The sequence below is a fragment of the Macrobrachium rosenbergii genome, chromosome 16 (assembly GCF_040412425.1).
Source record: "Macrobrachium rosenbergii isolate ZJJX-2024 chromosome 16, ASM4041242v1, whole genome shotgun sequence".
NCBI lineage: Eukaryota > Metazoa > Arthropoda > Malacostraca > Decapoda > Palaemonidae > Macrobrachium > Macrobrachium rosenbergii.
This window is the reverse complement of record NC_089756.1, coordinates 5,043,331-5,115,419: the sequence shown is the minus strand read 5'-3', so window position 1 is coordinate 5,115,419 and position 72,089 is coordinate 5,043,331. Positions and strand designations below refer to the sequence as shown.

At 42.1% G+C, this 72,089-nt stretch overlaps 1 protein-coding gene across 6 annotated transcripts; it reads right to left on the bottom strand.

Annotated features, from left to right (window-relative positions):
- Window positions 1-13,755: 13,755 nt before the first annotated feature.
- LOC136847064 (ankyrin-3-like) lies at window positions 13,756-66,626 on the bottom strand. Of its 6 annotated transcripts, XR_010855606.1 has the most exons (10): window positions 66,467-66,626; window positions 59,433-59,489; window positions 55,947-56,019; window positions 32,478-34,205; window positions 30,936-31,147; window positions 29,981-30,254; window positions 28,576-28,783; window positions 18,083-18,199; window positions 15,455-15,546; window positions 13,756-14,403 (listed from the first exon to the last, which is right to left on the bottom strand). XR_010855606.1 is itself a non-coding variant. In XM_067118330.1 (9 exons), the coding sequence occupies exons 2-9, from the start codon at window positions 59,485-59,487 to the stop codon at window positions 15,514-15,516; spliced, it is 2,700 nt and encodes an 899-aa protein (XP_066974431.1). In that variant the 5' UTR covers window positions 59,488-59,489; window positions 66,467-66,626; the 3' UTR covers window positions 13,756-15,513. The 6 variants fall into 6 exon arrangements, 5 of the variants coding, with proteins under 5 accessions (XP_066974431.1, XP_066974426.1, XP_066974427.1 ...); XM_067118330.1 differs by having other exon boundaries at window positions 13,756-15,546; XM_067118325.1 differs by lacking the exons at window positions 13,756-14,403; window positions 15,455-15,546 and adding an exon at window positions 16,372-17,323.
- Window positions 66,627-72,089: the final 5,463 nt, after the last annotated feature.

The window sequence follows — 72,089 nt, the reverse complement described above, 5'->3', positions numbered from 1 at the left end:
AAAATGTAAAATTCACTGTATGCCAATGAAGGAATGCACCAGGAACAGTTGAAAATTAAAATCTTGATTACAGTGCTTATGAAATAAAGCAGGCAGGCGAACGAGGTAAGTATTTTAAGTGAGGCATATATTTTACGACGCTGGGAAAAATGATACGAAAGGCAGAAATTGGCAAAATCTGGATACTATTACTGCAATTTTTTTGAAAATGGATACTTTTTCTATTTCTTTCATTTTCCATATTGCATTTAACCTTCAAATACTTGATTATCATATTCTCCAGGATGTGAACCACTATTCATATACAGTATTCACATTAGTTTGAAATAATGCTTTTCCCTGACATGAATGTAAAATGGGAACAGAGGATATCATCAACCTTATTATCTCACGTAAACTGGGGATGTTTGTTTGTTTTAAATTCCCAACTAATTTTATGAAAGTGAACGGTACTTTGGAAGTAAAGTGGAAACCATTTTGAATGATGAAATAAGATGAAGAGATTGCAATCACAGTTAGCTGATTTCAGAGTTAGGTGTTTGAATTTTTATATAGAACTTGCTGGACAAATCTGGAAAAGGCTGAAAGGAATGAATGATATTTCCTCTTTACTGAACGCCTGTTACCGAGTACAGTAGTAGCAAGAGCTGGTACTGTCGCAAGTTTAGTTCGTCTTAACTGAATTTCCCCAGCTTCTTGAAGATTCTGGTTATGATAAATATAATGATGAGCAGAGAACACTCATTTTTCAGGATAAAATAAGTAGACCAAACAACTGCACTGAATTTTGATGTTCAGTAAAGAAAATGGAAGGTAGTGATCGGACACCTTTTATGTTCCCTCAACTCTCCCAATTTCTGTTGGATTTGATAGTCCTTCCGCATTCCTCTCTCTCTCTCTCTCTCTCTCTCTCTCTCTCTCTCTCTCTCTCTCTCTCTCTCTCTCTGCTGCTGCTGCAATGGAGAGAATTTTCTTCTATATCAAATTAACAAACTGATATTAGGAACAAGCTAAATATACAGTCACTAAATGGCCTTTTATTAGCCAAAGGAAAGGGGGGGGAAGATATTCAATGCTATGCAAAGTATACCTTAGTTTAACCAGACCACTGAACTGATTAACAGCTCCCCTAGGGCTGGCCCGAAGAGTTAGATTTATTTTACGTGGCTAAGAACCATTTGGTTACCTAGCAACGGGACCTACAGCTTATTGTGGAATCCGAACCACATTATAACGAGAAATGAATTTCTATCACCAGAGAATGGAAGCCTAGTGACTCCATGGATCACTCAGCTCAAGCTGCTTTCAAGTAGATTAATATTACAGTCAATATGTAAAAATATTTTATAACTATTTTTCGTTGTTATTATCGTAACTACAGAAACTTTGGACATCGAGTAACAATTTGAATAAATGTGTAATGTAAATGTCTCTTCATTTTGTCATGTAAAGTTACATATTTTATTACGTCCGTCCCTTTTACGATTATGTATTAGAAATATTAATATACTTTCATTTGAACTATCACTTTGTTTTTGATCAGTAAAATTTATAATTAAGACACCACTACACCTGTATATTTCAATATCACTTTCTTGATACCCTAAAGGTAATCTCCATTGTTTAGTGGACTATTTAAATTCAGTGTTAACGTTGCTCGTGTTTATTATTACACTTTTTTATGGTGAATTATTAAAAATCTTTTCACCTCTTATAGCAGATTCACTTAAGATAGATTCTTTGGCCTATGAGGCGTTTGTTTGGCAGCCTCTGATTGGCTGGTACCGGGAGGTAGGCGACTCGCTCACTGTCTCATTTTTACGTATGTAGCTCAGAAAACTAGCAATATGTTTATATATTTCTTCATTTATATCACGTTTTGAACAAGATAGGAAAGTTTTGGTCATACCTTAGGATTTGGTATTAATTGTACAACTAAATATGATTTCCTGAAATCAATAAGGTAAAACACAAAGGAATTACAACGAGTAAAAGTGAAGAGAGAAGCATTTAATTCTTTATACATGCTTTTACTTATCATCGGATTTTGCATCATTCATACGATCAAGATAAAATAAAACTTGTGTTTTCATACAATAAATTCACCCTGAATACGCTGGAGCTTTCAGATTTTAGATGCGTGTGATATGTGAGGAAAAAATGAAGAATATGTCTTATTATGTTGCATCCGTTCTTGACTCAGTTTGCCAAGAGACGGTGATGATGATCTGCAAGACACCGTGTTGTCCTCTCAGCCGTTGACAGCTGCCAATTAGTGATATGAGACGTTTGCAGTTTCGACAATATTTGCAGTATTATTATGTCATTTCATTTTCTGTAAATAAATGCACAGAATTCCCATTATGACTGTCGAACATTTTCACTCCAATATCATATACAGTATGTCCGTATGTCTGGACATATCTGATAAGAAAAAAATAATAATCAGATGGATGCAATTGGATGTGCTGGCTTCAATTTAGACATCGCCAACAGATTTTATGGTAAGAAATTATTATGATTAGCAAGAATTCGCTAGCAAGTTGCCTACCCCCCCTTTTTTTTGTTGTATTGTTGTGTTTCATTTACTGCCAGCCGCCCGATCGATAGACCATCTGTCTATCGACTTAGCACGGTCAGAATACAAGGGTTTAAAAAGATTAAAAGCCACTCCTTTTCAAACAATCTTGCTTCAGGGCAAAGATGATCTCTTTGGTGAACTTCTTACAGGCATATTCCCCTGCGGACGTCAGCTGGAAGGTGATTTAAACACACCCATGTTGGAGGTGCCCCCAGCCCCATAGAAGGAGATAAAAGGAGAGGACACAAGGTCTCGCTCTCACACATGCGGGGTGGAAGTCCGGAAGAGCAGAAGGACCCAGCTACATGCCCTTGGCAGTGCCCTTAGCTAACCACGTGGCCCTTTTCCAAGTATACGTTCTCCTCGTGCCCTTCGACGGCAAGCCACGTGCTCGCTTTACCTTGACCTGCCGGATGCCCCTCAAGAATCGCCCGGCCCTTCGTGAAATTCCCACGCGTCGCCCTTCTTCGAGAAGACCCCATCGCCGTGCCCTTGCATCCTAACACGTGGAACAACTCGCCCTCGGAAATCGCAAGTCATCCACGGACCAAATTTCTACGTTGGAAACACACCAGTCTTACGGTAATGTGCTTTGGAAAACCACCATTCAGTCACGCTTTGTCCCTGTACATTTATTTGAAGTGAGCGCTATTACTCAAAGAACCCCTTGTCTACTGTCCGTGCGCCTTTTGCATCGGCAATATTAAGTCTTCATTACTCCCTCGAAGTCATTTGGCACCCTCATTGCAGCCTCGAATTCATTATTCTTTGTCTATTTCCACTACTGGCGTATAATGTGCATATCTCTCATTTCAGAGGGACCCTATGTCGTGGAAGCTTCTCGGACTGTGTCTGGAATCCCCCATTTTCATTCAATCCCGTAGGAATCCCCTTCAGGATCAGAAATCTACTTGAGTTCCTCTTTCCCGTACTGATGTCATTTATGTAAATACACTCCTTTAAATTTGCCCACGTGTTTTACGTAATATTTCCCTCAGTAACAAGAGCCCTATGCTCATATGAAAATCTCTGTTTCCTCCTTTTTTTTACGTTTTCCTGTACCCACGAAGTCAGAATCACAAGGCTAAATTACCTTAAATCGTTGCTACCTGTCTCACAGAGAATATCTCAAACTAAAACCACGGAAAAACGTAAAAATGGCGACCTGGCCATAGATCTCGTTTTGCAGTTGCAGTTCCCTAGTGTTGCTTTATTGCATTTGCAACTTGCCAGATCAGCTATTAGCAAAGCTAAGCTGGGTAGTGAGACAATTACGAACCTTTTGTGTAAAACCAGCACACAGATCCAGAAATTCCACGTAAGTAATGTGTTTATCTTAGCAAAACCTTTTTACAATCGTGACTGTTCCTAGGAATTAGAAATAGGGACGCATGTATTCACTGAGAGAAAAGAACCGCCGTATTAGATTCGTTAATGCATGCCTTTCAGGATAGGTAGTTAGGAAATAACCAGTGCTAACCATCCTTTGCTTCGAGGAATAGTGCGAAATTCCTCTGTGTTAAAATCCTTGCCATATTCTTTGCTTCGAGGAATAGTGCGAAAGAAATTCCTCTGTGATAAAGTTTACTTCGCATTTCGAATTAGCGAACTGTTATTTAGGCGCGAATAAAATTCCCACGTGGGACACGACGAAGTCAGCTTGCATTGCTGAAAATTCTCTCAGTGTAGTTAGAATTCGAGTTAGGTGTTAGGAAAGCAAAATTTAAACTCCGCTTATAGGGAAAATTACTAGGTCGTTTTACTGTTATCCTCCCAGACGACTGGGAAATTCCCCGGAATCCCAGACGGTGTATAAATACACGGGTTCATTCACACAGAATCTAAAAATACCCCCGGTGTTGGCCAGACGACCTGCACCCCCCCGCCCATGCCTGCGTGTGTAGCATTTTTTTTTCCCCTCCATTCATTTCTCAGCAAACATTTTTCTTTGGGTTCTCCCGTTAGTAATTTCTAAGTCCTAAGGGACGAATCATAATTCCAAGTCCTAAGTGACTCCTAAAATTCTACGTTGCACGTGGCGAGAATTCCTCCAAATTCCACAAATTCCAAGTCCTAAGTGACTCCTAAAATTCTACGTCGCACGTGGCGAGAATTTCTCCAAATTCCAGTCCTCAGGGACTCTAAAATTTCGTTGCACGTGGCGAGAATTTCTCCAAATTCCAGTCCTCAGAGACTCCTAAAATTCTACGTCGCACGTGGCGAGAATTTCTCCAAATTCCATTCCTCAGAGACTCCTACTAAAATTCTACGTCGCACGTGGCGAGAATTTCTCCAAATTCCAGTCCTCCGGGACTCATACTAAAATTCTACGTCGCACGTGGCGAGAATTTCTCCAAATTCCAGTCCTCCGAGACTCATACTAAAATTCTACGTCGCACGTGGCGAGAATTCATCAACCAAAATTCCCAGTCCTCAGGGACTCCTAAAATTCTACGTCGCACTTGGCGAAATTCATCAACCAAAATTCCCAGTCCTCAGGGACTCCTAAAATTCTACGTCGACGTGGCGAGAATTTCTCCAAATTCCAGTCCTCAGAGACTCCCTAAAATTCTCGTCGCCGCACGTGGCGAGAATTTCTCCAAATTCCAGTCCTCAGAGACTCATACAAAAATTCTACGTCGCACGTGGCGAGAATTTCTCATTCCTGCGGGAACCCAAAATTAAGTCCTTTTGAGACATTATACAGTGTAGTTCACACACATCTAAGCCCTTACGGGACTGATCATTCTAGTTCGTTAGAACAACTCCTTAACTTCACGCTACAGCCGGCCAAGTCCAAGCGTGACAAAATCCAACTACGTCTTCCGAGACACATATTAAAATTCGTTCGCCAAGAACCACCACGTCTTTCCCAGACATATCAAATTTTAACAAAAGTCTCCTCAGACTTACTAATCACCTGTCTTATTCAGACAGATCCATTCTCCTGCAGTCTGAACAATTGAGTGTTTCAGATTCCTGCAATTGAGTCTTTTCAGACAACCTGAGTCTTTTCAGACATATCATATACCCATTATTTCAAGATGGCTAATACCAGAGCCCTACAAAACGAGGATTTCAAATTCTACATGTCCGCTGGGAAGGACATGGGACTATCGGGGCAAGATTTGAGAGCATGAGTTCAAGAACGAGTGGACGATGCCAAGGCAGAAAGAGCGAGAGAACGTGAGGAGAGAGAGAGAGCAAGAATTGCCCAAGAGCAGGAGAAGGAAAAAGAACGTGAAGAGAGAGAGAGAGAACGTGCAGAAAGAGAGAGAGAGAGGGAACGAATTGCCCAAGAACAACGAGAGGAGAGAGAACGTGAGGAGAGAGAGAGAGCAAGAATTGTCCAAGAGCAGGAGAGAGAGAGAGAGAGAACGCGCCCATGAGCTCCAGGTGCTAGAACGACAGCACGCCAACCCCCCCCCGCCCCCTGCCGCGGGAATGAGTGCCCTCAGCCAAGCTCACTCGTTCATGCCAAAATGGACAGAGTCCAAACCCGAAGTATGGCTTGAAAGTGCCGAACGAGTCCTGGAGTACTGTGATCTCTCCCCCGCGGAACTCTCCCTTGTTCTCACTAAATTCCTGGGCAGAAAGGCCCTCGTTGCCTACCACGCCCTTCCAGCAGACGATCGGGGAAACTGGGAAGCCGTACGTCAAGCAGTTACGAAGGCGTACGAGATTATCCCTGAGCAGTGGAGGAGACGTTGGAGAGAGCAGCCCAGAGAAGTAGGCCAGACTTGGTCCGATTGGGCGTACCATTCGGAGCGGGCATTAACAAAATGGCTCGATTCCGAAGGAGCCACTAGCACCGCCGAGGTTCTCGAGCGGTTTAAATTCGAGCATTTCCTGCGCTACGATCCTCCTGCCCTTGCCACTCACATAGTGGAAAAAGCCCCAGTAACACTCACCGAGTGTTGCCGAATAGCAGACATATGGGAAACTCACCACCCTCAAGAAGGATCCATGGGGCGGAAGATAAATCCCCCGTCCCTCCTCGGAGGTTCAAATTCCCACAAAAATGGGAACTCGGGCAAGCCCCTAACTTGCTATTATTGCAAGAAAATGGGGCATTCCTCCAAACAGTGCCGGAACAAGAAACCGGCTCCTCTCTCTCCCGGAAAACCGACAAATAACTCACCTGCGCCCTCCACAGGGGCAGCGCGGAAAGATTTCAGCCAGACATTTTGCACGGCGTGCAAGGTTTATGGCCATTCTCCCGCATGGGCAAAATGCCCATGCAATAATAAAGTAAATACTCCCACCGTCGCCTTGGCCGTCACAGATCCCACGTCATTAGGCCCTCCCGCCGAAGGGCATGTATATGTGACTCCTCCACGAGGTAGCCACCCCGCGCGCCGAGTCACTGCCTTTGAGGACTCGGGCGCACAAATCTCCCTCATCCGGAGGGAAAGAGTTCCCTACGGAGCTATCGTCAATAGATGAAATCTCGTCACGATCGAGGGAATAAATCAATTTAAAATGATACTCCCTACGGTCCAATTGAGAGTCACAAGACCTCACCAATGCAAAATTTGCAATCTTGCAGTAGCAAGCCATCTCCCCGGAGGCTATGACGTCATCCTGGGACAGGACTTTCAGTCCCCACCGAAATCATGACAATCTAGGGGTCCACATTCCCCGAATCATTCCGCAGGCGCGAGTAATCCTCCCCCGCTTCTCCCTCAGTCAAGACTGGCGTCCCCTGGGTACCAGGAGGACGTGCAGTCCCCACCAGTGCCACCTGAGTACGATGTACCGTGGCCCCCCCGATCGGTTCCCGATCCAATTCCAGTGCCCGGCCCTGCCTCAGTGCCAGTGCCAGGGCCCCAATCAGATCTCCCTTCCGGAGATGCCAAATTCCTGCCGGTGCCACTTGCATGCCCCGAGCAAGGCCAAGCTTTGTCCGTCCTGACCGACGAGCCCAAGAAACCTCTGATAGTGCCTGTGCCCGACTCTGCCCTAGTGCCAGCGCCAGAGCGCTACTCCGATCTCCATTCACGGGATCCAACTCAGGTCCCCCTCTCTTCCCCCGGCCTGGCACCGCTACCAGCGTCGGTAAGAGAGACGGTTCCTCTCGACCACCGCGGAAGCTCACCTGCAGGTGCGGCCTCGCAACCCGTGCCTGAGCTGGTCATCGTTACCTGCGAGCCGCTCACGCCGCCCCCAACCGCCTCCTCTCTGCCTCAGCCCGTCGCCGACGTAATTGCAAGTCAGGATTCTGCCATATCTCCCTTGGCCGATGAACTACAGGAGCTGCGACGGATTATGGTAGAACAAGCACGGAACACTCATGCGTCAGCTGTCGCAGCAGCAGGCCCAGGTGGTACTCCGTGCCGCCCTCCGGTCGCGGGCCCTCCGCGTCCCTGGCTGAGGACGACTGTCCCATTAAGAAAGGCTCGAGGCGAAATTTCCACGGGCGTGGGAAATTTCCAGGTAATTTACAAAGAGCTCTAGAGCTCCCCTGGCACCTGTGCCACCATTTCATTTTTCGAAGGTCTTGGCACCTCTAATCCAGAAGGGGATGTCAGACCCTCCTCTATCTTCTTCCGTTCCTCAAGAATTGCTGTCTCTTATCATCCTCTATTAATCTTCCCTTAAATTATCACCACAAGAGGCAATTAAGTACGGGATACCATTCCCCACACAATGTATAAATCATTGAGAATAACTGAGTGAGAAGTGGCACGCCCTTGCGCCCATACCTTGGCACCGGGCGTGCGTGTCAGCTCCTCCTGAAAGGAGTTGCGCCGTTCGGGTGCACTTCTCTCGCCCTGGGACTGAAGTGATAGTCCGGGCCGTAATTTATAGGCGAAGGACAATAAATTCCCGCCTAACACCATAAAACCCTCACTCCTTTTACCTTAGCTCTTCTGACAATATCATTTACTTTCTTTTAGTCATTTATTTATCTTTATTTTAATGAATCACGAGTCATAGACTCTTGTCCTTGTGATTTAAATGCCCCTTTCATAAGCTCTGAGAGACGTGTCCCGCCTTTCATATGCGGTCACGTTTTCGTTCGTAACATCTTGGTAATTTTCCTTTTGTTATTATTATCCCTTTTTCCCCTTCCTTCCTTCCAAGAACTCTGTTTGTCTTAGACCCCACATCTTTTGTCTACTCGCCCCGTCATAACATTGAGTACTCAGTGTGGGCCGTGGACACATAAAATTAGCGTAGTTTGAGGTTAGCGAATTACAGCTCACGAATACTCTCGCCCGCATACGACTGTCAAATTCCCGGTGTGTGGGTCGCCCATCAGCTCGCGTTGAATGATAGCTAAGCAAAGCACGTTAACACGAAGTTAAATTACCAATGCGAATATGTATAGTCATTACAGTATTGCGTAAAAGGGGATGTCATTTACAAAAATAAATGCTGTTTTTCATTTACACAGCCCCTTCAAGGCAGATTGTACTAACCGCATGCATTTTATCTAAAATTAAGTAACCGTGTATTTTAATTCTTGAACAATAACCTTTCTTTTCATTTGTTGGCCATAGCCTCATATACGTGGTCTTATAATCTTAATTAATTCACAATTGTTCGAGTCACTTTATAAAGTTACCAGTGGGTAACCAAATCTAAAGTAATTACTCTTTTGCAAGTATTTAAATCACTTTGCATCCTGTTAAAGAAAACTGTCCCAATGTGTTATTAAAAGTAATGTCACAGCTTCATAAAACCCTTAGTAGTAAAGCTCATTGCAAGGCAGAATGTAGAGTAACGTAAAGCATTTGCCGCTCATTCTTGCATATCGATGTACACACCCGAAGGAGGTATGTACATCATCTTGTATGGGGAGGTATTATGATTAGCAAGAATTTGCTAGCAAGTTGCCTCCCCCCCCTTTTTTTTTGTTGTATTGTTGTGTTTCATTTACTGCCAGCCGCCCGATCGATAGACCATCTGTCTATCGACTTAGCACGGTCAGAATACAAGGGTTTAAAAGATTAAAAGCCACTCCTTTTCAAACAATCTTGCTTCAGGGCAAAGGTGATCTCTTTGGTGAACTTCTTACAGGCATATTCCCCTGCGGACGTCAGCTGGAAGGTGATTTCAACACCCCCATGTTGGAGGTGCCCCCAGCCCCATAGAAGGAGATAAAAGGAGAGGACACAAGGTCTCGCTCTCACACACGCGGGGTGGAAGTCCGGAAGAGCAGAAGGACCCAGCTACATGCCCTTGGCAGTGCCCTTAGCTAACCACGTGGCCCTTTTCCAAGTATACGTTCTCCTCGTGCCCTTCGACGGCAAGCCACGTGCTCGCTTTACCTTGACCTGCCGGATGCCCCTCAAGAATTGCCCTTGTGAAATTCCCACGGAGTCGCCCTTCTTCGAGAAGACCCCATCGTCGTGCCCTTGCATCCTAACACGTGGAACAACTCGCCCTCGGAAATCGCAAGTCATCCACGGACCAAATTTCTATGTTGGAAACACACCAGTCTTACGGTAATGTGCTTTGGAAAACCACCATTCAGTCACGCTTTGTCCCTGTACATTTATTTGAAGTGAGCGCCATTACTCAAAGAACCCCTTGTCTGCTGTCCGTGCGCCTTTTGCATCGGCAATATTAAGTCTTCATTACTCCCTCGAAGTCATTTGGCACCCTCATTGCAGCCTCGAATTCATCATTCTTTGTCTATTTCCACTACTGGCGTATAATGTGCATATCTCTCATTTCAGAGGGACCCTATGTCGTGGAAGCTTCTCGGACTGTGTCTGGAATCCCCATTTTCATTCAATCCCGTAGGAATCCCCTTCAGGATCAGAAATCTACTTGAGTTCCTCTTTCCCGTACTGATGTCATTTATGTAAATACACTCCTTTAAATTTGCCCACGTGTTTTACATAATATTTCCCTCAGTAACAAGAGCCCTATGCTCATATGAAAATCTCTGTTTCCTCTTTTTTACGTTTTCCTGTACCCACGAAGTCAGAATCACAAGGCTAAATTACCTTAAATCATTGCTACCTGTCTCACAGAGAATATCTCAAACTAAAACCACGGAAAAACGTAAAAAAATAAAAAAAAAATGTACTTACGTTCATTGAATGAACATATGAAAAATAAGCTTTTGATGTTATTGACCAGAGAAACGAGTGGCCACAATAATGAACTCATCATCATGTAGGCCTGTTATTTATCATGTAGTCTACAGTATGTATGCAAATTTCTAGACTAAATTGAACCCAACATATCCAGATGCATCCATCCGATTATTTTTTTTTTTTTGTATCAGATATGTCCAGACATACGCACGTATGTGGCGGACGTCGGCGTATACGCAGAGACCGCGGGTACAAAAATTTGCAAGTGACCTGAGGTCAAACTATTTCTCTACACAAAACAGGACAGGTGCATACAGAAAACATGACGATTAACAATAGCTGGTTGGACATAAAAATACTCTGACACATATACGTGGTACAAGGGCAAATGAACAGGTAATAAATATACAATTCACAATAATGATAATAAGATTGTTTTCGTCCGACCTTAGGTCGCATGTGAAGGCATCGCAGAAAACGGGATGTTCATCATAGAGAACCCATTGAGCGGGGACTTTACAGGTTCACTTTAGAGAAAATCCTCTCTTCATCAGCGCTGGAAGTCGGTAGTGCCAAGATGTTGAAAACAAAATCTAGAAGAACCTTAAAAATCTTCTCACCATCAGGATCTCTTAGATGAGGCAAGTGACGGAAAAATTCTTGTGGATTATTTGTTTGTTTTATATCACTGGGCAAAGAGATGTTGGGAATGTTGCACCATTCATCATCTAACTTCTGCAGCTCACCTGAATATATCCGAGGTACTTCTGAAGCTAATGGTGATAAAGATGGAGTCTTCATCAAAACATCCTTACGAGTGCTGTTGGATACTGACAATGCACTGCAAAGTTTAAGTAACTCCGAGTCAAAGGGGAACCTAATTCTTCGCTGGACGGCTGCTGTTATCATGAACTGTCTGCAGCGTATACGGACATCCTCTATTAACTTTCTGTTGTTTCTGATGTGTGGTCTTTGTAATTCAACGCAACACTTGCACCAAGGTATACTTGATTTAGTGGGAGGAAATGCTCCTCATCTGATGGGTTTATTTGACTGATATTTTGAATACTGTTAAGTCTGTCAAGGTTGTAGGCTAATAGTATTTTAAGATATCAAGATAGAGGACTGTCATAAAGTAAGTGAATGGTAGGGTCCTTTCTCTGGAATGTTAGATTAAAAGTCGTTATTTTAGGCAAGAAATTATTGGACAGCAGGATCTTGAAGGCTGTCGTAGATCAGCTTAGATAGCCTATCTTTCAGTTGCTTTTACCTAAAGTAAAGTTCCACTGCTCTAACACTCGAGCAACAGCTTCATGTAGAGAAAGCCACCTTGTCTGTGAAACATGCAGTAATTTAAGTGATTTCAAATTATAGAATGCTTGAAATTCTTGAAATTTGTGAATCCTTTTTGAGCTGTGAGAGAAATAAGTATAGGTGTTTCTAACCAAGTCTTCACAAACACGAGGAAGAGTTTTTGCTGCTTGTGATGCACATAAATGAGCCGAATGGCAAATGCATCTCAATACAGTGATACCAGGTGCAGCATTTCTAAGTCTACTTGCGACTGAAGTATTAACCCCCATTATATTGCTCGCACCATCTGATGCAAATCCTACTAAATTTTCAAGGGGGATTTGGTGTTCATTAAAAAAGGTAACTAAAAGATTATATAGATGTTGCCCCGTTGCTCCCTCATCTTCACCGTTGCCTGGGTTATATATGCATAGTAGCTCAAGTAATAGTGTCTCTTTGGATCCTTTGGTCTGGTCAAAATATTTAACTATTACTGCACAAGTCTTTTCTGTGCTGATATCCATAGTCCCATCTATGATGATGGAAAATTTATTGGACTTCAAAGCTGTTACAATCACTTCCCGTGATATCTTTCTAATTTCCTTAATTACGCGTGTGGCCTTCGATCTCTTTAAAGACATTTTCTGGGCTGTTGCAGAGTCTGGGATTATATCTTTGATTACCTCATTCAAATGATCACAAGAATTGAAAGCAATATTGTGTTCTGGTAAGAACATAGCCTCTTTGATTTCAGCCCTGGTAACTTGTTCATTAATGTCTTCTTGTCTGTTCTCAGGTTCATTTTCTTGCTCGGCTTCTTGTGTTGTGTTCCTTAAATGGCCCTTCGTTAACTTCTGACGTTTAATTGCAGTGACGTTAGCGTCGAACTCATTCTTGCAAATCTGACAATATGCCCCTTCTCTGTTGCCTTCTGCCATCCTCAGCCATCCCTGGAACTCTTCTTCACGTAGCCATGCATCTCTAAATTTTTTCATTGGTGGCACGTCTCTATAAATCTGTACAGTATTCACGGGACAACTTTGCACAGAGAGAGAGAGAGAGAGAGTTACACTTTCAAAGGATGCCAAAAGAATTACACTGAGCTTTAGGAGTTAATACGTGTGAGGATATATAGAAGGATATATACTCAAATCCTATGCTCGTTGCAACAGGGGTGCTGGACGAGAAACTGTAAGAGCCTTCAAAGACGAGGTGCAAGTTTTAAAGACCATAAAGACTATGCGCCCTCAACAATGATGAACTTAAAAAAAATTGATGGATTCAAAAGATATGCAAATGACCAGAATCATTGCGAACATGCATCTGTTCAATTACAATTTATACGTTGACAACTTGACATAGTATCTACATTCAACACAAATAATTTTATTCATATGTAGGTCAAAGTGTACTTTAACTTACGTTTTGACAGCGGGGAGCATAAAAGTAGTGTGATCCTTCGCTACCCTTTCTAGATAAGTCATAAGTATATCTTAGTTTAACCAGACCACTGAGCTGATTAACAGCTCTCCTAGGGCTGGCCCGAAGGATTTGATTTATTTTACGTGGCTGAGAACCAATTGGTTACCTAGCAACGGGACCTACAGCTTATTGTGGAATCCGAACCACATTATGACGAGAAATGAATTTCTTTCACCAGAGATAAATTCCTCTAATTCTTCACTGGCCGGTCGGATAGTCGAACGCTGGGCCAACAGCGTGCTAGCCGAGAGCTCTACTCATCCTGCCAATGAAGAGCTAGATAAGTCATAAAATATGATTAAATTTTGGGGGTAAGTGCAGGAATGCATGTAGTAAAACAAGGTATTGTAATTAGTTTCACGTATATTTTTAGCAGGTAAGCTTACAACAATACTGTAATTTGATAATGTAAGAAAACTTCAGTAAGTGAAAGTGGCGAATTTTTTCTGCATAGACGAAGACGACGCATCTTCGTCTGCACTGAAGTGCGGTACCAACCTACGTAGAGTTTTTATTCTGCATGAACCCCGAAAATTCTGCATTTCGGCAAGTCTTCTTATGCATCGCACTGTTCGCACATGGCAGGAAAGAATAATAGCGATGTGCCACATATAACTGCGATGTTGCCACGATGCATAATGAAGCTAGTGACCTTACAATACGTAAAATGGTTAAAGCATTGGTGCAGGATAAATGATAAAGTAAACATACACATTGATGCAAGATAAATGGTAAAGTACACATAATTCTCCTGTAAGGCAATAAACATGGGTGCACGTAAGCTGTACATAGTATATGCACTATGCAACAGTAATGATCTTTGATATCTATATAATAAATACACACACATCTACAGTACGGATCAAGGCATAATATGATCCATTACCTGGGTGTGACTGTTTTGGGCACCAACAATCGTCCAACGACAGGAACCTGATGCTGAATAATCTTCCAAGGAAGCAAAGAGACTGCTTCTCACTTGAGGACCCCTATCTGAAAATACAAAAATGTATATCAACAGAGAGAAAGAGAGAGCGCGCAACCTTTGTTAAGAGCTCAACATCTATTTTCTCAAGTAATTAGCTAGAAAAATGAAAGCCAAAATAGGGAGTAAAAGGCAAGGGTGCTACTATAGTATTATATCTACCATCCATTTTCTACATTTGACCTCTCAGGGGCTAGTACTAAACACGGCGAAACAGTGTAGGTGAGTCACTGTTTCTCCATGTTTAGTACTAGCAGGGATCAAATAGTTTTGTATATAGTTTGAGGCAGTAATTGCCATAGGCCTTAATTAGGTTGTTTGGTAGATAGAATCCTAATTTCTGGTAGGTCGCGAATAGCTCGGTAGATATCATACTATAGCAGCATCAGGGCAAGATTTAAAACAAAAGCATAGCTATCAAGTACAGTAGTTTGGCCAGACCACAAAGCTTAGAACATTTAACTACATACTGTATTTATGAATTGGGTCTTCCCAGAAGAAAGTAGGCTTTTGCGGTTGAAACACCCATCTCATAACCAAAAAGTCCTCCCTGTCTATCAGTGATGTTAAATGTATCTCCCGGCAAGTGAAAAGGAATGTATATACCAACATGAAAAACAATACTTAAAGAAATGAATCAAGTTTTGTAAGAAAACATCATCCAGTTTCCTGAGGAAACTCGGCCATATACAGTCATATACAATGGTATTCACAATTAAGGAAGGTCAGTGAATAAAAAAAAAAAATACAAAGCACAGTCTGCGGAGCACAATGAAATATCAGATTCACAAATTGGAAACTCTGCTAGCATACACAACATCCACGGGCTAGTATATCAAAACGCGAATGATATGGCTATATAGAACTTCATCGCTAAATCTTCAGAATAAAGCTATCGAATAATCAGGGGAAACGTTACTTTTCTTAACTGAAGGAAATAAATTAAGGCATTAAACATAAAATATATATACAACAGTCACCAGAAAAAAAGGATAGTTTACTACAGGTAATTAGATATAAAGAAGTGTTGTTTTCAGAAAAATATAAGTAATTACTTACAATTAGCAACTTTAAGTGACTGGTTGGCAATCCAGAAGAGACCGGCTGGCAGCAGAAAATTACCTGGTAAGGCGCAAAAATCGCACAACCACCTACGAAAGGTGGAAATGAAATAAAATGCTGTCATGAACACAGTTATAAGAATGAGTGTAACATGAGTCGGAAAAAATTAATTATGAGTATTGGTAATCTTGTAGTTAAGTATGCAAATGAAGAATTCCGCTCATTTGTGAAGAATTCTGCAGATACACTACTGACCTTCAGTGTGATAAGACTATAAACTGCACCTTCTGGGTAGATTAAAAGACTGCAAAGAATGTGCAAAAACCCCTGGTAAGTGATTAAAACACAGGGGCAAAAGTTGGGCCAGCCCTCCCATACTTGTGGGAGGGTTGTTCTCACGTGCCAAAATGTGTCAGTCGCTGACCAAAGGGAAGCTGCTGCAACGAACCTTGAGTATCATCTCCAGTAAGTAGTCTAACCAGACCAGAGTTAATTAATTAAGCTCTCACGGGGCTGGCCTGAAGGATTTGACTTTATTAATAACAAAGTTTATATTTATATTTTAAATCAGTTCCTTAAAAATTTTATAATTGGATTAACTGAAAATGATGGGGATTCTGACAAAATTTCTCGATTTCCAAAACCTGACATTCATTGTTTAATATATTTCTGACAGTTGCACAAAAAATATTGCTGTTCATGTTGCTCTACATTCTGTATACATAGGAACTGGGTCCTATGAGCTATTCATCAAATATCCATGGTTCAGACAAGTGACCCATTCCATGAGTCAAAATTACTTGAGTGTTGAATCTACTGTGTCGCTTTAAGAAACTGGAGACTTTGGTGGGATGTCTTAATCTCAACTGGGTTCAAATAACATGAGAGTCAGAAAGGAAAAAAATACACTACCATTGCCTTCTGGGTGTTCATAGTTTAATTTTTTCTTTGTGTGCGTAGTACAACTACTGCAGATTTTTCTTTTTCATAAAAGCATCCATAAATGTTGCAATCTTTGAAAAGTTTTGGAGGGGATAATGTTATATCCACTACAAAATCTTGAATAAAATATCAAGCGCAGTATCAAACATCATTCAAAATATTTAAGATATCCTTTTACTTTATCATCATTTTGGTTAAAATACTTACTTGACTTTTCAGATCACTCATTTCTTCAAGATACTTGTTATTAATTGCAACCAGACTTGAAACTTGTTCACTGAGATTTTTTACATCTTTCTGGAGTAAATCAATTTGTGAGACAGGTTTTGAGTCTTCTTTATTATCAAACATGAGTAACTTTCTCATGAAAACTACATAAGGACTTTTCTTCGCCTCAATTTCCGTTACTTTAACCTTTGTCTTAACTCTTCGGAAATATGGAAAGCATATGTCATACTTGAAAAAAAGCTGAACTCGACTTGCAGCTCTGTGAAAGCAAGCTTTTTCTCTGAATATATCAAACTGATTTGAGGGCTGGGTGATGATGAAATTAGCAATGAAACCTCCAAGAAAAGTAACAAATACTAGGAACAAACATTTGAGAAGTATTGGGTACTGGAGAGGATGTTTTTCAGTAAATATGAAAGTGTTGTCATAGGCTAAATCTTGAAGCATCCACAATGTGGTTTTTATCATGGCTTCAGTGATACTCGAGAATGCTGGTTGGTTACTTAGAAGAAGATGAAAAATGAAAGCAAACACAAACATAATGATAAATATGTATATCAACACCATGAAGAAACTCTTGATGAACCTTCTTGTCACCGGCATGAAAATAGAGAACTTGGGTATTTGGTTCAGTGTATTGAGAGAGTGCAGCCAAGTCAGCAGAAGTCCTATGATGCCAAACTGCCACCTCCATACCTGGAAGAAATATGTCTCTCAAGTGAAGAACCAGGCTTCGTTTAGTGAATGAAAGTTGACTAAAAAGAATGATCATACCTGTTAGGTAGTTCTGCAAGAAAAGTTTCAGGAATGCTTACCAATGCTTCATGTACAGTTTCAAAAACAATTTTTGATGTTTCACAAGTAAAAACCTATGCATAGATGAGAGATGATTAATTCTTCAAAACTTCAAAAAAGCTTTATGTCTTCTCCCAGGTGAGTAGCCCCTGGTCCATTGGTATTTGATGTATAACACACATGAATGCAGAGCACCACTTACAACATCAAATATCCAGAGGATTACTGAGTACAACTAAAGTAATTTCAGAATTAGATAAAAATTAAAGTAAATGCAGTTTCTATACAATTCAACCTTAAAAACACCTTTACGGACACAAGCAACTATTTCTGAAAGATAACCGTTGAGACAAATTATCAGCACAAAAATAGGTTAAAGTTAATATACGTACAGCAAGTTTCCAAGATTTATTTTGCTATCACTTATGCCAGAACATATTAGTTGGAGCTCATATAAGAAGCAGACCACAATTGCAACTAAAGCAACAATGGCCATATTTTCCCAACAGTTTAATCAAGAGAGCCTAACTCTAACAACTAATTTCAGCAAAAATGATCAAGTACCAACTTCGCACAATCTATTTCTTGTTTCTAGGTTTCTACTCAAATACGCTAACAAGTCTTCATTCATATTTGATACATAATTGATAAAGTACTTACTTGCAAAACCATATGTTTGTTTCCACAAGCCTCAAACTCTATCAGAATAAACATGGCGAAAATCATCCTTACGATGCGTATTTTGTGTTCAATGTAAGCGAAGTATGAAGTTTTCAGCTGTGAATAAAAATACAAGGAAACAAAATTTAATATTTGTGACCTTGACTACTTCTAATAAAAAAATACTGTAACACCACTTTTATTCTTTGTGAATTATAAAACGCTGCCTCACTATAACTGTTACTAGGGTACTTCAAGGGGAAGCCCACAGAGAATATTTAAAAAAAAATAAAGGCTTCATTGTTCTACCAGTCAGTATCGGTTCCCATTCCCGAGAAATAAAATACTTGGTTGAATACTGTTATTGTTAATCATCAACATAAAGTGGTTTAACAAGACCAACAAGTCACACTTCCAGAATCTCATCAGGATTGCCATAAGGATTTGCTCTTTAGTGAGAGGTGGAAACTGAAACAGGTTAAAGTTAAAGAATTTGGACAACTTGATGGGAAAAGATCAATGGGAAGGATCATTCATAAATAAAATATAGATAGAAAGTAATGCAGCTGGGAGGTGAAAAGTTACTGCAAAGATCCTTACATACCACCTGCAGTGGTTCATGTGAGAGATGAAGATGACTGTTCCACAGGGGCGTCATTTCAGATTTTTGTTGTGGGGGGGGAGATGGTTGGGCGAGCGAAGCGAGCCTGACCAGCTGGTTTTTTTTTTTTTTTTGAGCTATTTTATGTGCTTTTTGAAGCCACAAGAGCAAGGTATTTCAGTAAAATAGGAAGACAAACATTGTGTGTGATAGAGAAATATAGATAGATAGATAGATAGATAGATAGATAGACAGACAGACAGACAGACAGACAGATAGATAGATAGATAGATACATAGACAGATAGACAGATAGATAGACAAACTTAATGTGGTGCCACATTTGAATTTCGGTAGGAATAATGGAAAATAGGAATAATGGAAAACCCGCTGCTGTTACTTCTTGGGGCTTGGGGGTGTGAGGGGGGCAAGTTGAGGCGGGGGGGGGGGCAACTTGAGTCTTTGGGGGGGCAGTTGCCCCGCTCATCCCTCCCCAAAATGACGCCTCTGCTGTTCCATAGCCTTCACAGCTAGTAGAACATGAACCCTGGCAATGATCAGGCCCAATGCATAAACATCGAAGACTTACGGATAACACTTTGTAAATAAAGGAAAGGCCGGAGAGCTCAAGAGTGGAAATAACACAAATGCACCACGCCTGTCTACAGTACATCTTGTATCTTATCCCATTACCTCTGTTTTTTGTTTTATTTGAATTTCTGTATTTACTCAAGTAATTTTGCCAATGCCATTAGCATTTTTTAGTGAAATGTTAACAGTTTTTCTATCTCACTCTCTTTCTATCTTGAAAAAATCATTAAAGCCTTTTCTGCCAAAGCTTTAGACCTGTTGGATGAATATCACAGAAGTGTTTGCATTCTTTTACCTTAAATATTAGGCTACTGCATAACAGCTATACAGTACAGTGTATGTAGAGAATTTCTGGACAATAACACAGTTTACTGGCTCTTGGCCGCTGATTGCATTGCACACGTATTCATTAGAGACATCCTATAACTTGACACCAGACCTAAAAATATTGGCAAGTTCATCATGATTGCGTGCCAAGAAATGACGACGTGGAAGTAACGTGATGGTTCTGAGTTGGAAAATGCTAGTATTATTTCATTTGTTGCATGTCCTTTATTCTTGAAAAGTGCACTGTGCGTTGCACCTTTAGTTGTCTAGAGTTTTGTAAATATGAAATTTCTGAAAAGAACGCTCTTGGCCATGCCACATCGTCCCCCTTTTTACTCTTCCTCTAGCGCACCCTTTCCCAACCCTGGGGTCGCCAAGCATTTTTTCTGGGGTCGCCAAGCACTCACAAGTCTCACAGCATCAAAAAATATGAATTCCCCATTATGAGATGTTTTCAGCATATTCTATATTTCTATGTTTCCATAATTATAGCGTATATTACCGCTGATTATGCATCAAAAATTGTTCTTGGGTGTTATAATTCTAATGCAAATGTCCTAACCACCAATACTGTCTCAAGACATTTATAATCAACTTTGCTGGCATCATAAATCTACTCATGTACATACTGTATTTCTATATAGAAAATTTTAATAATGTATGTTTAATGCTGGTGTCCCTGAGTGTCGTACTGGTTTGGTAGGTGAACAGAATCTTGTGTCCTCCGAACGTGAATCTGTAAAGTCCCCGCTCAACGGGTTCTCTGATAAATATCCCGTTTTCTACGGTGCCTTCACAGCTGACCCAAGGTCGCACGTACACAACCTTATTATCATTATTGTGATTTGTATATTTATTACCTGTTCATTTGCCCTTGTACATAGTATATGTGTCAGAGTATTTTTTTATGTCTAACCAGCTATTGTTAATCATCATGTTTTCTATATGTACCTGTCTCGTTTTGTGTAGAGAAATAGTTTGACCTCAGGTCACTTGTAAATTTTGTACTGGCATCTGCGTATATGCCGACATCCGCACGCCGCTTTACAAGCGGGTCGCTTCATCAATAAGCCAGCAGTACTTGTCTTCCTGCTCTTTCTTTAGCAACTCTCACAGTGGTAACCCCCGGAGTGGTTCCCAGAACCATTAACGGACCCAAACGGCGAGTTAGTCTTGGTCCAATGAACCAACCCACACCCCTAATGGACTAACTACTGCGCTCTAACAAATCGTTCGGGCGTTACCGACCCTCGTCAGCAAATCACCGGCGTCATTAGCGGACCCACGTGGCATGCTCCCAAGAGTGTATTGACACAAGTGTTCCCTCACACTCCAAGTGAGAGTGCAGAATGAGCATGGATGCAGACATTCCCTCCCACAAACAAATTACCGCGAACTTCTCGGAGGCAGATGTCTCCCTCGCACAACCCCCTCTCGAGCCCTCTTCCACGCCGAAACCCATGAGCTCCTCCACGCCGGTACCCGCTCCCTGCGCAATGCCCCTCCTGATGGACCAACCAAGGGTGGCCCTCAGCATAAAACTGCTGCCGTTCACCCATCAGAATCCGGCGTCTTGGCTCTACAGGGTTGAGGGGCAATTCAGGGTGGCAGGCCTGACCAACGAGGTGTTGAAGGCGGATATTGCTATCAACGCCCTACCGGAGGAGATATAAAGGAAGGTCACCCCGTGGGTGATGTCAACCACGAGCCCTGCTCCCTGCCGGTCTCCGAGAGAGCCGCCCGCGGCCTCGACCTCGCCATCAACCCCCAGCAGGACACGAACCTCTTGGAGACATGGCATGCCTCCAGGACCTCCTCTTCCTCCCTGAGATGACAGCAGCAGCAGGCACGAAGAGATTAGCCTGCCGAGGGAGATCCTCCTGCGGCAGCTGCTCCCAGAGGTCCATGGACAGATCACGGAGCCCTACACCCTGCCGGTCGAGGACCTGATAAGGATGGCGCAGCAGTCGATGGACTCCACGAGGGCGGCCAAGCGGGCACCCACGCCCGCACACCCCATCAACTACCTCCAGCCGGAGGACCCCAAGACAGAATGCATCAACGTCGTCGCCAGGAGGCGGCCACCCCACCACCAGAAGAAGGAAAGGCCGGGGCTTTGCTACTACCCCCAGAGGTTTGGTAAAGAGGCCCGGAATTGTGAAGCCCCCTGCCTTTTCGCCCATCCAAAAAACGGGGGAGGCAGCGGCCACCCTCACAGGCCACCATGGCAGCAGCATCCAAACCACCTAAGAGCCCCGCACCAGTAGGCTTCTACATCCGTGACACTATCTCTGGCAGGATGATGCTGATCGACACTGGGGCAATGTGGTCAGTGTTCCCGTCTGGAACCAGAGAGGACCGCAAGTACCTGCCAGACCTGGCTGCATCCCTGACGGCCGCCGACAGGTCCCCCATCCTCTCCTACAGCACCAGGCTCCTGACGGTCTCCATCCTGGACCAGAGATACAAGTGGAACTTCATCGTCGCGAATGTTAGGACCCCGCTCCTGGGTGCGGACTTCCTCACCCACTTTGGACTGGTAGTCGATGTCGGCTGCAAGCGCCTGCTGGACACCGAGTCCTGTCAGTCCGTGCCCCTGTCACTGGGCCCCAGGGTGCCCACAGTCTGTTCAGTCACTCCCCACCAATACGCCTCCCTCCTGAAGGAATTCCTGGAGGTATTCAGACCCGAGCTTTGCCAGGTGCCCGGGGCCCCCAGCAAACACGGGATATATCATCACATCAAGACAAGGGGGAACCTGACGCATGCAAAGCTCAGGAGGCTTCCCCCACAGCGCCTTCAGGAGGCCAACAAGGCCTTCGCCAAGCTGGAGCGTATGGGAATATGCAGGAAGGCCTCCAGCCCATGGGCCTCCCCCCTTCACAAGGTGCAGAAAATGGACAGCTCATGGAGACCCTGCGGCAACTACAGGCAGCTCAACCTTGCTACAGAGCCCGACCACTACCCTCTACCAAACATGCAAGACCTGACGGGCTCCTTCCATGGGGTCAAAATATTCTCAAAACTAGATCTCTTAAAATCATATTTCCAGGTACCAGTAGCTCCAGAAGACATCCCCAAAACAGCCATCATCACGTCCTTTGGGTCCTACGTCTTCACCTTCTCCACCTTCGGCCTGAGGAACGCAGGGGCGACCTTTCAGAGACTGATGGACAGCATCCTGGGGGACCTGAACTCCTGCGTCTGCTACGTCGATGATATCCTAATTTTTTCCAGGTCCCACAAGGAACACCTTCAGCACATCCAGAAGGTCCTGCAGCACCTGCAGGAGAGTGGCCTCATCGTTAGGTTTGACAAGTGCACCTTCGGCGTCGATAGGGTGGAATTCCTGGGCCACGAGATATCCCTAAGAGGTGTCCGCCCAGTTGCATCGAAAGTCGAGGCCATCGTCAGGTTCCCCACCCCTACCTCCATCAAAGCCGTACAAGAACTCCTCAGGATGGTCAACTACTAAAGGAGGTTCAATCCGTGGGGTCACGCACACCATGGCCCCCCTGACGGAGATCCTCAAGGGCCATCCGAACACCTTAGTGTGGGGCCCCGACCAGCAGCAGGACTTCTCCCTGACGAAGGCCGCCCTCACCAAGGCAACAGCTTTGGCCCACCAGGACCCCAGCGGCCCCTTCCAGCTCACAACAGACGCCAGCAGCGTTGCCTGCAGGGCCATCCTGGAACAGGTCGTCAACGGAGTCCCTCAGCCCATCGCCTTCTTCAGCAGGAAGCTCAGCTCCACCGAGTCCCACCACAGCACCTTCGACAGGGAACTCTTTGCGGTGTACCAGGTGGTATGCCACTTCAAGTTCCTCCTGGAGGGTACGCCCTTCACAGTTTGGACAGACCACCAGCCGCTAGTCCACACCTTCACAAAGCTGGGGGATTCATGGTCCTCCAGGCAGCAGCAGCACCTCACAGCCATCGCGAAGTTCACCTGCACCATCAAGTACCTCCCCGGCAAGAAGAACCCAGTAGCTGACGCCCTCTCAAGGATCGAAATCGACGCAGTGCAGCTTGGGATCGACTACAAGGACCTCGCCTGGGAACAGGCCGCTGACCCAGAGATTCCAGCTTACTGCACCGTCATCACGTCGCTGAAGTGGAAGGATGTGCCCCTCGCCCCTGGGGGGCCAACACTGGCCACCGCCGCCCACTGCTGCCCACCTCCCGTCATCAGCTGGTCTTCGACATCATCCAAGGACTGTCCCACCCCTCCGGCAGGACGATGGCCAGGCTACTGGCGGAGAAGTTCGTCTGACACGGCATACAGAGGGATGCAATGGCCTGGGCAAGGCAGTACATACAGTGCCAGGCCAGCAAAGTAGGGCGGCACACCAAATCAGGGGTGGGCGACTTTTCCCAGCCGGGGAGATGTTTCGGGCACATCCACGTCAATGTAGTGGGTCCTCTTCCCCCATCAGGAGGAGCCAGATACCTTCTGACAGTCATCGACCACTCTACCAGGTGGCCCGAAGCGACACCCATGGAAGAAGCCACCTCCAGTGCGTTCACTGAGGCCCTCCTCTCCAGTTGGATCAACCAGTTCGGTGTCCCGGACCATATAACTATGGACAGGAGCCCAGCCTTCCTGTCCGAGCTGTGGACTGCCCTGGCACGCCTGCTGGTGACCACTCACCACAGCACCACTGCCTACAACCCTGCAGCCAATGGAATGGTGGAGAGGTTCCACAGGTCCCTGAAGGCGTCCCTCATTGCTCGTTGCACTGCCGACAACTGGAAGTACCAGCTGCCCTGGGTCCTCCTTGGGCTGAGGACCGCCCCCAGAGCCAACAGCGACCCGTCCGCAGCAGAAAAGGTTTTCGGGGAGCCCCTTGTAGTCACGGGGGAACTTATCACAGAGGACCGGGACAGTTTAACAATGCAGAAGCACCGCAACAGGGTTGGGAAGTTCGGCCCCTGCCGGCGGACATATAGCGACAGGACGTCCCCCTTCATGCCTCCCGGCCTATCCTCCGCCACCCACGTCTTCGTCAGGAACATTGCCGTAAGCCCACCCTAAACCAGGCCCTACAGGGGGCCTTTCCTCGTACTGGAGAGAAGCAAGAAGGCATTCCGGGTGGCCGTCCAACACGGGAAAGACGACTGGTTGACAGTAGACAGCCTCAAGCCCGCATTCCTGGAGGAAGACTTCGGGGGCACTTCCCAAAGCGCCCCGCAGGAGGTGGTGCCCCCTCAGCCCACCCCGCCCGCAAGAAAATCTCGTGGGCACCCCCGGAATGCCCCAGGTCCGGGCAGGAGAGCAACCCAACCCTCCCATCCACAGGGCACCAGAGAAGTTGAACACACACCCCAGCTGGCATCGAGAAGGCGCAGCCCCCTCCGCCGCCCCAGCAGATACCTGCTTTGATCAGACATTACCTACGTCTTGGGGGGAGAATTGTAAAGTTCCCGCTCAAAGGTTTCTCTGTGATAAATATCCCGTTTTCTACGGTGCCTTCACAGCTGACCCAAGGTCGCACGTACACAACCTTCTTATCATTATTGTGATTTGTTTATTTATTACCTGTTCATTTGCCCTTGTACATAGTATATGTGTCAGGGTATTTTTTGTGTCCAACCAGCTATTGTTAACCATCATGTTTTCTATATGTACCTGTCCTGTTTTGTGTAGAGAAATAGTTTGACCTCAGGTCACTTGTAAATTTTGTACTGGCATCTGCGTATATGCCGACGTCAGCACGCCGCTTTATAAGCAGGTCACTTCATCAATAAACCAGCAGTACTTGTCTTCCTGATCTTTCTTTAGCACCTCTCACAAATCCTCCACGTCCAGTCTGAGCCAGGCAGCCACACATAGTCGACTTGTCACTTGAGCTGCATGGGCGTAACGACTAACAAGAAGCAATCTCTAGAAACTTTCTCACTTCTGTTGGTAAGCTGATGTATTTTTACCCATATACTGAACTGGAATGCGCGGTATAGGTTTCACAGTCTTGCTGATTTTAAAATTCCAAAATATGTAAAAGTGGAGTACAGGCAACAGAAATTGAACACTTCACTTCCCAACGAAATATTGCACCATAGCTTGTCAATGAATGGTGTCATTAGATCACAATAATACTGAGGCTTCTAAAACCAAAAGATTACGCCACCATATTCTCTCCTTGTCCGTCCTCCGTCCTCCCTTTTCTTATATCTCCCCTCTACTCCTTACTCCTCCTCCTTCTTTTCCTTGGTCCCTTTTCACCTGTTCCCTTCCTTGCTGTCGTCCTCTTTACTCCTCCCCTTCCTTTTCCTTTATCCCGGCTCCCTTTCCATCTTTCTATGCCCCCTCCTTTTTCTCCTCTATAGCCCTAACTCTTCTTCTTCCCCTGCTTTTTGCCCTTGTTCCTTTTCTCCCTCTTTGCTCTTCCTCCTCCTCTTTCTTTGTTCACTTCTCCTTTCCTCTTTTTGCTCCTTCCCTTCCTCTCCTTGCATCCCTCCTCCCCTTCCTCTCCTTGCATCCCTCCCCTCCTCTTTCCTTACCCAACTTCCCTCCTCTTTCCTTTGCCCTTTTCTTCTCTCACCTCCTGGTGGATGGTACCCAATTACATCTTTTGTTTGATTTATTATTAAGCCAGTATAATTTTCTTTTCAGATTCTTCAGTGATGTCCAGAGAGCAGGTGTACAAAGAAGAATTTCTTGACATCAGGTTTATGATTCTCATCAGTCATGGCATCGAAAAACCTCAGTGTGTTATATGTGGTGAAGTGCTCAGCCATGAGTCGCTTAAAGAAAACAAGCTCAAACGGCATCTACAGGGACAACACCCAACCCTGGGAGGGAAGGACCGCCAGTACTTCAAGAGGAAAGAACAACTGAAGTGTCAGTGGTTAGACCCCTTGAACACAGGAGTGTATTCTGTTCGACAAGTAACAATTGCATCTTATCTGGTTGCAAAAAGAATTGCTACGTGCAAACAGTCACAAACAAGTTGGTGAAGCCAGCAGTCATAGATATGGTACGTACTGTTATCGGAGATGATGCTGTGAAAAAAATTGTAACTTTCAGCAACAATCACTAGGCGTGTTCTGAACTGCTGTGAAGGAGAAACCAGTCTTTGGAAGGGAGGCTGAGGCTGAGGCTGAGAAAGTGTTGTTGCCGTTCACTACAACCTATTTGTGTGAATCAGGGTTTGCATCCCTAGCTTCCATCAAAACAAAAAGCAGAAATCGGCTGCAGCCTGAGCATGATTTAAATTTAATCATGTTCATTTTGTCTCTTCTTTTTTTCAGCCTTACAGCACCTCTTACAAGAAAATTATACTTGTTCTTTGCTTTTACAGCCCACAGTCAGTAATACAGTAACATGCAACACATACATTATATAGTTATAGACACTGCATAATACCAGTGGAGTCACGGTTATGGCTGGAGAAGCATGATTGGAGTCACCTGCTAAAAACAGTTGGGAACCACTGCTCTAGCAGCTGGATAGGTAGGACGTGTCCCAGGTGTGTGTGGTGATTTGCCGGCCAGACACTCGTCAGATCCGGCAGTGGCGTACCAAGGATTTTTGATTGGAGAGGGCCAAACAGGCAAGACAATTTTCAATATTGCACAAATTTTTTATGACTAGCCTATATATATATATATATATATATATATATATATATATATATATATATATATATATATATATATATATATATATATATATATATATATATATATATATATATATATATATATATATATATATATATAAGCATTAAGCTACAAACGTCCTTTAATATCCAATTCGCTCTACCTTGGAAATAATATATTTTCATATAAGTTACCGAAGGGGAATTTTTTAGTTGATAATAAGTTCGTCGTCCCGTGGGCTCGAACCAACGAAAGACAAGAACTCAGGACTACAGTGACACCTTTACCCACACGGCCAACAAGTGAGGTATAAGTTGTTACCGACTCCCACCTAAAAATCCCCGTCGAACTCAGGTATTTGTATTTAGAATCGACATAAACCCACCTCTGCCATGCTGACCATGTAGTGCGTTTGTCGCATGCAGCCATATTATGACTTTTTATCACATCACCGTGATTCATATACAAGCATTAAGCTACAAACGTCCTTTAATATCCAATTCGCTCTACCTTGGAAATAATATATTTTCATATATGTTACCGAAAGAGAATTTTTTTAGTTGATGATAAGTTCGTCATCCCGTGGACTCGAACCAACAAAAGACAAGAACTCAGGACTACAGTGACACCTTTACCCACACAGCCAACAAGTGAGGTATAAGTTGTTACCAACTCCCACCTACAAATCCCCGTCGAACTCAGGTATTTGTATTTAGAGTCAATATCAACCCACCTCTGCCATGCTGACCATGTAGTGCGTTTGTCGCATGCAGCCATATTATGACTTTTTATCACATCACCGTGATTCATATACAAGCATTAAGCTACAAACGTCCTTTAATATCCAATTCGCTCTACCTTGGAAATAATATATTTTCATATATGTTACCGAAGGAGAATTTTTTTAGGTGATAATAAGTTCGTTGTCCCATGGGCTCGAACCAACAAAAGACAAGAACTCAGGACTACAGTGACACCTTTACCCACACAGCCAACAAGTGAGGTATAAGTTGTTACCGACTCCCACCTACAAATCCCCGTCGAACTCAAGTATATGTATTTAGAATCGATATCAACCCACCTCTGCCATGCTGACCATGTAGTGCGTTTGCCGCACGCAGCCATATTATGACTTTTTATCACATCACCGTGATTCACTTACAAACATTAAGCTACAAACGTCCTTTAATATCCAATTCGCTCTACCTCGGAAATAATATATTATCATATATGTTACCGAAGGGGAATTTTTTTTAGTTGATAACAACACATAACATAAATGCAGCTAGGAAGAAATCTCATGGCTCTGAAAGTGTGATTTAACAGAAGGCTGAAACCTTATATGGAGAACATGGTACTGCAGCTGGACTTACCATCCACCAGGTGTAAAGTTCTTTGGCTAATAACACTCCTGATGTCAAGACTAACGCTATCCAACAGCCTCGTTTTACAATCACAGAAGAATTACAGTCCATAAAGTTCTCCTGCAGTGATGCGAGTTCCACTGACATGTTGTGAGAATTCAGGTGGCAAATTTCCTCCTTTGTCATATTACATTTGTTTTGCATATGATACCAGTTGCTGCAATAAAATAAAATGCGTATTAATTTCTTGCTATGCTGGAGCTGTTAACAATGTCTTGAGTAAAGTGCCTTCTTGTTCTTTTTCTGGTCGATTCATCTGACAGTCTCAGAGGATTAAAATAAAGATTATCTTTTAAACACAAATATCAATACCTGTATACAGTGTAAGTGATATGGCACGTTCTGTTATGCATGAATGTCAGATATACTCAGGCCATCCATGAGACTGCAGTGTTCCCAATTTTGTATGCTTGTACCAAAAGTCTCAGAATCACAGCAAAACATGTCATGAAAGTGAAGTGATAAAAAACTATATAAGAAAATGTCATAAAGTTGTGATAAAGAAACTATGTATGGCAGAGTGAATATGCTAAAGAGTGCACGAAAACAGGTTATCATTACAAATACCAACTGCTGTTAGCAGAACAAGACATAACTGATAAATATACACACACGCGCACACACAAAACAATGAGGTATTTAAGATTTAGCCTTCACCACTAACTGCTGACTAGCCAGTACAGTAATTATAGGTAAAATATGTCCCAATATATTAAAATTCAGTTTATCTTATACTATAACCGAAAAATTACAGTAATTTAATTAATCTTATATCGAAACTGAACAAATACACTAAGTGGACTTCTTGAATTAAGCGCTGTACAGAGCGAGAGAAGACAAGCAACATTCAGTAAACACAGAAAACCTAACCTACAACCAAAGATGGGGAAACTATCAGCAAGGTTTACAGTCACAAGGCACACAGCAGGAGTTGGGTGGCTTCTGCCAAACAATGGGTCACAGATGCACATGCTTGGATAGTCACTCATAGCTATGCTACTTCTTTCATCTGCAAGACTTCAGAATGGGTGTGTCCTGAGACAGTGCAACTGAGATTTGGGCTCCATATGATTAACGGGTTTGCTATGAAAAAGTGCAATCTCTTATCACTGGAATCTACTGTAAGGAGACTTAAAAACCACTCATACATGAACCATACCTTTTTTGACAGTCCCTTTTGTGTTAAAAGTCCATTACTTTCACTCATTTTTTAACAAAAATTGCCTTTGCTAGCCTATATGCAAGAATCCTTTGCTCACTTTAAAAATATATATTTTTTTCTGGGCTCAAAGAGATTACAGAACCTACCTTTAAAAGTACTTTGAAAGGAATGCTGGAAACATGAATTACTTACTCTATAACTGCCATGAATAGAGTAATGGATAAGGTGAAGAGAAACTCCAGCATCAGATGTCCTAAGACCATTACACATATATATGACGTCCACTTCTGAAGCAGCCACATATTGATAAGAGGATGGACGAGCATGCAAAGGTGTTGGTGCAACACCATAACTGAAAGAGGGTGATCCCTTTGCCACTTCAAACCATCTTCTGTATACTCAAGCGCATCTGGTCTTATTCTGTGGGTTTTTGAGTCAAATGGACTCTCAGCAGTGCAACCTTCATCTGAAGAGGAAGAAAATTATCATGATGTATATGAAGATTCTGTGAAATAAAATATCATACTGTACTTCCCTTAAAGTGTAAGATAAAAGTGAATATTTGTGCTAACACAACATTCATGTAAGATACCACCCTTCTCCCATACAAAAACAGTTCAATTCACAAGGAAATCTTTGCACAAACAGGAGAGAAAAAAATTCAACTTTGTGCAGACACATTACGTCACACTCATGTATCAATGTTCATCTAAATAAAACCCACGTTATGCACTGATAATCTGTGTTACCAACTGGACTAAAGAATACATTTTCCATTAATACTTGTGGATGTGAAAAACAAATTTGAAAATGAAGCTCCAGGCTATCTAAAACAATGGTTTACTACACATTAACCCCTTATACTGTACTACAGTAAAAATAAGAGACTCTAGCATCACTTGATCAGTTCACTGATTATTTTTTACCCGTTACCTTATGCATGCAAAGTTGCCACATCCCTCATTCACTTACAAACTCAAACACATGGCGGGGACCTTTGCTGGTGGCAGCTGAAGAGCCATCAAATTCAGAGCGGAAAGCGGAAGCTCCAACAAAATGAGTGTGTAATGACATAGTACCTGTACTGCAAACTCAAGGAAGATATAATATACTGTACCATATATGCGTTGTAACTTAAATAGCTTACCTGATGGAATATAGTAATTTTCTTCCAAGAGCCTGAAATCATAAGTAACACCACCACCTGAACTACCAGAACTGGTGATGCAGTGATCCAGGATTTTCAGGGCTAACTCTGGGTAATCAGCTATAAGTTTTTGGAAATGAAGACTTTTTCCATTTTCTCTGGATATGCCATGGTACCACCAACCGCTGTTCACAATAGCATCGACAATAATCCTGTTATTGAAAAAATAAACTAAGATATGGATGAGAAAGGTAATTTTCTTCTACTTTCAGATTTTATCCCAATTTTTTTTCTTATAATGTTCAAATATATAGACTTAACTTTGTTGGTATTGCATAAAACTAATAAAGTTATGGTGATATTAAAAAGAATAAAACTTTTCCAGTTTTTAAAATCAAACCACTGAGTAGTTAATAAAATGAAATTGTGTTTTTTACTCCATTTAAATGGGAATACAGTAAATTAATACAAGATTACAAAAGTAGCAAAGTACCCTGTACAGAAGAGATTTACCTTAGTAAAAGATACATGCAAAGCTATCACTTTAGGATAGCCAAATCCGCAGTAGCAGCAACCTCTAGAAACTCCACAAAAGAGGAAGCCAATAGCACTTCGAACAGAACTTGGGCCCTTGGATTGGCTATTAGTTTATGTCCGAAGATCCGATGATAACACAAAGCACAAAAAGGTGCTTTTTTAACTTAAGAAAACCTAAATAGTACAGTAATCTCATATCCACAAACATTAGCCCTAACACTGTGTAGTAAAACATGTATGCATATGCAGTACTGTATTTTTGTGTGTAAGATGACAGTCTTCGTGATAATCTTCGTGTTTCACACTTACAGTCATCCTGCCTATGGCTAGCCTCTTTCGCCCCTGGCCATGTGCAAGAATGCAAATTGATAGTTAGTTTGTAATACTTCCTAGGATATTGCCAAACTCTACATTCTACATACAGTCTGAGATCAGCGCTCTTTGAAATGTCTTACTTGGTGACTTCTTCCTTCAGCCATCAATTTTGAGAATCCTCCCCTTCATTTATATTCCACCATACTTATAATACTTTATTCTCTTTCAAGAGGTGAGTCTAGTATTTCCTTGGGATCAGGCTCCTAAGAATGAGCTAAATTTATTAGCACACTCGTTTGTTGGTACAAAAGATTTGTTTCCCCATCTGATGCACAGTATCCTAAACACCCAAATTATTTCCTTTAATACGGCACTTTACTCTGCAAGCCTGACCAAAATACTCAAGTGAGCAATGATGGTGAGGGATAAGATCTAAAACATTACTAACACTTTGTAAATCTGAAAACAGATTTACAAAGTGTCTTTTGAACTGTGGTCATTTCTGGTGATTTTTTTAGTTTTCAGTAAGTTTGTACAGTGGTTCCATCTCGCAATCGGGGTAATGTTACAGACATATGCTGTCAATGAACTTTCATTCCATGAAATCCTTTTGACATTCCTGAAAATGCTATGGCTATGCATTCATTAAAACATTAACTTTAAAGAAAACTAATTACATTAGCTACTTACGTGCGATTCTCTAGTATTGCTATGTCCATATACTTCCGTATGTGCTGCGTCATTTCCTTATCTTCTTTAAAAGAAATGTTCAACAAGAGATATTGGAAGATTCTGTCATGTTGAATAATGTCGGCTTCATTCATCGTTGGATTTGACTCCTTGAAAGCTTTGTCTAATGGCAAACTTCCACTGTGATCCTTTTCCCAGCAAGTTGCTTTAGCATTGCTGACCAAAACTTTGCAGCATTCCAAAGACCCTTTAAATGCAGCAAGATGTAGAGCACATGATCCTGTGTCATCCTTACATTTCAGTGGGACTCCTTTCTTTGTTAAAAATTTGACTGCACTAACAGAGCCTACTGAGGCAGCAACATGCAAAGCATTCCTGCCATTCTTATCAACAGCTGTCAATTTTGCCTTTTTCCGAACTAACATTTGTATTACATCAAGAGATCCGTGAAGAGCTGCCAAATGGAGTGGGGTCGCTCTCGATTCGTTTTCCAGGTTGACATCTACGTCTTTCCTCGCTAATAGAACCTCACAAAGTCTAGTGCATCCTTTATCAGCTGCCAGATGAAGAGGTGACATTCCTCCTTTACATGCAATTGTAGGTGAAGCACCTTTTTCAAGCAGCAACATTCCACTTTCTATAGAGTCTCTCTTAATAGCAAGATGCAGTGGTGTACAATCGCTTTCATCTGTTTTGTTTATCAAGTCAGACAAGGCAGCATTATCTAAAAGTATTGTTAGGGATTCTAAAGAGTTTTTCTCCGCAGCAAAATGAAAGACTGCCCTACCTTGCTTATCAATACTACGCAAGTCAACTCCATTTTCAATCAGGATTTGGAGGGAAGCAATTCTTTTCTTGGCAGAAGCCAAATGAACAGGAGCTATGCCCTTTTTATTTTTAGCATTTGGATCAAAACCCATTTCTAAAAGTGCGGACACTGTACTTTCAAACCCACCCATCACAGCATAGTGGAATGCCGTGTTACCATCTTTGTCACTAAAATACTTGTTTCGAAATTCCATAAGTTTGCAACATCTGAGATGACCATGCATGGCTGAAAGTAAAAGGGGTGTCTTTCCATCTCTCAGGCGAGCTGTCAGTTGTTTCTCCCTATCAGAACTGTTCCCGTAGGAGAGCAAAATTTCACAGGCTTCACTGTACCCCTTAATTGCTGCATAATGCAGTGGCAAAAATACATTGTTGTCCTTACTATTTAAATCTGCACCAAAATCTAAAAGAAGCTGCATTATGTTCACACAGTTTTCTTGTGAAGCAATGTGTAAGGGAGTCATGCCTTTTCTATTTTTGTAATTAACTTTCACATTCGGGTGTGCCAAGGCCAACTTACACATCTCGTACCTCCCCTCTTTTGCAGCGATATGAAGAGGTGTGTCACAAGCTTTATTCGTGATATTGATGTCCAACCTGTCATGATTAAGCAGCAGCTGGAAGTTCTGGAAATGGTCCTTGTGAACTGCATAGTGGACGGGAGCTTGCTCTGTTCCATCTTGCAAATTGCAGTCAGCTCCACTTTCTAAAAGAAGCTGTAGAATCCGAGTATTATCATGCTTTACTGCAATATGAAGAGCAGAGCTACCACTCCTGGCGTCTCTACAGTTGATGTCGACACCCTCCTCGATCAGTGATTTGCATTTCTCATAGTTCAGTTCATCAACAGCTTGAAGCAGAGGGGAATTATATTCTAGCCGTAATGTACTTTCTCCAATCCTGAAAAAAATAGGCATAAAAACGTCTGTCCATCAATTAGTGTCAATACAGCAATACTAAAAGAGATTAATTGTTTAGCAATGAAAGATAGCAAATGGCAGAACCAAAACATGTACTGGTAAGTTTATAAAAAAGAATCCGACTCTCTCAGCAAATTTCCAGATCTGACTCACAGTGTAGTAGCGTATGCAGCAAATTTGACCCGAGTATTTTTTGCTTGTAAAAATATGAAACCTTATGCATTTTTGTTCTTTGTCTTCCTCCGATGTAAAAAAATATGGTGTAATTTTTTTAAAATTATTCTTGATATTTTTTTCAACTAGTTTTAATACTGGGTAGAAAACTACCGAAAATCCTAGCGACTGACGCAGAAAATAAAGCAAACAGGGATCAGATCATAATAAAGGGTATATTTTGAACAGAGTTACATAGTATTTGTACAAGCTGTTTTCTTTACATAATTTAGAATTGTTATAATAATTTTTATAGCACATTTAGTTTTTATGTGAATAGTTGTTAATTATCTTGACATAAAAATAAATCTTCTATTTCTTTCAAAGGCTTGCTTCAACGATGACTGAACAGGAACCTATCAGATTATTAACTGTCTGATATGTTAGACTAATGATAGTCTGGTTGCAAAGCCTGAAAAGGCATTATATGTGAAAATTCTGGATTCACCAACTTGTTGGGCTAAGTACAAAGATTCAGAATGCTTGAAAACACAGAAACGGCTGGAGCACATTACACCAACTGACCTGGAGGAAAAAGGTGCTGCTTGGCACACTACATGCTACAAAAATGCTGTTAACAAAACCAACCTTGAAATGGCAGAAAAACGGTATGAAGCCAGTGTTTCACAAGGAACAGCAAGTTTGATAACATCTCCACATGTAGGACGTCCAGCTGGAAAGATTGTAAGAGACCGCATTGTGGTCTTACAGGCACACGTGTGTGTGTGTCATCCATCGGAGAAAACAAGACAAAGCATCCCGCTTTCTCTCTCTCTCTCTCTCCCTCCCGTGCGTCAACAGGAGGGGACCGCTCGAAGGAACGCAACTTCTACCATACAATATTTCTGTCTGTTTCTCTCTAAGCACTGTTGTCTCGATTCATGAACAATCACCACTACTTGCATTGCCATGCAAGCATTCCAATCATGTACTCATAATGTTCCGCCGAATCTTCTGTATCAAACTGTATGAGTGTTTCTGTTTGTAAAGACGCCAAACGTCTCGCCATTTCACATATATTATGCTACTGCACTGTATTCATTAATCTGTCTTAAATCTCATGCAAATCTCCATATGTGGAATTTCCTGGCCTTTCCATTAATATATGTTTTATCATTGTACGTTTATTATGTCTCTCACAATCGCCATCTGTTTGTTTGTCCACAAGCACAGATGTCCGAGACATAATCTCTGTTTTGCCCTGTCTGTGTGTAGAAACTACTTTGCGGCTCGCACCAGCCAATAACAACTTCGAAGATTCTGTACATGCATTCAGTAAGGAACCACCAATAAACTAGACAACATCCAGCCAGTATGTCACTCAGTACTATCCTCACAAGATCAGTGACCAAGCTCCTCAAAGAAGAACTACCAAACATTTTACCAGATCATCTTCTAGGCCATACAGTAAAACAGACCTGTCTAGGGAAAAGGAAAGTAATGCATCCAGTCTGTTTTGCAATAAAGATAATTCAAATGCAGACTTACATGAGTTTGAGACTTTTCGTGTTAGAAAGAAAATAAGAGAAGCAGTCGATAGCAGTAACAATGACACGTGGAAAGTGAAATTACAGCCCAACAGTCCTGATGATGCCAGATCAATGGATATCAAGTATCATACTAGCTGCTACGTTAGCCTTGTACTTGGAAGTAAAAGTGATACCCAGCAGGAAGTACAAACCAGCAAGGAAACCAATGAGCGACTTATTGCTGCACACTTAGAGATTTTCAGCATGATGAAACCTACTCTTCCTGATGGCAAAATACAACAGATGGGTGATATTTGTGATGCATATTGTTGCCTTTTACAAGAACATGGAGTATCCACATCAATGTTACCAAAGTCACCCTGAAGAGATGTTGATGTTGAATTTAGCAGACCATCAAAAATAAAATCTGATCTAGTGTGCTCAAAAGCTACAAAACATGCGGCTGTTGGGGAAGCAGCAGCAACTTCTGAAATTGAGAAAGATGTTCAGATAGTGTATGGCTGTGCCAAAAGAGTACGTGCCCATATTCTCAAATCTAAAGAAAATCCTTGGCCGTTTGGTGGGTCTTTAATGGAAGAAAATGTACCATCTGTGTTGTAGAATTTGATCAAGTGGATCCTAGGAGGTTTCCACTCAGAATTATCATGTGAATTTGATACAACAGGTTGAATGTTTTGCTTAGGAAGTATGTCAATATTGTTCAAACTATCATGTATGAAGTAAAATCTTCTAGGCAAATTTTGTATAAAGCAAAGTCTGTAGGTCATAGCTTCAGACACAGGGCTACAACACATGAAAATCCTCACGTGCCAGGTGTTGGTATAAAAATTCACTCTTCCATACCCAGCAAGCATTTGGTCAATTTCTTCTATGCAAACAGTGTGAGTGTTGATTATGGCAGGGTTCTACGTGTAGAAACAAAGCTGGCAGAGGCTGTGCTATGCCAGATGGCAGAAACAAATGTAAATACATACCAGCTGATATGTCACAGGCCAAGACTATATTCTTTGCTATTGACAACACAGACTTTGCAGAAGATACAGTGGATGGAAAGAATACTGTACTTGGTACAGTCTTGGCGGCATTCCAGCAAAAAGGCGATCAGGATACACCAGTGCATCCAAGCCTGCAACTAGAAGCACCAGGTGTCAGTACGTCACTATAAAGAACCTACCAAGCATCTTATGTGACTTGTTACTTTGTCCAGTAAAGGGGAACCCAAAGCCAAAATAGTTTAAAGCACATGCAGTTTCAAGTATCTATGATTGGTGCAGTTCTTCAAGAGCCTGAAGAGAAAGATATGATCTGGCATATTGCTTGGGCAATTTGCAGGTCAGTCAATCAACAATCTGAAGCCATCAGTTTGTCTTCAGGAATGACTGATGCAGACAAAGCCAGTTCTTTTGGTAGCTTTATGAATAAAGCCACAACTGAGATGGAAAAAGTCCGCATTCCCACGTGGGCAGGGTATAATTCACTGATATGCAAAGATCAGCAACCACTTACAAAAGTACATTTTTACCTATCATTGCAGACCCTGCTAATGAATGGCAAACATTGTTCACAGCTCTGAAACATGCACAGAACATTAGTGCCAGGGTAGTTGGCCAAGAACAGAAAACCATCATCACTTTGGACATGGACTTATACCTGCGTGTTCTCAAGCTGCAAATGTTGATTCCAGACTGGAAAAACAAATGGATCTTACATACTGGAGAATTCCATACAGTTCTCTGTGCTTTGTGTGCACTAGGATCAGCCATTGAGAATAGTGGCATTGATGACTCATGGGTAGAATCTGGTTTGTATGGTCCAGCAGCTGTAAGGCAGACCCTAGAGGGTAAACACACGAAAAAGGCATTAAAAGCTCATGCAATTACAGTTTAAGTTTTGTATGATTTACTTTTTGAAGGATGTGGACTGTCACAGTTGCAAGAGATATGTGAATCAACCATACAACACCTGAGTGATACTACCAATAATGTTGACTATGAAACAGCCAAAGAACCTCACAGGAAGTTTACACTTGCAACTGCCAACTTAAGTTTCAAAGAAAACTTAGCTTCATTTTGCAACAAACAGTTGTCATCAATGTTCAAATTACCAAGGAATATATGGAGAACTTTCAAAGCATTTTGTTGTTCAGTCGTGCATCTTGTGCGTGCAGAAAACTGGATAGCTCACTTGGCATCTTTGGAAAGAATCTGTCCACTTTTCTTCCACCAAGATAGGCTCAAGTATGCACATGTCTCAGGCTACTTGGCAAGAATGCACAGTCTGAAAGACAGTGATCCTGATATTTGGCAGGAATTCACAAATGGCAATTTCTGTGCGAAAAAACTGGGTACCATTTACAAGTATTGGCATTGACCATGCTCTAGAGCAGGAGAATCAGAAAATGAAAGTTCTTGAGGGCTACAAGGCATCAAGCAAAAGCCAGAAACACTAACTAAGTTTTTTCTAATTGTCCCAGAGATGCCTCGCTTATCTGAAGAAGCTGAAAATTCAGAGGGTATGACTCATCAGTCACGGATGTAGCATCATGAACTTTCACTGAGTGTAACCAAGAGAGATTTCACCAGAATAGAGCAACTGAAAGCTGTGTTGAAAGAATCCAATCCATTTAAGTTTCAGGATGACCAGTTGTTGAATATCATTACAAAGTCAGTTATGCCGCAGTCAGTACAGATGAATATTCTTCAACGAGAAGGGAAAGGGAAGAATCCATATTGCTCCTTTATCAGGGAAAGGATACATGGGTCACTTAGCTCATGGGAGAAGATGCCAAAACAGAAGCTGAAAAGTTGGAAGTCTACAGCTAAAACAATGACAGTTGTTCAAAGAAATAAAACCACTGAACTGAAAGAAAATTGCTCTTTGTTTGCCAGAATGACTATAGCTGCCAGAATACGCCCAGATATTGGCATTAAGGAAGCAGTAGGAAAATATGAGTTTTAAGGCATTTCAAGGGCTTTGTTTGCCTTTGATGGCCTCTTCTTCCCATGCAATGATAAAAGCAAAATCTTACAAATATTATAAGAGGTGCAAAATAATGAACAGGTGGACATGTACTGCTGGTTTATTCAGAATGCAGGCCGCTTATAAGACGGCGTGCAGACATCACACCGGGAATACAATAGAATACAGGTGACCTGAGGTCAATTACTCTTGGTGTTAATTATAATAGGTAAATACAAGTAACACAAAAGCTGCGGGGGCGACGGTTCTTGCGGAGGGCACTGCATGGTATTGTCGACGGCTTCCTCCAACAGGGTGGGCTTGAGATGGTCAATAGACACCCAGTCGTCCTTCCCGTGCAGGGCCAGCCGGAATGCTTTGGTGTTCCTCTTGAGCACATGGAAGGGCCCCCTGTAGGGCCTGGTTAGTGGAGGGCAGACGGCGTCGTTCCTGACGAAGATGTGGGTGGTGGAGGACAGGCCAGGAGGCGTGAAAGGTGTCAACCCATCGTTGTACGTCCGCTGGCAGGGGGCGAACTTCCCGACTATGTCGTGGAGCCTCTGGACTGTCAAGTTGTGGTGATCCCCAGTGATGAGTTCACCCAGGACTATGAGGGCTCCCCATAGACTTTTTCTGCTGCAGACGGGTCGCCGCTGGCTCTGGGGACGGTCCTCAGCACGAAGAGGACCCAAGGCAGCTGGTACTTCCAATCCTCGGCGGTGCAGCAGGCCATAAGGGACGCCTTCAGGGACCTGTGGAATCTCTCCACCAATCCGTTGGCTGCGGGGTTGTAGGCGGTGGTGGAGTGGTGAGAGGTCACCAGCAGGCATGCCAGGGCGGACCACAGCTCGGACAGTGGTTATGTGGTCTGGGACACCAAACTGGCTGATCCAGCTGGAGAGGAGGGCCTCGGCGCACGCACTGGCAGTGGCTTCCTGCATGGGTGTTGCTTCAGGCCACCTGGTGGAGCGGTCAACGATCATCAGGAGATATTTGGCCCCACCTGATGGAGGAAGGGGGCCTACCACATCTACTTGGATGTGTCCAAACCGCCTCCCCAGCTGGGGAAACTCGCCCACCCCCATCTCGGCGTGCCGCCCTACCTTGCTGGTCTGGCACCGGATGCACTGCCTTGCCCAAGCCGTCGCGTCCTTCTGCATACCGTGCCAGAAGAACTTCTCTGCCAACAGCTTGGCCATCATCCTGCCGGAGGGGTGGGACAGCCCACGGATGACATCGAACACCAGACGGCGGTGGGAGGTGGGAACCAGGGGGCAGGGTTGGCCGGTGCTTACGTCGCTCAGCAGTGTTGGCCCCCCAGGGGCGAGGGGCACGTCCTTCCACTTCAGCGACGTGATGGCGGTGCGGAAGGCTGGAGTCCCTGGGTCGGCGGTCTGCTCCCGGGCGAGGTCCTTGTAGTCGATCCCGAGCTGTACTGTGTTGAGCTCGATCCTGAGGAGGGCGTCCACTACAGGGTTCTTCCTGCCAGGGAGGTACTTGATCGTGCAGGTGAACTCCACGATGGCCGCGAGATGCCGCTGCTGCCTGGAAGACCATACGTCCCCCTGCTTTGTGAAGGCGTGGACCAGCAGCTGGTGGTCAATCCAGATTGTGAAGGGCGTACCCTCCAGGAGGAACTTGAAGTGACGTACCCCCCCGATACACTGCGCAGAGTTCCCTGTCGAAGGTGCTGTGGTGGGACTTCGCAGGGCTGAACTTCTTGCTGATGAAAGCAATGGGCTGGGGGGCTCCGGTGATGACCTGCTCCAGGATGGCCCCACAGGCGGCATTGCTGGCGTCTGTTGTCAGCTGAAGGGGGACATTGGGGTCCTGGTGGGCCAAGGTAGTTGTCTCGGCGAATGCGGGCTTCTTCAGGGAAAAGGCCTGTTGCTGGTCGGGTCCCCAAACTAAGGACTTCAGGTGGCCCTTGAGGATCTCCGTCAGGGGGGCCATGGTGTGCGCGACCCTGGGGATGAACCTACTGTAGTAGTTGACCATCCCGAGGAATTCTTGTACGGCCTTGATGGAGGTAGGGGTGGGGAACCTGGTGACGGCTGCGACCTTCGATGCGAGTGGATGGACGCCCCCTGGGGATATCTCATGGCCCAGAAAGCTAACTCTTTTGATGCCGAAGGTGCACTTATCAAACCTGACAATGAGGCCGTTCTCCTGCAGGCACTGCAGGACCTTTCAGATGTGCCGCAGGTGTTCTTTGGGGGATCTGGAAAAAATTAGAATGTCATCTACATAACAGACGCAGAAGTTCAGGTCCCCCAGGATGCTGTCCATCAGTCTCTGGAAGGTTGCCTCACGTTCCTCAGGCCGAAGGTGGAGAAGGCGAAGACGTAGGACCCGAAGGGTGTGATGGTGGTTTTGGGGATGTCCTCTGGAGCAACTGGTACCTAAAAGTAGGACTTCAGAAGGTCTAGTTTAGAAAATATTTTGGCCCCGTGAAAAGAGGCTGTGAGATCTTGCATGTTTGGAAGATGGTAATGGTCTGGTTCAGTTGCGAGGTTGAGCCACTTGTAGTCACTGCAGGGTCTCCAGGAGCCATCCAGTTTCTGCACCATGTGGAGGGGAGAGGCCCACAGGCTGGAGGCCTTCCTGCATATGCCCACCCACTCCATCTCGGAGAAAGCGTCTTTGGCCTCCTGAAGGCGCCGAGAGGGGAGTCTCCGGAACTTTGCTCGCGTTGGGGGGCCCTTTGTTTTGATGTGGTGATAGATTCCGTGCTTTGCAGGGGCCCCGGGTACCTGGCACAGTTCGGGCTTGAAGATGTCAGGGAACTCCTTTAGCAGCTGGGCGTACTGGTGCGGGACGACGGAGTAGATGGCAGGCGCGCTGGGGAGGGACTGGCAGGAGTCGGTGTCCAATAGGTGTTTGCGACCGACGTCGACTGCCAGACCGAAGTGGGCGAGGAAGTCCGCGCCCAGGAGTGGGGTCATTACGTCCATGGCTATGAAGTTCCAGCTGCACCTCCGGCCGAGGATGGAGATCGACAGGAGCCTGGTGCTGTAGGAGAGGATGGGGGACTCGTTGGCGGCCATCAGGAAGGCAGCCGGCTTCCGGCAGGCGTTTGCAGTCCTCTCGGGATGGCAGGAACACTGATCGGACGGCCCCAGTGTCGACCAGCATCATCCTGCCGGAGATGGTGTCACGGACGTAGAAGCCTACTGGTTTTAGGCTCCTGGGTTCCTCTGCTGCCAGGGCGGCCTGTTCTGTTGGCCGCCGCCTCCCCGTTTTTGGATGGGCGAACGAGCAGGGGGGTTGGAAGTTCCGGGCATCCTTGCCATACCGCTGGTGGTAGTAGCAAGGCCTGGGTGGATGCTTCTTGTGGTGGTAGGTTGGCCGCCTGCCAGTGACGGCGCTTATCTCCTCCTCCGCGCTTTCCTCCGGCTGGAGGGAGCTGATGCAGTGTGTGGGCATGGATGCCCGCTTCGCTGCCCTTGTGGAGTCCATCAGTTGCTGCGCCGTCTTGAGTAGGTCTTCGAGCGGCATTGTATAGGGCTCAAGGATCTGGGTCCGGACCTCTGGGAGGAGCTGATGGAGGAGGATCTCCCTTGACAGGCTTATCTCCAACTGCCTGCCACTGCTGTCCGTCTCGGGAAAGGTGAGGAGGTCCTGGATCACGCCCCAAGTCTCCAGGATGTTCTGGTCATGTTGAGGGTTGTTCACGAGATCAAGGGCACGGGCGGCCCTCTTGGAGACCGGCAGGGAGCAGGTCTCCACGAGAGAGGCCTTCAGTTTTGGGTAGGTGACGGGACGTGCGGCAGACATCCACGGGACGAGCTTCCTGTAGACTTCTTCCGAAAGGGCGTTGATGACGGTGTCTGCCTGCGGGACCTTGTCGGTAAGTCTCGCCAGCCTGAACTGCCCCTTGACCCTGTAGAGCCATGATGACGGGTTGCTTTGTGTGAAGGGCGGCAGATTTATGGCGAAGGCAGACCTTGTTTGTTCCGTCAGGACGGGCAGCTTGTGGGGAGCGGGTATCGGCGTGGAGGAGCGCGCGAGCCCAGGTGTGGGGAAGGCCGCGGGCGGATTGTATGCGAGGGGATGTCCGCGTCCGTGAAGTTCGCGCGGTTAACTGTATGTGGAGGGAATGTCCGTCCGTGAAGTCCTGTATGTGGGAGGGAAGTTCCGTGAAGCGGTTAACTGTATGTGGGAGGGAATGTCCGCGTCCATACTCACTATTGCCCTCTTACTGGGAGTGGGTTACTCGTGTCAATACACACTTGGGAGCACGCCGTGTGTGTCCGCTAATGACGCTGATGATCTGCCGACAAGAGTCAGCACGCCCAAACGCTTTGTTAAAGCGCCGTGTTTAGTCCGTTAGGGGCAAGGGTAGTTCATGGAGCCAAGACTAGGTCGCCGTATGAGTCCGCTAATGGCTCCAGGAACCACTCCGGGGTCACCACTATAAGAGGTGCAAAATAATGAGCAGGTGGACATGTACTGCTGGTTTATTCAGAACGCAGGCCGCTTATAAGGCGGCGTGTGGACGTCACACAGAGGAATACAGTAGAATACAGGCGACCCAAGGTCAATTACTCTTCAGTGTTAATTATAATAGGTAAATACAAGTAACACAAAAGGTAAGTTAACAAGAACTGACACAACAATATTCTAACACATGCAAAGAAAACAGGAGCAAATGAATTAGTAGTAGATACGTATTTACATAGATAAAAATGTGGCTATTTTTGCTTCACCTTATCTCGTAGGAGTGTTACCGTAAAAAACGGGCAGTTCACCATAGAAAACCAGCTTAGAGGGGACTTTACAATATTAGAGAATTTGCCTGAGAAAATGCAGGTAGTGGTGAAGGAAGGCCAAGAATCTGCAGAGGAAAAGGTGGTCATCATAGATGCAACGATGATCGTTCAGCAACTGGCAGCCACAGAAAGACGTGAAAAGCTGCAGGGAATTTGCTGAACTGTACACTGAGAGTCTTGAGAAAAGATCTGCCACCAATGATGCCACGCATCTTGTATTTGACCATTATGAGGTTGACATCTCACTCAAGCAAGCTACCAGAGATAGCCGCGCAGGAAAGGTGAAGGATTCTAAAAGCTATGTTTGTATGGACACAACACAGATAAGGACTCTATCTTCTTTCATCAGTAACACAAAGACCAAAGGTAGCCTTTCGGAGTACCTGGCTGAGAAGGTCTAGAACACTTCAGGAATGAAAATAAAACAGTCATTGTATCTACCCAAAGATGTGTTTGTGCTCGCACTTCGCTGTTTCCCTTAGGGTAAGGCCACACCGGACGCGGCAAGCGTTGAGGTAGAGGCACAACTTGGGCGGGAGAGCAGCGTCAAAGCTACACATGGCCACACCAAAAACGCCACCCTCCCTCCCACGCATCACTCTCAGCAGTCGAAGCTATCCTTCTGTGCAAGCACGTCATTATCGCATTTGGGTAGGAAATTGCTTTTAATCGAAAACCTAAGTGCTAAACTTGACGATAGACTATACAAAAGAGTGTGGATTCACGATTTCAATAAACAGAGAAGGGAAAGAAGTGAATTTTACAATTTATATTGCCAGTCTCGTTTATACGAAGAAAAATTTTATGAATATTTACGTATGACTCAACGATCTTTTGATTCTTTGCTTGCAATAGTAGAAGTCAGGCTCACAAAACAAACGACGAACTATAGGCAACCCATCTCTCCCGTAGGCCGGCTACTAAACAGTGCTTTAAACATGAGGGAAGCCTTCTCGAATTTTTCACTGGAATTGGAAGAGTTCCATGGCAAAATGATTTAGCCTTACCAGGCAATATAATTGCGGCAAATATGACATAAAGTTCATAAAAATTCATTGTCGCTTATACTTTCAGAATTAACTAGTATTTGCATGACATACATTGTTAAAACAAATGAAAGTTTTTCATTTGAAATATCCCTACTTCATCTTTTAGATTTTGTCTGGTTATCTTTCCAGCTTCATGCATGGAAAAATCCCCCTCTGTCTTTCTATATATATATATATATATATATATATATATATATATATATATATATATATATATATATATATATATATATATATATATGTATGTATGTATGTATGTATGTATACACTAAAACGGCACACTACAATTTTAACTTACCATCAAAGCAGTTGATTGCTTATATCTTCCCAATGCCTTTTTTTTTTTAACACAATGTTATTTTTGTGGAGTGGATCACGGGGATCCCACAAAGCTCTCCTCCGAAACCCCTCCCCAATTAATTCTTCTGTCGCCATTATGTCCAATCACGACCGACTGAATACGTGAAACTTCGGCAACTGATGGAAATGGTGTGGTCTTGGGTGAAGACGCCGGGAACCACCGCGGTATTTTAAAACATGTTACATCGCTTGGCGGTAACTGCAGAGGGTTGAGTCTTCCCTCTGGCCTGGTATGGCCACTCACATAAGATACGTTACATTTCAAATCGCCGCGGGAACCTCTTCCCTGCAACCTCCACGCTTGCCGCGTCTGGTTTGGCCTCACCCTTACAGTTCCTGTTGCTCTAGGAACTGGAAGGAAGCAATATGTTGTGGCTTCAAATCCCATCTATAAAGCTCTTGGTCCTGAGTCTGCTGCAGCTCTTCCCAGGTTCCACTGTTTTACTGGTTGTAACACCACTGGGAGATTTGCAGGTAAACGGAAAGCAACATGTTGGCAAGCATTCCAGAAGGCTCCTACACATGTTAAAACTGCATTTATTCAGCTTGGGAAAACAGACCGACCAACAGATGATACCAAGGCAGGACTTGAAGAGTATATGTGCAGAATGTATCAACCTAAATCTAAAATCAAAGATGTGAAGAATCTTTGATGGGAAATATTCAGAAAATCCCAAGCAGAAGCAGAAAAGCTTCCTCCAACTAAGGCAGTGTTGGAACAGGCAATTTTTCGTCTTCTTGCCAAGCGATGGTCTGGTGCCATGAGACAGAAGCCAAACCTGTGATTCCTGCTCCAGATTTATATGGATGGAAGAAAGAAGGAAATACTTTGGAACTGTTATTAAACATCTGAAACCAGCTACAGTTGGAAGGTGTAAGGGTTCCAACTGTTCATGACAGAAAACATCCATGACATGCACTGAAATGTGCTCACGTGAAGCTGTAGAAGAAAGTTGTAATAACAAAGAGTATAGAGAAGTAAAGAGAGGGCACTCGTGCCTCCCCTTTGTAACTGCGGGCGACTGTGGCGCCTCTACCGGCGGGCGCGTAATTGGAGTTGGAAGATGTCAACAACATGACGGGGACAGTTCTGCGCTGCAGTTAATCGCTGTAATTCAAGAAAGAAAAGACCTGAGCTACAATTTTTTTCTATTTCCCAAAGACAAGGAAAGGCGAGTGATATATTTTCAGTTACATTTTGTCAAAACTAAGTTCACACTAACGAAATTATGAGATATGTTAAAAGTTATTCTCTCCTCGTTCCTTTGACCAAAGAGTATGTAAAGTCATGTTGTACAATCTCTGCTGATCATGTTTGTAAAGTCACAACATCGGCGCCAGCGTAGTGTTTCGGCGGCGCCATTAATTAAGTCTCCGCTGAGCATGTTTTCTTTGGTGACTTCCCATTTTCTTCAAACTCAATTAGTCACGCCTAAAACGTGCCAGGTCACGCATTTTTAATCATTTTTACTTTATGCGTATTTATACAAATGTCACACATTGTGTATCACATGTTTCTTCATTCACAGGCATCAAGACTGTATCCATATTGTAGTTCTGTATGTTTTGTATTGTAATTTGTACTTGTTCACTGCATATTATTGTTTATTGTTTCAACCTCAGGTCACAGTCAATTCCATTGTCTCTCGCGGGCCGGCGTCAGTCGGCCGCTATATAAACTGCCTGGATCTGTAATAAAGTAGCAGTAACTTTTACCTGCTCGTTTCTTTGACACCTTACAGTGGTGACCCCCGGAGTATCCCGGAGCCATTAGCGGACTGACACGGCGACTTAGTCTTGGCTCCAGGATTTCTCCAAAACGCTCTTAGCGGCCTAAACACGGCGCTGTAACCAGCGTTTGAGCGTGCTGATTTACCTACCTCCCATCACACCCGCGCCCGCCCCTGCATCGAGGCCCTCCCGCAACTCCACACCAGCGTCCCAAACACACGACGGCCGGGCAACACAATCGCGGGCCGCCCTCACCGTAAAACTGCCGCCGTTTACGCAGGGGAACCCATCGATGTGGCTGCGCAGGGTGGAGAGCCACTTCAGAATCGCAGACCTGACGGACGAAATCCTACAGGCCAACACAGTGCTCAATGCCCTTCCGAGGACGTGTACAGAAAACTCATCTCGCGAGTACCCGAAACACACCCTCACATACAGCACCACAAAAAGTTCCTCCTCGAAGCTTGCTCCTGCCCATCGCCGAGCGGGCCGCCCGTGCTATCGACCTTGCCATAAACCCACGCCACGACCTCAATTCAAGAGACGCTTGGAGCATGGTCGTAGATCTCCTGTCACTACCAGACTTGGGTGGCACAAAGAAGCGGCAGGAGATAAGCTTCGCACGGGAAATCTACCTTCGCCAACTCCTCCCGGAGGTACGCAACCAGATCGCTCACCCCTACACCATGCCTATCGAGGACCTCATAGAGACAGCGCAACATCTCACAGACTCCGTCAAGGCTTCACGGTGGCTAAAACCGGCCACACAGCCGGTCAGCTCCGTCCAGCCTGAAGAGGACGTAGAGCAGCCCGTCAACGCCATCGCCAACAGACGTCCACCGAACCACAGCAGATGGAGGTCCCCGGGCTTCTGTCGCTACCACAAGTGGTTCGGAAAGGACGCCCGAAACTGCCTGCCGCCCTGCTCGTTCACCCTTCAAAAAACGGGGGTGGCGGCGGCCAGCAGGACAGGCCGCCATGGCAGCCGAAGAACCCAGGGCCTCAAAAACAGTAGGTTTTTACGTCCGCGACACCGTCTCCGGCAGGATGATGCTGGTCGACACAGGGGCCTTTAAATCGGTCTTCCCAGGATCCAGAGAGGACCGCAACCAGACACCAGACCGGCCGCTTTCCTGACGGCCGCCAACGGAACCCCATCCTCTCCTACGGCACCAGGCTCCTGTCGATCTCCATCCTTGGCCGGAGTTACTCCTGGGACTTCATCGTCGCGCGGACATAGGAACCCCACTCCTGGGGGCCGATTTTCTGGCGCACTTCGGCCTGCTAGTCGGCGTGAGGCGCAAGCGCCTCCTCGATACCGACTCCTGCCGGACTCTCCGTTAACAGCGGGACCCAGACCCACCATCAGCGCCGTCGCCCCCACCAGTATGCACACCTACTGTCGGAGTTCCTGAGGTATTTAAGCCCGAGCCGCCAAGTCCCGGGGCCCCAGCCAAGCACGGCATATACCACCATATAACGACTAAAGGGCCCCGACACATGCGAAGTTCCGCAGGCTTCCCCCTCAGCGCCTTCAGGAGGCGAAAAAAGCATTCGCGGAGATGGAGTGGATGGGCATCTGCAGGAAAGCCTCCAGTCCATGGGCCTCCCCCCTCCACATGGTGCAGAAACCGGACGGCTCCTGGAGACCCTGCGGCGACTACAGGCGGCTCAACATTGCAACAGAGCCCGACCACTACCCTCTACCCAACATGCAGGACCTCACGGCCTCCTTTCACGGGGCCAAAATATTCACTAAATTGGACCTTCTTAAATCTTATTTCCAGGTACCTGTTGCGCCAGAGGACATACCAAAGACAGCCATCATCACGCCCTTCGGGTCCTATGTGTTCGCCTTCTCCACCTTCGGGCTGAGGAACGCCGGGGCCACCTTCCAGCGGCTCATGGACAGCATCCTGGGGGACCTAAAGTTCTGCGTCTGCTACGTCGACGACATTCTCATATTTTCCAGGTCTCACAGCGAACACCAGAGACACATCAGGGCAGTCCTCCAGCACCTCCAAGAGAACGGCCTCGTCGTCCATTTTGACAAGTGTACCTTCGGCGTCCAGAAAGCAGAATTCCTGGGTCACGAGGTGTCTCCGACAGGCGTCCGCCCTCTTACATCGAAAGTAGCAGCCGTAGCCAGGTTCCCGACACCCACCTCCATCAAGGCCGTCCAGGAGTTCCATGGGATGGTAAACTTCTACAGGCGGTTCATCCCCGGATCGCGCACACCACGGCCCCCCCTGAAGGAAGTCCTAAAGGCCAACCGAAGTCCCTGTCTTGGGGACCCAGCCAGCAGCAGGCCTTTTCCCTGACGAAGGCCGCCCTCGCCAAGGCAACCGCCTTGGCACACCAGGATCCCAAGGCCCCCCTCCAGCTGACGACAGACGCCAGTAACTTCGCCTGCGGTGCTGTTCTGGAGCAAATCATCAACGGCGCCCCCCAGCCCATCGCCTTCTTCAGCAAGAAGTTCAATCCCGCAGAGACCCGCTACAGCACCTTCGACAGGGGACTCTGCGCGATGTACCACGCAGTTCGGCACTTCAAGTTCCTCCAGGAGGGGACGCCCTTCACAATCTTCACAGACCATCAGCCACTGGTTCACGCCTTCACGAAGCAGGGGGACGCATGGTCTTCCAGATAGCAGTGCCACCTCTCAGCCATAGCCGAATTTACCTGTTCCGTCAGGTACCTCCCCGGCAAGAAAAATCCCGTAGCAGACGCCCTTTCCAGAGTCGAGTTGAACACAGTGCAGCTTGGTGTAGATTACCAGGACCTTGCCAGAGAACAGGCCGCTGACCCAGAAACCCCAGCATACCGCACCGCCATCACATCCCTCAAGTGGCGGACGTGACCCTCGCCCCCGAAGGCCCCAGCCTGCTCTGCGACATCAGCACAGGTCAGCCCCGCCCTTTGGTTCCAGCCTCACGCCGCCGCCAGGTATTCGACATAATTCACGGCCTCTCACACCCTCCAGCAGGACCACGGCCAAACTGCTTTCAAAAAGTTCATCTGGCACGGGGTGCAAAAGGATGCCATGGGCTGGGCAAAACAGTGCCTGCAGTGCCAGACCAGTAAGGTGGGTCGTCACACGCAGTCAGGGGTAGGCGAGTTCCCACAGCCAGGGCGCCGCTTCGGCCACATCCACATCAACGTCGTCGGACCCCTTCCCCCATCAGGCGGATCCAGATACCTCCTGACAGTGGTAGACCGTTCGACGAGGTGGCCCGAAGCCACACCCATGCAAGAAGCCACCGCCAGCGCATGCGCCGAGGCCCTGCTCTCCAGTTGGGTTAGCCGCTTTGGCGTCCCGGACCACATCACAACCGAGTTGTGGTCTGCCCTGGCTCAACTGCTGGGAACCACGCACCACACCACCACAGCATACAACCCAGCGGCCAACCGCCTGGTCGAACGGTTCCACAGGTCCCTAAAGTCATCCCTCATGGCCCGCTGCACCGCCGAGGACTGGAAACATCAGCTGCCTTGGGTCCTCCTCGGGTTGAGAACCACCCCCAGAGCCGACGGCACCCCATCTGCAGCTAAACAAGCCTATGGGGAACCCCTCGTGGTGCCGGGAGAGCTCGTGATGGATGAACGCCACTCCCCATCACTGCAGAGGCTCCGCGACGTGGCTGGCAAGTTCGCCCCTTGCAGGCGCTCATACATCGACAAAGCAACCACCTTCATACCGCCACAGCTGTCATCCGCCACCCACGTCTTCGTCAGAGTCGACGCCGTCCGTCCACCACTAACCAAGCCCTACAGGGAACCCTTCCGGTGCTGGAACAAAACAGCAAGGCGTTCCAGCTGGCACTCCCTGGCAAGGACGACTGGGTTTCAGTAGACCGGTTAAAGCCCGCCTTCCTGTCGGAGAGTCCCGACAGCGACGCAGCACCCCTTCCGCCCAACCGCACTCCAGCACGCCCTCACCCCCGCAGGCGCGGCCGCCCCAGGAAGGGACCGCCCAACCAGCAGCCTCACAGGCGGGAGACCCCTCCGTTATCTTCAAGGAGCCGCGGCACCCTTCAGCGTCCCAGCAGAAACAGGGATTAGTCAGACGCGTCCCTCGTCTTGGGGGGGAAGTATTTGTAAAGTCACCACATCGGCGCCAGCGTAGTGTTTCGGCGGCGCCATTAATTAAGTCTCCGCTGAGCATGTTTTCTTTGGTGACTTCCCATTTTCTTCAAACTCAATTAGTCACGCCTAAAACGTGCCAGGTCACGCATTTTTAATCATTTTTACTTTATGCGTATTTATACAAATGTCACACATTGTGTATCACATGTTTCTTCATTCACAGGCATCAAGACTGTATCCATATTGTAGTTCTGTATGTTTTGTATTGTAATTTGTACTCGTTCACTGCATATTATTGTTTATTGTTTCAACCTCAAGTCACAGTCAATTCCATTGTCTCTCGCGGGCCGGCGTCAGTCGGCCGCTATATAAACTGCCTGGATCTGTAATAAAGTAGCAGTAACTTTTACCTGCTCGTTTCTTTGACACCTTACATGTTATTTGTAAAGTTCCCGCTGAGCAAGTTTTCTTTGATGACGGCCCATTTTCTTTGTACCTACAATTCGTCACATTTGGCGGGCCAGGTCACGTAAATTCAATTGTTTAAACTGTGTATGTAATTATCTATCTGTCCATCAATCATGTACCGTGTATTTCTTCTTTCGCAGGCATCAAGATTGTATTCAACTTTAAGTCTGTCTATTTTTACATTGTAAATTGTACTCGTTCGCTGTATTTATTATTAATTGTTATCGACCTCAGGTCACCCTTACTTCCATTGTCTTCTGCGGCTCGACGCCAGTCCACTTTTACCTGCTCGTTTCTTTTGCACCTCTTATAAGTATACTGTATTCTAAACTCTCTGCTCTGGTTGTTTCATTCACCAATTCACCATGTTTTGTCTAGACACTACAATGGTTACTGAGTGTTGTTGTAGCGAATCAGGCATTCTCTTACTGCTCAAGATATTTCATATAGCAGTGTTTGTTTGTTTAATTTGATTTCCCCAGAAACTCTCAGAATCATAATCGCTTAGATTTCTTCTTTCTCGATTCTTCTTTGGGTGGTCTTCTTTCTTGATTCTTATTTCTTGTCTCTTCTTCGTTGTCTTCTTCTTGCATTGTCACATTATTCTTCTTCTGCTCCTGTTGTCACACAAGCTTTCTTGTAAAAATTGAGCACTGGTGGTGTAGCGTGGTATGAGGAGAAATGTGCAACGTAAAAGTTTAAATTATTTAATTATTATATATCTAATTAATTAATTAATTTGGTGGATATAACACCCTTCTGCAAGCTGTCAAATGCTCATGACGAGGAATGTATTGTGTGTTGATTTAAGGGTACTCAGACTTTGTTGAGAAGATGGACCAATTGTTCAACTGTTTCAATAGTGGAACTCGTACCAGTAATGCAAAAATGCGACATGCCACGAGTCTGAAATCAGGTCACAAGGAATTTCTAGTTAACTGCCCCACATGGTTGGATGGTATCAGATCACTTGGTCCACGAACGCTGCCTTGTCTCTCTGGATGGCAGATGGCAATCAAAGGTCTGTTACAGTTGTGTGATGAGTTGCATTCAAAATACAAGCTGTCTTACCTATTAACCAACAGACTCAGTCAAGATTGTTTGGAGAATTTATTTTCAATAATTCAGGGGAAAGGTGGGCACAGGGACAACCCAGATGTATTTCAGTTCAGGAGTGCATTCCGCCAAATCATGGTGGATGCCATTATGGTTCCAAGTGCTGGTGCTAACTGCCAGGAAGACATTGATACCTTCTTGGTAACTCTGAACAATATAGGAACTTCAGGTTTTGCAAAATCTGCAGTGAATATCACACATTCTTCTCTGCCAATTCCTGTATCAGCAGGCTACAGTCAGTAATGACCCTCCCTGGGGGTGACCTACCACTCCAGGAATGCAATGTATTAGCATGTCACAGGTTTCGTTGTGCGTAAGATTCGTCTCAAGGTTTGTAGAGAATGCAGGACAAAGCTTCAAAGTACTCTTGATCCATACAACCCTGTTCATGTTTTCCTTTCCAAGAAGACTTATGGTAAAACACTAGGAGAAGAGCTAATTGTGCAAAGTACAGTCCTTAACGACATGATTACTCAGATGGAAAACGACTATAGAAAGATGGTTTCTGAAATTCACTACATAAGCAGAGTTCACTACAGACTTGTGACAGGCTTGGAGGAGAAGATACAGGGAAAGTTTTTAGCTTGTTCTGTGTGCAGCTGCAGGTTCTTCATTGTCATCCTCTTTATACGCATCCGCCTTCATCACACTTTAAAAGATGCAAACAAAAGTCTTTTATTTGCACGTCGAAAGAACCGAAAAATCCTTAAGTTCAGCCTTCTGTAATACTGAATATGTATACTTGCAGTGTAGGGCCCAGATGTACTAAACATACTTGCGATGTCTTAAGTTACGATGGTGTTTGTATCCTCATTTTTCTGGCTTTCCTCGTGATAATATTCTTGTTTTCCGTTTAACTTCTCTATAATATGGTGAGAAACATTTATATTTGTCTACAGTTGCAGAAAAACAGTTTGAAAAATAAGTTTATTACGATCTGGTATCTGACTACGTAATGTTGAAAAAACCTTAAGGAACCCAAAAATGTAATGTAACGAACAAAAACTTGACTTTACACCATCGTAAATGTGAGTGCATCCGGGCCCAGTATGATAAAATAAAGATAGCAATTTCATTATGATAAAATAAAGATATCTATTTACAACGAAGGAGTTTCAGTTTGTCTATAGTTCGGCCTGATATATCTTATAAATTTATTTATCTCCTTTCATCCATAATTTTCAACCTTTTGGTTTAGCACCAGTAGTTATAGACAAAGAGAGGATAAGCTGTATGAATTTACTCATTTTTTCCCAATAGAATATTTAAATAATCAATCCAGACTAGTGCACTGCTATATAAATGATAATAAAAGATCAGAAGCTAATGTTACAGCTCACAAAAGTGCTAACATTCGTCTTAAACACTAGTGTGGTGTATGCCAGCACAAACAAATGCTATCACAGTTTACGCGCTCACCGCCGGATGGGGCTATCGGTCCCGCGGTTACAACTTTCCCGGAAGGACTCTTGCGCGACTGTCCACTCTTTACTTCTCTATACTCTTTGATAATACTGAGAAGACAGTTTCAGAGGAATCAGAGGATGACGTTGCTGATGAGGAATATAATGAACAGTTTTACACTAACCATGGTGACATAGGTAAAAGTTTGTTGAATTTCACACTTATTTTCAAATCATTATATTTCTTCCCGTTCAGTAACCAGGTGATACCAACCTACGTATTAAAAAGTCTTTGACAGAAACCTGCTTTCTCTGTCTCTCTCAGTAAGACAGGATCAAAATGAGCAAAGTAGGCATGATTATTGAAAAGGATTATGACAGTTTTTTAGTGAGTTTCACTTTTGTCATAGAGATATTGTACATTTTTAAAAGTTTTATTTTATGTTTTGAGCCAAAGAGTTTTCTTTTTGTACAGTAGTAATGAGCAGCACATAAATAATGTGATTCTTTCTTGTGATAGTGGAATAACGATATATATGGCAACTTTTGTTGCATTTGTCATAATTCATCTGCGATCATTTTACGTATATAATGGTCTTTTTGCTTTAAAACTTGTATTATGATTAAGATGTGTTCTGTATGCATGTTTTGATTATATGGATGGAAACAGTAGTCACACATGAGGTCTGAATGCTCGTATATATTTCTCTATTATTTTGGTATAAAACCTTAGTCTTTTGAAGTTTTTTTATGTCTAGTCTAGGTTACTGTGATTTTATATATTGTACTGAGTATTTTGAAGTGCTATGTTGCAATGTTATCTTCTGAAATGAATCTATATACCCAGAGACCTTTGATTTTTATCCTAAAATCAAATTTAACCTAAAAAATGGACGAAACCGCTTGAGAAAAATTGACTCCAAATTTTTTATTTTTTTTTTTGTAAAGTGTATTGCCTAAGCTTCACAAAAAAAGTAGGGTGTACATTTTTTACAAAGAAAAACTACTCAGTGACAATAATATGCTCCCACACTATTATGACTCGACCTTATCTAGTAGCTCTAAACTAAAAAAGCAAGCCCTTCTTTCATTTTTACGGTCCTTTTAATCCATCCTAGTCCCGTCTTGACCTGACCTGTGTAGATGAACTTATCATGGTAATAATACACTTTGAATAATTTTTAAGACATGAAGGAAGGTGCTGTTAGAGAGCAAGCTCCTTGGATACAGGATTTGTCCCTCAGACATCTAAGCCAACATTCACATGGTGTTCAGATCATATTAATCAGAAAAAGCAGAAGTGCCTTGAACTTCACTGGAAATAAACAAACCTTTTCTTCATCTTGAAAATGGCCCAATTCTTTAAAAAGGTCCTCATTTCTATTTTAACTTATCCACTTCTCATATCTTACCCCACTTTTCAAATTCTTTTCCTTGCTATCATCCTTTCAAACAAAATTAGTCATCTTAGCCGCAACTCCGTTTGTATTCATACTGCTATATCTGGTGCTAAAATGCCCACTACTTCTAGCCTATAACCGAGTCTACCAAACTGCAGTAATATACTCTTTCTTTCAGCCACACTTCTATCTTTAAATCATTTACATTACCTCTCCACTTACTATAATTGGGTATTTATTTTTTTAACCTGACTGTTTTATACAAGGATTTCTCCAAATTGATTTTCTTCAATACAAACCAATCATGAAGTAAGAAGTTATTATGACATAAGAATACCTTAATCAAATAATATCATATAATAAGACTGAAGAACAAAACATTTCAACACACTATCAGATATCTATGCAACACGTCAGCCATTCTTCGCTTCAAACCTAATACTCTTACATTCAGATCCACCAACATAAAACTTACACGCGGGAGCCGTTTTAATTACAAGCATAAGCTGACGATGGCGTGAAATTAAAGCTATTCCTGAAGGTGTCCTGGCATTTTTTCATAAGCCTAATATCATGTCAAGATACAGCAAGTTCTTAAAACTTTCTAATATATACATGAAAAGTCCTCCAAGCACGAACTTAAGGTAACTTCGACTGCTTGGTGTTTACTGTCACCTTTCGTAGCGTTTCCTAATAGATTCCTCTTGGATCACCTGGCGTTTACCAACTGGTTCAATGGGTATTACACCTGCATGGAAAGACACAGTAATATCAGTGAATTAGACTCCACAAATGAACCTTGTCAAATTTTATTTACATACACACTATACCCTGCTTTCTTCGACACTTTAGACCTCTTTAGACTTCTTATTTCAGATAGGCCTATTTGGTATTCGATATTCGAAGAGGGCTTTCTTTAACACTTTAGACCTTCTTTTGTCTTCTTATTTCAGATAGGTCTATTTGGTATTCGATACTCGAAGAAGGCTTTCTTTAGACCCGCTTTTGACATCTAATTTCAGATAGGCCTCTTTGGTGTTTGATACTCAGCGAGGACTTAGTGGAGACTTCGTCCACATTTCATGAAATACTCACAGGAATACTTGCATATCAATGATACACATTAATTTTTTCCTAAGTGATTGCACAGAAGAATAGCTCATGTATTCTACAGATGATTAAAATGATCACCACAAGATCTTTGTCTTCACTGCAAACACTAACTGCAAACTGCAGTTACTAATGAATGTCATAGACCTCGTGTCACTAGTGGAAAGTCTTGAAAATTTTCATGTTCCTTAAAGTTCTGAAACATCCGAGGTGTAAAGTACACCAACTTTATGTCCTTTGTTAAATTTAGACTTGGTACACGGCAGCAGTGCAAGACTGGAACTCTCAGTTAGTGAATGACGGTTTGACTGCCCATTTTCCTGATAACATTTTACTCTCACATCAGACATTTTGTCACAGAAGTAACAGAGAATGATTAGCATTTGTTTCAGGGGATTTAAATATGACTAACTTGTTGTCAGTATATATAGAATACATACACATACACACACACACACACACACACACACACACACACATATATATATATATATATATATATATATATATATATATATATATATATATATATATATATATATATATATGTATGTATACATTTCTGAGTCACATAGGGATTAAACCATAATCTCTCACATGAAAGGAAATTATATATATATATATATATATATATATATATAATATATATATATATATATATATATATATATATATATATATATATATATATATATATAATAAAAAAGCCCATAAAAACATCAAAAGCGTAGAAATTATAGCGTTACATTCGAAGACAACTGTCTTCCTCAACGGATAGGTAATGGATTAGGAAGCAGAGAACAGTGCTATACAGCATATATAGTTGAAGGAAAGTTCCAGAAGTTGGCCGATTAGTCACTCCCTTTGACAGCTTCTTCTTAATCTTTTTAACCGCTGGTTGGAGGAAGATTTTATCACTCAGATCTGAATCCCATGCTCCTTTTCAGAGATTCATCGTATTTCTTTGTTTAATCAGTGCTGATTCTACCATCTGGCTTCTGAACCGACAATCTCTGCTATAAATTATACGTGATGTATTCCAGTTTATTCTATGATTATGATTACTTATGTTGTTCAAAATAGCTGAGCTCTATTGTCCATATCTTACTGAAAGTTTATGTTCATGTGGTTAAAAATAGTTGAGCTCTGTTGTCCATTTCTTACTGAACGTTTATGTTTATATGGTTAAAAATAGCAGAGTTGTTGTCCATATCTTACTGAACGTTTATGTTGTAAAAGTCTTTGGGGGAGTGACTTAACTGTAAAACTGATATAGGATTGGTCATAGTCGAGGCAAGGGATGTTGTATACTTCTTCGTCTTTGGGGAGGGCTAGCTTTTGTTGGACGTTAATTAAGAGTTTGGCTAAGGTACTTGGGTAGGTAAAAACAAAAGGGTTGAAAGTGTGTGTGTCAACGTCTTAATCCTGTCCAGTTGTGGGATTTTGATTTTATTGCTGGGCGTCTCTGTGGTCATGTTTTGAGGGGGTCGATAGAAAATAATGTTTGCTTTATGGAGAGCTTTCTCAGTTATATGATCGGGGTACTTTAAAGATGACAGCTGCTTACGGGTTAGTTCAAATTCCTTTTCCAGGAATTCTGGGGAGCAAATCCGTAAGGCTCTTAAGAACAAAATGCTGGATACGCCAATTTTGATAGAAATGTCATGATAACTAAACTTACAGTGAATGTATGAAAGTGAAAACGTTGGTTTTCTGTACACGGTTAACCAATTATCAAAACATCAGGAAAAGGAATTTTGTTGTTTCCCATTCAACTGTGAATTTGATGCTGGGCACTAATGCGTTTAATTTTGAAAGAAAATCGTTAAAATTTCCCCATCTGTCATCCCAAAACGTAAAAAAATCATCCACATATCTAATCACAGCATGCCTTTAGGTTTTATGGCATTTATTATTATAGTTTCAAAATATTCCATGCATAGATTGGTTAATACTGGACTTAGAGGGCTGCCCATGCTGCACCCGAATTTGTGTTTGTAGTGTCTGTGTCGGCGTCTTGATCCTGTCCAAGTGTGGGATTTTCTACGGCTTTTAGAGAAGCATTAGCCCCTATTCAGATCATTCCCACTGGCCCTGGTGAAATAACAAAGTTACTTGAACTACGCGTATAAAACAACGTCTTTTCGTTCGAGGAGTCATTCTACAAACAGGAGTATATGAAATCCCTTGCCTTGACTGTGACCAATCCTACATCGGATTTACAGGTAAATCACTCTCCCAAAGAGTTTTACAACATAAACATTCAGTAAGACATGGCCAACAGAGCCCAGCTATTTTGAACCACATAAATAATCATAATCATAGAATAAACTGGAATACGTCACGTATAATTAAATTTATATCAGTAATTGTCGGTTCAAAAGCCAGATGGTAGAATCAGCACTGATTAAACAAAGAAATACGACGAATCTCTGAAAAGGAACCTGGGATTCAGATCTGATTAATAAAATCTTCCTCCAACCAGTAGTTAAGAAGATTAAGAAGAAGCTGTCAAAGGGAATGACTAATCGGCCAACTTCTGGAACTTTCCTTCGACTGTATAATAATATAGCACTGTTCTCTGCTTCCTAATCCATTACCTGTCCGTTGAGAAAGACAGTTGTCTTCGAAATGTAACGCTATAATTTCTACCCTTTTGACGTTTTTATAGGCTCCTTTTATTAGATGGAATTTTGTTTTAACAGAAAATATGTTACTATTTTACAGATATATATATATATATATATATATATATATATATATATATATATATATATATATATATATATATATATATATATATATATATATATATATATATATATATATATATATATATATATATATATATATACACACACACACATGCATTCATATTAAAATACATTTTGCCAGGAGGTTTTGAGAGCATACTTGTCCCTCATTATCAATCAGTTATGAGAAATAAGCAAGAGCTCCGTAATTCTTTAAATAAATTTAACTTTTAAAGTGATTCTAGATCAGCAGCAAGACTGATTATTTAACTGCCATGAAAATAAACAATTAACTTACAGTGTTCGTCCCTCCTCCGATCTTTCCTCAGTCTCTTAGACAGCGTTCCAAACATCTCTGGAATGGAATAACAGATTTCAAGAAGCTGATAACCAAACAACCTGAGCTAAAAACATAAATATAGATAAAATAAAATCCCTAATCCTTCTACTGCTGCTGTCACATTTGCTGTTACACTAAGCTGCCTTTATCCTCAGCACTATTTTTACATATGGATAGAATAACTTTCGCTGAATTACGCGCGAATACTAGGCTAGGAAAGCGCAGATGACGACATTGACAAGAAGTTCATCAAGGTTTATGATTGATGTGGAAAGGGCCTGTCAACCACCTGGGAATGAGAGGTTGCAAAATAAACGCAACCCTTGCACAACAAGAATTGTTTGCTTGGCTTAGTACTTGCATACAGCCATCTAATATTTGCAAACTCACTTCTATTAGTATTGTCGGTCACCAGTTCGTTTATTTTACATTATGAAAAACAAACTTTCTCTCTCTCTCTCTTTAATCATTGGTTTCATCGTGAATATTAAAGCTTCGTCAAATTCAGACTCGGTAGCAGTATTTTAAATTTAAAATGGCCTACGAGGCAAACAGTTATTCATATGATTTATTGCGTGGTTAAAGAACTACGTGAAAGTCCACATCAAAGATAAACGACTTTTCCCTATTAAGCGTTTGTCTTATTATATTAGAAACCACATGTCCCGGGGAATCCCGCGGTCGCACCTATGGGACTAACAACGACTGGCTTATCGTCATTTCACTGGGCCACGAATCCTGTTTACCGGTTTGCCAGTAACTTATGTAAGAAGCTTTTCTTTTACTGTAGTTGTCTGCTCACTTATGTAATATGAATGAATTGCGTTTTGTGTTGGGATATTTCAGCTTTATATATATATATATATATATATATATTATATATATATATATATATATATATATATATATATATATATATATATATATATATATATATATATATATATATATATATATATATGTGTGTGTGTGTGTGTGTGTGTGTGTGTGTGTGCAGGTTAATCACGAAAATATGGAACGTGATGAATATATAAAAAAAGATAAAATCCAGGAAGGAAACGGAAACACTGGAGTGCTGCGAGGCCTTTCGACACTATGTCCTTTACTTAGCAGACCGAAGAAATATAAAAGTATGTTAACAAAGAAATCTCATATAAATGACAGATGGGGATTATAAAGGAAACATATGTACCTGGAATCCAACACAGTTGAAGAATTAGTAGAACTGCCAAAACAGGATTAAATATTTAAGAGTTTTTTACAAAGGATTAGGATCAACCGTTCAGGAGCAGGGACAGGACAATTAAAAGATTATACAGGTTCGTGACTGACCACCTAAAAATTTTTAGTACAACACAATAATTCTTTTTTTTTTAAACAATAATAACTTTTTGCAAGATGAACATTTTTACAAATAAAAACTTATATTAAACATACGGATATATAGAAAATATATATCAAGTAGCTAACTTGTAATTAAGTCAGTGATTTTATCTTTTAGGCCATTCTTCAACATTTTTCTAATACAGGGGTCCAAATAATACATGCCAGGGCTAAGATTAAAATTACAACTGGAAGTAAGCTGGATAATAGCGGACTCCAATAGATTTCTTGAAGAGAAATCTTTCGATCTGGCAATCGCTGAACTTTCAGTCCAGTTTATCCTGTGAGAGTTTTCACTTAAAGGAATGAATATAGCATTGGATGCTTGTCCAGTTTTGACTGAATACTTATGTTGCTTAATACGTACATCTAAATTTTTACTAGATTGGCCAATATAAAAAGAGGGGCAATCCAAACATGGAATTTTATATATTATGTTGTTGTTTTCTTTAGGGCTATTTTTTATTAACATTCTTTTGAGTATGTTATTATAAGAAAAAACGAGGTTTACATTAAAAGATTTTAACAATGATTTTATGTTTTCAAAACCACTAAAATAAGGCAAACTAAGAATGTTCTTAGGGGTTTCTTTCTTCATGTTATTTTCACTATAAAACTTTTTGTGGGCTTTGTTATAACAAATGTCTAGTATATGTGAAGGATAACATAAATCTGTCCCTATTTTTCTTATGTGTTCAATTTCTTTATCCAAATACTGGGGACTGACAATGCGCAAGCCTCGTAAAAACATAGAGGAAAAATTGATATTTTGATGTTGAGGTGATGGCCTGAATAAAAATGGACATAGTTAAGTTGTTGGTTGGTTTCCTATAAATACTGAATTTACATTGAAATGGTTCTCTATGTATTAAAACATCTAAGAAAGGGAGGCAATTGTCTTTTTCTAATTCTAACGTAAACTTAATGGATGGTACCTGGTTATTCAAATTAGAGAGTAAATCATTTATATCAATACCAGCAGGCAAAACAGCTAAAATATCGTCAACATACCTATACCACTTTAAAGGAGTATAAATGATATTAGGTATATATCGTTTTTCAAAGAACTCCATGTACAAGTTTGAGAGGAGTGGGGATAAAGGGTTGCCCATTGCCATACCAAATATTTGTTGGTAAAATGCACCATTGAATATAAACTTACAATCACAAATGCACAACCTAGTGAGAGAAATGATATGACTTACAGATAGAGGTAATTCGTGATGGATTAATTCATTACTAAGATACTCTAAAATTGAATCTATAGTTACTTTAGTGAAAAGAGAACAAACATCAAAGCTAACGAATCTATCAGTGGGGCAAAAGTGATTTTGTTTAATTTATCAACTAAATCTAGACTATTATATACGTGAGAATCTGAGATAGTTCCAAGTAACGGAGACAAGAGTTTGGTAATATATTTCGAAAGTTTATATGATACTGAGCCAACAGTACTGATAATAGGCCGCATTGTTTTCTTTGTGTGTTTTTACTAATCCGTACAAGTAAGGTAACGAGAGGAAATTTGACCGACAACTGATTAGTTCTTTTTATCTTTAAGGATTTTTTTCACTGTGCTGTTGAAACTTTTTATGACTTGATCAAGGGGATTTTTTTTGTTAGTTTTGTATGCCGTATCATCATCCAGTAGGGCTTGCATAGTTCAACTTTATCTAAAATTACAATACTAATTTATCAGCTTTTTTGTGATGTGGATTGATTGTCAAGAAGCTTTTTTTGCTTTCATGCCTAACATTCGCAGCTCCATAAATGAATATCAATGTTTTTCGAAAGAGGGTTTAGATACAAAGAATGATCTGAGCACTCACAACATTTGTTTACTGATAATAGTCCAGTCACTGCTATCAATAAGATTTTTAGTTTTCTGTCGAGTTTTCTTGTTAGGGCATCTGTGTCATACGAAGTTTTCCATAAATTTCTTGTCGCAGCAGTCCTTCCATTTATCCGGAATAGGATTTGTTTTCTTAAATTTTTCTTTCTCCTCTTGCTTTGCGGCTTTGTGCGTTTTAACATCATGGCACTGAATTCGTTTTTTATCTTTGCTCCTAAATCTACCACGCCGTTTAAGATATTCTCTGTTCAGACAGACACTTCAAGTTCTAAGAAGTGTCTGTCTGAACAAGTGCTTAAAATTGCTACCACGCCGTTTAAGAAGATATGGAGCACTTGTTCAGACAGACACTTCTTCAAGTTCCTGAAGAAGTGTCTGTCTGAACAAGTGCTCCCTAAATCCTTGCTACCACGCCGTTTAAGAAGATATGGAGCACTTGTTCAGACAGACACTTCTTCAATAATCCTTGCTACCACGCCGTTTAAAGATATGACAATCACTGAAGAAGTGTCTGTCTGAACAATTCTTGCTAACGCCGTTTAAGAAGAATGGAGCACTTGTTCAGACAGACACTTCTTCAAGTTCCTGAAGAAAACAAGCCTTGCTACCACGCCGTTTTAATCATGGAGCACTTGTTCAGACAGACACTTCTTCAAGTTCCTGAAGAGTGAGAACAAGTGCTCCCTTAAATCCTTGCTAAAGAAGATATGACAATCACCCATTCAACGAATTCAGTGCCATGATGTTAAAAACATAGCAGCCGCAAAGCAAGAGGAGAAAGAAAATTTTCATTTTAACTAGAAAAAGCCAGAATTTCATTTAATCATTCTATTCCGGATAATGGAAGGACTCGCTGCGACAAGAAATTTATGGAAAACTTCGTAGGACTACAGATGCCCTAACAAGAAAACTCGACAGAAAACTAAAAAATCTTATTGATAGCAGTGACTGGACTAATAGTGCACGCAATGACTGTGTTATAAATTTATCAAGTAAACAAATAAGTGAAAATGTTGTGAGTGCGCTCGGATATGGTTCATCCTTCTTTGTATCTAACAGACCCTCTGCTTTAACGAGTGCGTCGTCCCTATGTGTATTTGAAAAACATTGATATTCCTCAAAATCATATTTATATAGTTAAAGGTATCATTTATGGAGCTGCGAATGTTAGGCATGAAAGCAATTTCCCTGCTCGCTATAAGAAAAGCTTGACCGACCTTAAAATAGACAATACAATCCACATCACAAAAGCTGATAAATCGAATAGTATTGTAATTTTAGATAAAGTTGACTACATATCACGCATGCAAGCCCTACTGGATGATGATACGGCATACAAAAAACTAACAAAAAATCCCCTTGATCAAGTCATAAAAAGTTTCAACAGCACAATGAAAAATATCCTTAAAGATAAAAAAGAAATAATAGGTCAGTTGTCGGTAAAAATTTCCCTCGTTACCTTACTTGTACGGATTAGTAAAAACACACAAAGAAAACAATCCTATGCGGCCTATTATCAGTACTGTTGGCTCAGTATCATATAAACTTTCGAAATATATTACCAAATTCTTGTCTCCGTTACTTGGAACTATCTCAGATTCTCACGTATATAATAGTCTAGATTTAGTTGATAAATTAAACAAAATCACTTTTTGCCCCACTGATAGATTCGTTAGCTTTGATGTTTGTTCTCTTTTCACTAAAGTAACTATAGATTCAATTTTAGAGTATCTTAGTAATGAATTAATCCATCACGAATTACCTCTATCTGTAAGTCATATCATTTCTCTCACTAGGTTGTGCATTTGTGATTGTAAGTTTATATTCAATGGTGCATTTTACCAACAAATATTTGGTATGGCAATGGGCAACCCTTTATCCCCACTCCTCTCAAACTTGTACATGGAGTTCTTTGAAAAACGATATATACCTAATATCATTTATACTCCTTTAAAGTGGTATAGGTATGTTGACGATATTTTAGCTGTTTTGCCTGCTGGTATTGATATAAATGATTTACTCTCTAATTTGAATAACCAGGTACCATCCATTAAGTTTACGTTAGAATTAGAAAAAGACAATCGCCTCCCTTTCTTAGATGTTTTAATACATAGAGAACCATTTCAATGTAAATTCAGTATTTATAGGAAACCAACCAACAACTTAACTTATGTCCATTTTTATTCAGGCCATCACCTCAACATCAAAATATCAATTTTTTCCTCTATGTTTTTACGAGCCTTGCGCATTGTCAGTCCCCAGTATTTGGATAAAGAAATTGAACACATAAGAAAAATAGGGACAGATTTATGTTATCCTTCACATATACTAGACATTTGTTATAACAAAGCCCACAAAAAGTTTTATAGTGAAAATAACATGAAGAAAGAAACCCCTAAGAACATTCTTAGTTTGCCTTATTTTAGTGGTTTTGAAAACATAAAATCATTGTTAAAATCTTTTAATGTAAACCTCGTTTTTTCTTATAATAACATACTCAAAAGAATGTTAATAAAAAATAGCCCTAAAAAAAAACAACAACATAATATATAAAATTCCATGTTTGGACTGCCCCTCTTTTATATTGGCCAATCTAGCAAAAATTTAGATGTACGTATTAAGCAACATAAGTATTCAGTCAAAACTGGACAAGCATCCAATGCTATATTCATTCACTTAAGTGGAAACTCTCACAGGATAAATTGGACTGAAAGTTCAGTGATTGCCAGATCGAAAGATTTCTCTTCAAGAAATCTATTGGAGTCCGCTATTATCCAGCTTACTTCCAGTTGTAATTTTAATCTTAGCCCTGGCATGTATTATTTGGACCCCTGTATTAGAAAAATGTTGAAGAATGGCCTAAAAGATAAAATCACTGACTTAATTACAAGTTAGCTACTTGATATATATTTTCTATATATCCGTATGTTTAATATAAGTTTTTATTTGTAAAAATGTTCATCTTGCAAAAAGTTATTATTGTTTACAAAAAAAAAAGAGAATTATTGTGTTATACTAAAAATTTTTAGGTGGTCAGTCACGAACCTGTATAATCTTTTAATTGTCCTGTCCCTGCTCCTGAACGGTTGATCCTAATCCTTTGTAAAAACCTCTTAAATATTTAATCCTGTTTTGGCAGTTCTACTAATTCTTCAATTGTGTTGGATTCCAGGTACATATGTTTCCTTTATAATCCCCATCTGTCATTTATATGAGATTTCTTTGTAAACATACTTTTATATTTCTTCAGTCTGCTAAGTAAAGGACATAGTGTCGAAAGGCCTTGCAGCACTCCAGTGTTTTCTTTTCCTTCTGTGGATTTTATCTTTATTTAAATATATATATATATATATATATATATATATATATATATATATATATATATATATATATATATATAATATATATAAATATATATATATATATATATATATATATATATATATATATATATATATATATATATATATATATATAAATATATATATATATATATATATATATATATATATATATATATATATATATATATATATATTTATATATACATATCTACATATATATATGTATGTATACACATATATGCATATATGAGAGAGAGAGATTTGATTTGATTGTGGGTTATCTGGCGTCACTAAGAGAGAGAGAGAGAGAGAGAGAGAGAGAGAGAGAGAGAGAGAGAGAGAGAGAGAGAGAGAGAGAGAGAGTTTTAAACCTGAAAGGTGTTACTATAAGATACAATGATAAGCAAACTTACTTCTTGAAGAAACTTCTTAGTGAAGTTGTAATTGTGCAACTTCACTTCAGGGAGATCCTTGTAGCTAAAGTTAAAGCAGCCCTTCAGTTGCACAAGTAAATTAAACGGCACAGTCCACTTTATAAACACTCTCTCTCTCTCTCTCAACGGAAGTCATAGTGGCTAAGGTTTGCCTATAAACAAAGTCCAGCGTTCTTTGAAGTTAAGCCCCGCCCACGGCTTACGTCATGACCATCCCTTAGAGGTAATTGGCTGGCAATAGTTTCGAAAAGTTGGTTAACCTGTGGTTCTTTTGATGTTCATTAATATTGCAATGGTTGCTGTACCGAACTAAATTACGTTCTGCAGATTATCAAAAGGAAACGTTATATTATCCCCTGAAATAAAATCGTAATACGGATCTCAATAAAGGTGGTTAAAAAAAAAGGAAAATATGAATGAAGTCAGGAGTGTTCCGCGATGCTACAGTGTTGTGTTTCGTAAAGGAGGTTCACCTGAATACGGAGGTGACACAGGGAACGTCTGCGTTCAAGTCGGTGCATTTGAATCACTGGACAATGATAATTACCATCTGATATTGTCAAGCGTGTTCACCATTCTAAACTTATACACAAAGACTTTCTCAGACCTATGCAGACTGATATTTCATATTGATTTCAGGAAATTTTACTACAATTTAAGTCATAAAATCGATTTCATTGCACTCGTTTACACAATCCCTCCGTATGAGTAGTAGCCTATTGGATATAATTTACTGAGAATTTTCTTAAGGACGTTGTCTTCTTTCGAAGTAACAGGATCATAAAAATGGACGTAGACCTATAATGTCCATGTCTTTCTGTCAGTTTACGCACCTTATGATGTTTGGATTATAGGCCTATCTTATACTCAGTCGTTTTATTATGGTAATTCTTATTTTTTTATGGTGCTTGTAGTTTTGTGTCGTCGAAAAAACTTTTCATATGGTGACCTACAACTGCAGAATAAACATAGACCTATTCATAAAATACTGGTGTAAAAAATTATCTGCCTACTCTTGTCAACTGAAATTTAGTAATTTGTTTTAATTAAAAGTAATCGAGATCTATATGAATATAGTCTACGCTAGAATATTCTCCTAACAACAGAGAGAGAGAGAGAGAGAGAGAGAGAGAGAGAGAGAGAGAGAGAGAGAGAGAGAATATTTACTGGCTCATGTATCCTTTTGTCAAACAGGGTAACCTATAAGACTGCCCCCAAAAGCAAATGAATATCATGGGCTACTCGCAGACTGGTTTGGATCCTCTCATACATAACTTTTTCCTCTATCATTTATTTTTTCTTATTTCGTTAAGCATCTTATGATGCCTTCCTACCATAGCCTTCATTTTCATGGAAATGCCACAGCAGCCTTATATTTACTCATCACTGTAATATAATTTGTTATCCCTTTTGTAAATATATTTTCAATATATTTCATTGAGAGCAGTTTGATACTCGTGTGTAAGGCTGAGACAGTCCTATGATTGATCTGTGTGTCATTGGCTACGTGCCCTTTTATTCTCTGTGGTATAAGTGGCGTTACAATTACTATGGACATCCACGCATGTCTGTGCATGTGCACTTGCTTATACGTGTACATTCCACTTTATATTATGCATCATGTACCGTGGAGTTGAAACTACTATATTAATTAAAAGTTACTCTATTTCCAACAGATACGGGAAGAAAACTATTTGCGATAAGAAATTGACGTGTAGGCCCATTCCCTGTCATGTTCTCAAAATATAAGAATTTAATGTGTAGTCTTATGACTGTCATTGCCTCAGTATATAAGAAATTGACGTGTAGGTCTACGACCTGTCATTGCATCAAAATATAAGAATTTGATGTGTAGTCCTGTGACCTGTCATTGCCTCAAAATATAAGAAATTGACGTGTAGGCCTAGTCTCTCAATGATATTAACATTTGACAAAGCTGCATAAGTCTATGCTTCATTTCAATTAATGTGGCCTATGGGATCGCTTATGTAGGCCAACACCAATTTAAAAAGAAAAAGCAAGATGCTTGTGTATTTAGGCTCCGCATGATAAATTAAAAAAAGATGCACAGACTAAATGATCCAAGATCTTCCTAATGACATATATAGCTTAATATATCTTTTATCGGAGATATCAGTTGCATACTTCACAACTCCGGGAACTCAAATCTGTGGTGTCATCATTCATGCACGACGCTCAACATGACCTAACGGAGTCAAATCCGTTCTGGTAATCATTTGGACTGCTAACTAGTGTGACGTCATTCACCCCTCTAGAGCTAACCAATCACTGGCGTGCAGTGGGCGGGGCTTAGCCGCAAAGAGCGGTGGACTCTGCTACCTGTCCTTGAGCGTCGTGCCCAAAAGGTCGGGGGACCTAGGAAAGTTTCCTACACCGCCATTAATTCCAACTGACGTCTGTTACTCCGAGGTTAACTAGGCCTATATGGCGAATCTCCTTCATAAATCAGTTGTAACAAATCACTGTCAAAATTAAATAACATTTCCAAGCAAACTTTCATCACGCTCGGGTGCTCACTTGCAAAAGAAATAACAAACACGAAAATAGCGTAGTTAATAACTCGTAAACTTGAAATCGTAGATGTTGCCAAGGTAAGGTTTTCCGAAACAGGACCACATCTGGAATGCTTACCCACATGTCAACGTGAAATATTGTATATGGTGAAACAGGGCCACAATTCTCAAAAGAGCAGCAGAACAATATTATTGTTCTGAATGAGGCACTTCAGTTCTCTTGAACATACAACATTGCCTATAAGATTATATACGTATATATATATATACAGAGGAAAGGTCCTTCATACTGTGCAGTGTGGATATATCTACTGTCTATCTATCTATCATATATATACACACACACACATATGTGTATGTATATATATATATATATATATATATATATATATATATATATATATATATATATATATACATAATATATAAACATAAAAGGATGTATTTGTGTATGTTACAGCATAACTTTGAAAGGCATTGAGCAATTTCAACTAAACTTGGTATACATATGACTTACTATTTGGAAAAGAATACTGTTGGGGTAAGACGTCACTGGCACCAAGGGGGGTAGGGGTCGGAAGGGGATGACATGTAAAAATAACCGAAAACGACAGATATTAGTGTCTAATCCATAGTTTTCGAGGTCACTGAGATGAATGGTAACACTCCCAATGCCATTTAAGTCCAAGTTCAGCCCCGATAGGTATGGAGGGTGAGAAGTGGTGAACATAAATGTAAACAATGCTGGGCAATGTAATTGAAGCAACCATCTTAACAGGAGAGAGAGAGAGAGAGAGAGAGAGAGAGAGAGATTTATCAGTTGTCATTCAGTTTTCCCAGGCAGCACCAGGTTGGTCCATTTCTTGTTTCCTCTTGTAAATTACAAGTAGCGAGCTCTTGTCTCAAGGCCAGGTAAGATTTCAATATTATTATTATTCCCCAACTATGCACTTGTAACTATCTATATATATATATATATATATATATATATATATATATATATATATATATATATATATATATATATATATATATATATATATATTGTTACAAGTGTGAGCTGGGGAATAATAATAATATTGAAATCTTAACTGTCTTTGAGGCAATTGCTTGCTACTTGTAATTTACAAGGGGAAATAAGAAATGGATGGGTGCCAGTAAGACCCAGGGGAGTAAATTCTAGGGGCTTATTTAAACAAAGAGCAAAATAGAAATAAATACAATTAAGTTTCAAAGGGACTCACAATTCAATAATAAAGGATTACAGGGGAAAACATAGTAGATTATAGTTAAAATGACAAAGGAACAATTAGACCTGACTGTAAATGGGTTTTCAGGGAATGATATCCCAAATTAAGCAGAATTAAAAGTTGGGGCACAACGGAGCAAGGATGTAGAGAATTTGGCGAACTGGTAACATGGGTGTGAAGGCAGAGACGATTGCATACTTGAAATAGTGTCTCCTGAAAAGGCGGAGAGAGTTTTGTTGATTATTAAACTTAACATGCAGGCATAACAAGCAAATGAACAAAGTCTAACACTGGAGAAGGCACTTAATTCACTTATTAAATCACTTAAATTCACTTGTTTAAATTCAGCAATGGTAACTTTTTAAGCAAAGGGACATTTAATCACTGATTGCCAATTGAAAAAAGGTTCACAAGGGAAGAAAGCTGGCACTGAAAGTCGAGAGAATTATAGAAATTTGGCTGGGCAAAAATCCCTCCCCCATCCAGACATACCTGTTTGACAGAAGATCTATTTCCGTGGTTCCAGAGCAAGGCTGAATTCCAATTAGCCCTTATGATTGCCTTCACTGTAGTGTTGCACTTACCATATTAGGCAGGATAGGGGAAAGGCTCTTCCCAGGGCAATTCGCTCTCTAGACCAGCCACGTGGGGAAGAACAAGGGGCAGCTCGAAGGGAGCAAGAGGACTGCAAGTGTCCTGGATGGGTATCCAACGTCTCTGATCTCGATCTGCCCGTGTGACGCCCTTTTGTAAAGTTGGAGGATTAAGATTCTGCCCCTTCCAGGTGGCGTTGTATTCACTGGTACTCCATTTTCCATAGAGGGATCGCACGTGGCATTTGGTGGCCAGGCCACCTTGCACAATGTCAGTCATGCCTGCCTAGGTGTCATGGCACTAGCACTCGGGCCAGTTGCTATGGGCTGGCTTGCTTTCTCTTCTTAGTCACTCCAGTGCTGGCAAAGGTTAATCTCTAAAAGGCAGCACCTGGAATTAAGGCCTCGGGGCAGACCACTCAGTCAAAGGAAGGTTAAAGCTTACCCAAGGGACGAGTGAGAGAAATGTCAAAAGGGGCAAATTATTTACCCACAGCTTTCCTTTATTCAACACTTTTAATGGAATACTGAAAATAAACAATGGGCATAAATTTTATTATGAATTCAAGGAAAGTTAAATATTTATTCTTACACCTTATATTATTGTACTTCATGAAGGGAGAGTTGGTACATATATATATATATATATATATATATATATATATATATATATATATATATATATATATATATACACGTGTGTGCATGTGTATATACAGTATGTATATATATGTATATATACAAGTATATATATATGTATACAGTATATATTGTCACAATGTGTATCAAGTACCTGGTTATTACACAACTAATCTCAAGATTCAAAAATACACCTCACTTCAGTCAGATACCTGAACTCTCATAACAGTAAATAAGTTTTTCCCTTAAGAAAAACTTATTTACTTGAAAAATCAAACTAAGTTCATCAGAATATGTGTGAGGTATCAAAAATTAAACTAGAAATCTTCTAGAGTAAAAGGGCATCACTCCATCAAAAAACTCTAACTGTTTCCCTTGTCTTAATTCACTTTAGCAAAACTAAAAAGAACAAAACATGTTTATCACTTTGCCTTATGCACACACAATCAATCCTATTCACTGGTGATCAATAAATGAAACACTGTTTTTCTAAAAATGTTAAATACAAATATTTATTTTTAAATTCAAAGTTTATAATTAGAATTCACAATTAATTAGAATTCACAATCTGAAAAATTTACTATTA

What these genes read in the sequence shown, in the direction of transcription:
- LOC136847064 (XM_067118325.1), bottom strand. Translation starts at nt 59,487, where the DNA reads ATGTTTGGAACGCTGTCTAAGAGACTGAGGAAAGATCGGAGGAGGGAC. An exon ending in ATTAGGAAACGCTACGAAAG is followed by an intron (nt 34,206 to 55,946) that starts GTGACAGTAAAC and finishes TATTTTTTTCAG; the next exon opens with GATTGGAGAAAGTACATTAC. An exon ending in AAATTACTATATTCCATCAG is followed by an intron (nt 30,255 to 30,935) that starts GTAAGCTATTTA and finishes CTTCCTCTTCAG; the next exon opens with ATGAAGGTTGCACTGCTGAG.